At 36.1% G+C, this 72,089-nt stretch overlaps 2 pseudogenes; one reads left to right on the top strand and one right to left on the bottom strand.

Annotated features, from left to right (window-relative positions):
• Nucleotides 1–33,295: 33,295 nt before the first annotated feature.
• LOC140531483 (dolichol-phosphate mannosyltransferase subunit 1 pseudogene) lies at nt 33,296–34,034 on the top strand (annotated as a pseudogene).
• A 34,312-nt stretch (nt 34,035–68,346) lies between these two features.
• On the bottom strand, nt 68,347–68,562 carry LOC140532008 (DNA-directed RNA polymerases I, II, and III subunit RPABC5 pseudogene; annotated as a pseudogene).
• Nucleotides 68,563–72,089: the final 3,527 nt, after the last annotated feature.

The following is a 72,089-nucleotide window of genomic DNA, read 5'->3' as shown; positions in this document are numbered from 1 at the left end:
AAAAATGGTCCATTTTATTTCCTGTGATCTTCTCTATCTCTTGATGGATCATACATTCTTACCCTATTCATAGATCTTACTGGTACATTTTTTTATTTCTCTTTTTTCTAAATCTTAAAAAAAGTATTTAATTATTTTTAGTTTTCAACATTCATTTCCACAAGATTATGAGTTGCAAAATTTTTCCTCATCTGTCCCCTCCCCCAACTCCAAGACAACATGCATTCTGATTACGCATTCCCCCAATCTGCTCTCCTTCTGTGACAATCCTCCCTTCCCTTGTCCTCATCTTCTCTTTTTTTTCTTGTAGGGCAAGATAGGTCTCTATACCCCATTATTTGTATTTCTTGTTTCCCAGTTGCATGCAAAAACAATTCCCAACATTTATTCTTAATACTTTGAAATCCACTTCTCTCCCTTCCTCCCTCCCCACGCATTGACACTAAGAAGGCAATGAATTCAATATAGGCTGTATATGTGTAGTTTTGGAAAAGACTTCCATAATAGTCATGTTTTGTAAGACTAACAGTATTTCTCTCCATTCTGTCTTGCCCCCCACTTATTCTATTCTCTTTTTTGACCTTGTCCTTCCCCAAAAGTATTTACTTTTAATTACTCCCTTTTCCCATTTGTCCTCTCTTCTATCATCCCCCACACCCCACTTATCCCCTTCTCCCCTGCTTTCCTGTAGTGTAAGATTGATTATCATACCAAACTGTGTGTGAATGTTATTCCGTCATTAAATCAAATGTGATGAGAGTAAGCTTCACTTTTTCCCTCTCACCTTCCCCCTTTCCCCCTCAAATGAAAAAGCTATTTCTTGCCCCTTTTATGAGAGATAATTTGCCCCATTCCATTTTTCCCTTTCTCCTCCCAATATATTCCTCTCTCACCCTTAATTTTATTTTTTAGATATCATTCCTTGTTCATATATATATATATATGTGTATATATATATACATATATATGTACATATATATATACACATGTGTATATGTGTGTGTGTGTGTGAGTGTGTGTGTGTGCACGTATGACTTTCAGGTAATCCCATATTTTTCAAACTTTCTCTCCTGAATCTATTTTCTAGGTCAGTAGCTTTTGCAATGAGACATTTAACATTGTCTTCTATTTTCTCATTCTTTTGGTTTTGTTTTGTAATTTCTTGTTTTCTCATAAACTCATTAGCTTCCATCTACTCCATACTAATTTTTTTTAAAAATATTTTCTTCAGTGAGCTTTTGAACTTCCTTTTCCATTTCACTAATTCTTTTTAAAGGATTCTTCTCCTCATTGGATTTTTGGACCTCTTTTGTCATTTGTGCTAGTCTATTTTTGAAGGTGTTATTTTCTTCAGCATTTTTTGGGTCTCCTTTAACAAGCTCTTGACTAGCTTTTCATGATTTTCTTGCATTGCTCCCATTTCTCTTCCCAATTTTTCCTCCACCTTTCTTACTTGATTTCAAAATTCTTTTTGAGCACTTCCATGGCCTGAGATTAATTCATAATTTTTTGGAGGTTTGGATGCAGAAAGCTTGACTTTTATGTCTTTCTCTTTTGTTATGCATTGTTCTTCCTCTTCCAAAAGGATGGAAAAAAATACCTGCTCATCAAGAAAGTAACCTTCCCTAGTCTTGTTTATTTTTTCCCTTTTTGGGGCATTTTTCCAGACAATTACTTGATTTTGAGTCCTTTTTCCAGTGGAGGTTATACTTTAGGGATCTATAGATTCTCAGTTCCTCCAAGGTGGCACAATCAAGGAAGCAGAGTTTACTCCTCTCCTGGTATGCTCTCTGGTCTGAGAGCAATCATAAGCTTTTATGCCCAGGATCTTCTCCAAAGCCTCCACCAGCTCAACCACACTACTGTTCTTCCACACCTCAGGACCACCACTCAGGGGTGAGACCCAGATCAGGTACTTGATTCCCCCAGGGTCTTTAGGCTGAGGAATCCTAAAATGGAAGCTGTTGGTTCAGGGACTGATGGCCTGGGGCTGGGGCTTGCCTACATTACCTTCTCACCCAAAAGAAAGTGCTTTCTCACTGACCTTTGAAGCTGCCTTTGGTGCTTGTGGGTTGAGCAATCTTGGAACTGCACCTTCTGCCTATGATTGCGTACCCTGAAGCCTGCTCCAGTCCTTTTCCTGCCATGGTGCATGGCCAAGGCTGGATTGTATTCCACTCTGAGTCTGGGGTGGTAGACCTTTATTGTCAGCCTTTCAAGCTGCTTTGGGCTGGGTATCTCTTTCACTCTGTCATTTTGTGGCTTCTGCTGCGCTGGAATGTGTTTAGAGTCATTTTTGCAGGTATTTTATGGACTATGAGGGGAGAGCTTCTATAGGTCTGTCCTCCTCAGCGATTTTGACTCCACCCCCTATATTTTTCTATGTTCTCATTAAAAAATTCCCTCTTATTTTTATTGCATTAGCATGTATTTATGGAATAAAATAAACATTTCTATAACATAGTACTATAAAAAGATAATTGTGCATGAAACTGCACATCTACTATATACAACTTGCTTTCCTTTCAAATATACAGCAAAATTATCATGTACATTTCTCTTTTTTTCACCTTTTTTTTTATCCTCCCCCAACCTATCCTAAAGATGGCTACCATTAGACATAGATGTGTGTGTGTGTGTGTGTGTGTGTATAAAATTATTCTATACATTCTTCCATCTATCAGTTCTTTCTGTGGATGCAGATAGCATCTTTCTTCATATGCCATTTATAGCTAATTTAGGTATTTATAATAAACAAAATTAGTTCTTTACCCAAAATAATTCTTAGAAGACTTGCTGTTAATGCACACAATGTTATCTTGGTTTGCCCACTTTGCTCTTCATTATTTCATTATTTCACGCAGGTCTTTTGTTCTGTTCATTTTTTCTAGGATCATTGCACCCATCACTTCTTATGGAACAACAGTATTCCATTGCAATTATATAACACAATTAGTCCAGCCATTTCCTAACTGATTGTCATCCCTGTAACGTCCAGTTCTTTGCTACTACTAAGAGAGCTGCTATAAACATTTTAGAACATGTAAGCACTTTTTGTTTTTCCCTAATCTTCTTTTGAAATATACTTTATGGTATTGGGGGCAGCTAGGTGGTGCAGTGCATACAGCACCAGTGCAGGAGTCAGGAGGACCTGAGTTCAAATCTCGCCTCAGACATTTGATACTAACTAGCTGTGTGACCTTGGGCAAGTCACTTACTCCCAGTTGCCTCATCCTGGGTCATCTCTAGTCATCCTAATGAATATCCAGTCACTGGATTCAGATGGCTCTGGAGGAGAAGTGGGACTGATGACCTGCACAGCCCTCCCTCACTCAAAACAAAGTAAAGTGCAAGTCATGCCATTATTTCTCTGTCATCTTTGACAATGAAGGATAAACTCAAATACACCTTATAGTATCATTTCTGGGTCAAAAGATATACAAAATGGTTGGATCAATTTGCAATTCCACCAAAAATGAATTAGTATAACATTTTTTCCATATCCCTTCCAACTTTTGTCAGTTTCCCTTTTGATAATTTTAGCCAGTCTAGTACGCATAAAATGGTATCTCCTAATTTACTTATGATATCACCCTTTATGTCTAAAACATCTATGAGTTCAGAACTTATCTTAGAATATGACATAAGATGTTAATCTATATCTAGTTGCTGCCAAACTTCTTTCCAGTCTTCTCATCAATGTTTGTCAAATGGTGAGGTCTTACCCCTAAAGTTTGGATCTTGGGATTATCAAATCCTACATTACCATAGTCATTTATCACCACTTGTTGTATACCTGTTTTCTTCTTAAATAACTGTATGTGGGTCTAAAAGCAACAGAAGTCTACATGGAAAAAATATTGATTCAAAATTGGGAAAGGGATATTCTTGTCATCATGTGTATTTAACTTATATACTGAATAAATCAAGTGAAATGCCAGACTGCACTAATAAAAAGCCAGAATTAAGGTTGGCAGGAGAACTATTCACAATCTCAGATATGGAAATGATACTAATATGGTAGCAGAAAGTGAAGGACAATTAAGAGGAGAGTGTAAAAGCTGGTTTGAAGTTTAGCATTTTAAAAAAAAGGATCAGGGCATCTGGCCCACCACTTCCTGGCAAATAGAGGGAGAAGAACTGGAGGCAGTGTCAGATTTTATATTCTTGGGCTCAGTGATCACTGAAGAGGGAAAGGGCAGCCATGAAATTAAAAGAAACTTGCTCCTTGAAAGGTAGCCTATAATCAACTTAACCAGCATACTAAAAAGCAAAGACATCACCTTACTGAGAATAGTAATGTATGACTGCAAGAGTTGAACTATAAGAAAAACTGAGCACCATAGAAATGACACTTTGAAATTGTGCTGCTAGAGGAGACTTGTGTGTGTGTGCGTGTGTGTGTGCAAGAAGCATTTTTAAGTTTATTCAGTATGAACACTTCCTTAAATATGGACATTGAAAAGGACAATAAAATGAGCCATGGTTTGTCATGTTTTGTGGTTTTTGAAGGGTAAATGGTCACATTAAACTTTTATCAATGACCCTTAAGTTGATGAGAACTGGATTTAATACATTCCTATTTCCCTCTCACTCAATTAGTTGTGAATTTATCTCTATAAGGTTGTTTTTTTTAAATAATTATTTGATTTTAATTTTCAACATTAACTTTTATAAGATTTTGAGTTGAAATCCACACCCCTCATTATTCTCTGCTCCCCAAGAGGGCATACAATCTGATATAGGGTATATGTATAAGATCATCATTGTTAGTCATGTTGTGAAAAAAGAATAAGGAAAAAAGGGAAAAACCGTGAGAAACAACACTAATAAAAAACAGCAACAACAACAAAAAAAGAAAATAATATGCTTCGATCTAATTCAGACTCTTTGTTTCTTTGTCAGGATGTGGATAACATTTTCCATTATGAGTCTTTTGGCATTTTCTGAGATAGATGTTTTGCTCAGAAACGTTAAGTCTAACAAAGTTGGTCGTTGCACAATGTTGCTTTTACTGAGTACAGAATACTCCTGATTCTGTTCATTTCACTCAGCATGAGTACATGCAAGTCTTTCCAAGTTTCTTCTGAAGTCTGTCTACTCACCATTTCTTATGGAACAATTGTATTCCATTACATTCATATACCACAAACCTGTTCAACCAGTCACCAACTGATGGTCATCCCCTCGATTTCCAATTCTTGGTCACCAAGAAAATAAGCTGCCATAAGTATTTTTGCACATGTGAGTCATTTCCAAATTTTTAAGACCTCTTTGGGATACAGTCCTAGAAGCAGTATTGCTGTCTCAAAGAGTATAAACATTTTCATAGCCCTTTGGTCATAGTTCCAAAATGCTCTTCAGAAACATTGGATCAACTCACAGGTCCACCAATAATGAAGTAGTGTTCCATTTCTCCCATATCTTCTCCAAAATTTATCATTTTCCTGTTTTGTCATGTTAACTCATCTGATAGGTGTGATGTGGTACCTCAGAATTGCTTTGATTTGCATGTCTCTAATCCATAGTGATTTAGAACATTTTTTCGTATGAATATAGATAACTATTTTATTTCCCGGAGAAACGCTTGTGCATATCCTTTGACCATTTGTTCATTGGAGAATGACTTGTAATATTGTAAATTTGACACAGTTCTCTATACATTTTAGAAATGAGGACTTTATCACAGACACTAGCTGTAAAAATTCTTTCCCAGGTTTCTGCTTTCTTCCTAATCTTGATTGCACTGGGTTTGTTGTGCAAAAACTTTTCAATTTAGTGTAATCAAAATTATTCATTTTGTACTTCATAATTTTCTCTATCTCTTCCTTGCTGACAAATTCCTCCATTCTCCATAAATCTGACAGATAAAGTACTCCTTTCTCCCCTAAATTGTTAATCGTATCACCCTTTAAACCCAGGTCATGTATCCATTTGGACTGTATTCTGGTATACAGTGACAGATGTTTATCTATACCTAGTTTCTGCCACAGTATTTTCCAATTTTTCCAGCAGTTTTTGTGAAACAGTGAGTTATTAACCCAGAAGCTGGGTTACTTGGGTTACAGTTATTTTAAATGGAATTTTCTCTTTCTCTTTATTGCTGCTGGGTTTTGTTGGTAATACATGAAAATACAGATGATTTATTTGGGTTTATTTTATATCCTATAAATTTGCTAAAGTTCTTGTTTCTAGTAGTTTTAAGTTGATTCACTTGAATTTTTTCAGTGTTCCATCATATCATCTGCAAAGTGATAGCTTTCTTTCCTCATTGCCTAGTTTAACTCCTTCAATTCTTTTTTCTCTCTTACTGTTGAAGCTAACATTCTAGGACAATATTCAATAATATTGATGTAAATGGGCATTTTTGTTTCACCCTTGATCTTATTGAGAATGCTTGTAACTTATCTCCATTGAATGCAAGTCTTGGTTTTAGATGATATTGAATCACCCCAGTTATCTTTTTTTTTTATTTTTTAATGTTTAACAATCACTGCCATACAATTGTGATTTTATCCCCCCCACCTATCCCCTACTCCCCCCTCCCTCCCCATGACTGCATACAATTCTGTATAGATTCTACATATACTTTCCTATTGAGTATATTTTCACTATAGTCATGCTATGTAGTCAGACTAAGATAAATGAAAGAAATCGTATAACAAATCAGAACATGATACACAAACACATACACATACACAAACATGATCTGTTACATTATGTGAGTGACTTCCATATTTCTCTCTCTGAGTGTGGAAGGCATTTTGCCTTGAGAACCACCATTGGGATTTGTTTATTTATTTTTTTTTTTTGTAAGAAGTTCTTGTGTTATTGCAAAAATCTAGGTCTACCAGAAAAAACTCTCACACACTGTGGTGTTTGCTGTGCATAAAGTTCTCCTGGTTCTGCTCCTTTCACTCAGCATCAGGTCATATAAGTCCTTCCAGGCCTCTCTGAAGTCTTCTTGTTCATCATTTCTTATGGCACAATAGTACTCCACTACATTCATATACCATAATTTATTCAGCCATTCCCCAATTGATGGACATCCCCTTGACTTCCAGTTTTTGGCAACTACATAGAGTGCTGCTATAAATATTTTTGCACATGTGGGACCCTTTCCCATTTTTATGATTTCTTGGGGATACAGTCCTAGTAGCGATATTGCTGGGTCAAAGGGTTTGCACATTTTTGTAGCCCTTTGGGCATAGTTCCAAATTCCTCTCCAGAATGGTTGGATGCGCTCGCAGCTCCACCAACAATGAATTAGTGTTCCAACTCTCCCACATGCTCTCCAGCATTTATCATTTTCTTGTTCTGTCATGTTTGCCAGTCTTATAGGTGTGATGTGGTACCTCAGAGTTGTTTTGATTTGCATCTCTCTAACCAATAGTGATTTAGAGCATTTTTTCATATGATTATAGATAGCTTTAATTTCTTCTTCTGAAAATTGCCTGTTCATATCCTTTGACCATTTATCAATTGGGGAATGACTTGTATGATTATACATTTGGGTCAGTTCTCTATATATTCTAGAAATGAGGCCTTTATACCCGAGCTTAGCTGTAAAAATTCTTTCCCAATTTACTACATCCCTCCGGATTTTGGTTGCATTGGGTTTGGTTGTGCAAAAACTTCTCAGTTTAATGTAATCAAAGTTATCCATTTTGCATTTCATAATGCTTTCTATCTCTCCTTTACTAAAGAATTCTTCCCTTCTCCATAGATCTGATAAATACACTATTCCTTGCTTCTCCAGTTAATTCATGGTATCAATCTTTATACCTAAATCATGTACCCATTTGGACTTTATTCTTGTGTACGGTGTCAGGTATGGGTCTATGCCTAATTTCCGCCACACTGTTATCCAGTTTCCCAGCAATTTTTGTCAAACAATGAGTTCTTATCCCAGAAGCTGGAGTCCTTGGGTTTATCAAACAGAAGGTTGCTATATTGCTTGCCTACTGCATCTTGAGTGCCAAGTCTATTCCACTTGTCTACCTCTCTGTTTCTTAGCCAATACCAAGTGGTTTTGATAATTGCTGCTTTATAGTAGAGTTTGAGGTCTGGTAGTGCTAGGCCACCTTCCCAAGCATTCCTTTTCATTAGTCCTTTTGATATTCTGGACCTTTTGTTTTTCCAAATGAATTTTGATATTATTTTATCCAGCTCTAGAAAGTAATTGTCTGATAGTTTAATTGGTATGGCACTAAATAAGTATATTAATTTACATAGAATTGTCATTTTTATTGTATTAGCACGGCCTACCCATGAGCAACTAATGTTTTTCCACTTACTTAAATCTGAGTTTATTTGTGCAAAAAGTGTCTTGTAATTGTGTTCATATAATCCCTGGGTTTGTTTTGGCAGGTAGACTCCTAAGTATTTTATACTGTCTACCCTAGCTTTAAATGGGATTACTCTTTCTATCTCTTGCTGTTGGACTTTGTTGCTAATATATAGGAACGCAGAAGATTTGTGTGGGTTTATTTTGTAACCTGCAAGTTTGCCAAAGTTGTTTATTAATTCAAGTAATTTTTTACTTGAATCTCTGGGATTCTCTAGGTAAATCATCATATCGTCTGCAAAGAGTGATAACTTAGTTTCTTCTTTGGCTATTCTTATTCCTTGAATATCTTTATCTTGTCTAATTGCTACAGCTAACATTTCTAGTACCATATTGAATAATAGTGGTGATAATGGACAACCTTGTTTCACCCCTGATCTTATTGGGAATGCATCTAGCTTATCCCCATTGCATATAATGCTTGCTGAAGGTTTTAGATAGATACTGCTTATTATTTTATGGAAAGTTCCCTTTATTCCTATGTTCTCCAGTGTTTTTAGTAGTAATGGATGTTGTATTTTGTCAAAAGCTTTTTCTGCATCTATTGAGATAATCATGTGGTTTTTGTTAGCTTTGTTGTTGATGTTATCGATAATGCTAATAGTTTTCCTAATATTGAACCAGCCCTGTAGTCCTGGTATGAATCCTACCTGATCATAATGTATTAATCTCGTGATAAGATGCTGTATTCGTTTTGCTAGAATCTTATTTAAAATTTTTGCATGTATATTCATTAGGGAAATTGGTCTATAATTTTCTTTCTCTGTTTTGTCTCTTCCTGGTTTGGGTATCAAAACCATATTTGTATCATAGAAAGAATTTGGGAGGACTCCTTCTTCCCCGATTTTCAAAAATAGTGTATGTAGTATTAGAATTAACTGTTCTTTAAATGTTTGATAGAATTCACTTGTGAATCCATCTGGCCCTGGAGATTTTTTCCTAGGGAGTTCATTGATGGCTTGTTCAATTTCTTTTTCTGAGATGGGGTTGTTTAAGTATTCAACTTCCTCTTCTGTTAATCTGGGCAATTTGTATTTTTTAAAATATTCATCCATATCCTTTAGATTATCGAATTTGTGGGCATAAAGTTGGGCAAAGTAGTTTCTAATTATTGTTTTAATTTCCTCCTCATTGGAGGTGAGTTCACCCCTTTCATTTTTAATATTAGTAATTTGGTTTTCTTCTTTCTTTTTTTTAATCAGATTGACCAAAGGTTTATCCATTTTATTAGTTTTTTCATAAAACCAACTATTGGTTTTATTTATTAATTCCATAGTTTTCTTAATTTCAATTTTATTAATCTCTCCTTTGGTTTTCATTATTTCTAATTTGGTATTTATTTGGGGATTTTCAATTTGTTCTTTTTCTAGCTTTTTCAACTGCAAGGCCAAGTCATTGATCTCCTCTTTCTCTATTTTATTTATGTAAGCATTCAAAGGTATAAAACTTCCCCTAAAAACTGCTTTTGCAGTATCCCGTAAGTTTTGGTATGTTGTCTCACTATTGTCATTCTCTTGAATGAAATTGTTGATTGTTTCTATGATTTCTTCTTTAACCCAACCCTTCTTTAGAATTAGATTATTTAGTTTCCAATTGATTTTTGATTTCTCTTTCCATGGCCTTTTATTACATGTAATTTTTAATGCATTATGATCTGAAAAGGATGCATTGATTATCTCTACCTTTCTGCACTGGATTGTGAGATTTTTATGTCCTAGTACATGGTCAATTTTTGTAAATGTTCCATGTACCACTGAGAAAAAGATATATTCCTTTCTGTTCCCATTTAATTTTCTCCAAAGATCTATCATATCTACCTTATCCAGAGTTTTATTTACCTCCTTAACCTCTTTCTTGTTTATTTTGAGGTTGGATTTATCGAGTTCAGAGAGGGGGAGGTTGAGGTCCCCCACTAGTATAGTTTTGCTATCAATTTCTTCCTTCAACTCCCCCAACCTCTCCTCTAAAAATCTGGATGCTATACCGCTTGGAGCATACATGTTAAGTAATGATATTGCTTCATTGTTTATGGTGCCTTTTAGCAGGATATAGTTTCCATCCTTATCCCTTTTGATTAGATTTATTTCTGCTTTCGCTTTGTCTGAGATTAGGATTGCTACTCCTGCCTTTCTTACATGAGCTGAAGCACAATATATTCTGCTCCATTCTTTGACCTTTATCCTATGTGTATCCCCCCGTTTCAAATGTGTTTCTTGTAAGCAGCATATTGTTGGATTATGGCTTTTAATCCATTCTGCTATCCGTCTCCGTTTTATGGGAGAGTTCATTCCATTCACATTCACAGTTATGATTACAATCTGTGTATTTCCCTCCAACCTCTTTCCCACCATTTGTGCTTTTTGCTCTCCCGTCTCCTTTCCCCTCCTCAATAGTATTCACTTTTCTCCCCCTCCTCCTGCAGCCTTCCCCTCCTTCTTTTAGCCCCCCTCCCTTTTGCTCCTCTTTACTCTTATTGCTTCTTTCCTCCCTTTTAGCCACCCTCCCCTTTCTTCCCCCTTCCCCTCCTGCTACCTATAGAGCTAGTTAGGATTATCTACTTAAGATTATTGTTCCCTCCTTTGAACAAATCAGATGAGAGTACCTCTCAAACAATGCTCATCTCCCTCCCCTCCTTCCCTCTACTATAATTTTGTACTTCTTCCTGTGATATAGTTTGCCATTTTCTGCTTCCCCCTTTCCACACCTCCTATTACATTCCCTTCTCATACTTAAATCATATTTTTGACATGACATCATTTACTTTATGCCCGTTCCCTCTACATATATCCCTTTTATCATAATAGCTGCACAGTTCTCAAGATTAACAGGTATCATCTTCCCTTATAGGGAGGTAAATAGTTTGCCTTAATTGAGTAGCAAGTTTTTGTTTTTGTTTTTTCCCCTCTGTTTACCTTTTTATGATTCTCTGGAGACCTGCATTTGAAGATCAAATTGTCTATTGAGTTCTGGTGTTTTGGTCAGGAAGCTCTGGAAATCCCTTATTTCGTTGAATGACTTTCTCCTTGCCTGAAATGTTATGCTGAACTTTGCTGGGTAGTTGATCCTTGGTTGAAGTCCCACCTCCTTTGCCTTACGTAATACTGGGTTCCAGTTCTTTCGATCTTTTAATGTAGAAGATGCAAGGTCCTGTGTGATCCTGACTGTGTGTCCTTGATATTTGAATTGTTTCTTTCTGGCTGCTTGTAGTATTTTCTCCTTCACTTGATAGCTCTGGAATTTGGCAACTATATTTCTTTGGGTTTTGAGTTTGGGATCCCTTTCGGGAGGGGAGCGGTGGATTCTTTCGATGACTATTTTGCCCTCTGAGTCTAGTACTTCTGGGCAGTTTTCCTTGATGATTTCCTGGAAGATGTTGTCCAGACTCTTTTCTTCATCAGTAGTTTCTGGCAGGCCAATAATTCTTAAATTTTCTCCCCTGGATCTATTTTCCAGGTCAGTTGTTTTTCCAATTAAATATTTTACATTTTCTTCTATCTTTTCATTCTTTAGATTTTGTTTGACTGATCCTTGTTGCCTCATTGAGTCATTAGTTTCTACTTGCCCAATTCTAATCTTCATCATATTGTTTTCTTCCGTTAACTTTTGCATTTCCTTTTCCATCTGACCAATTTTTCCCTCTTAGGAGCTATTTTCTCCATTTAATTTTTGTATTTCTTTTTCCATTCGACCAATTTTCCCAGTTAGGTTTTGGGTTTCCTTTTCCATCTGTTCAATTTTCCCACTTAGGTTTTGGGTTTCCTTTTCCGTTTGATTAACTCTTCCTTTTAGGGAGTTATTCTCTTCAGTTAATTTTTGAACTCCCTTTTCTATTTCTTCAATTTTCTTTTTCAGAGTGATGTTCTCATCAGTGAATTCTTTTTTTATAATTTTAAAATCATTGGCCAGTTTTTCTTTTATATCCTTCTTCAGACGTTCCAGGTAATCTAGTTGTGCTTGCGAGAAATTCATAGTCTCATTTGAGTTTTCAGATGTAAGTACAGTCTCAGCTCTGACCTCTTTGGTGTTTGTGTTTTGGTCCTTATCCCCATAGAAAGATTCTATGGTTTTTTCAGTTTTCATCTGCTTTTTCTGATTCATGATGTTGGCTGAGTGTTGCAGCTGTTGGTTCTTTCAGTCAGAGGATAACAGATCTTTTAAGGTGGGCTGCTGTGTGTCTATGCTGAAAGCAGGCTTTTTTTTTTTTTTGTTGTTGTTGTTGTTGTTGTTTCCCAGATCAACCCTGGGGTTAGCTTGTTGGGTGTGTGGGAGGGGTGGTCTGGTCTCAGGAGATCTCCTCAGCTGACTTAAGGCAAAGGCAAGGTCAGGGTATGGTGATCCCAGCTTCCCTATTGTCTTCCCTTTTCCCCTGGAGGGCTGGGGTACGCCTAGATGTTAATGCGTTCCCACCCCTCCTGGGGCTTGTCTCCTGGGTCTGAGGCTTGCCTGGGTCTCAGTGCGAATTTTCTCTGCCCTGGGTCATCTGTCCCTCCAGATCGCCTACGCCACAGTAGGAAGAATCCCCCCTTGCCACTTTTCCAGCCTCTGGTGTTGTGAGACCACCCGCCCCCTTCTACTGTTCCCGCTGAACCAGTATTAATCTGGGGAGGAATTTTATGGTTCCCTCACCATCATCAAGGGGGAACAGAGAGCACTTACTGATCACTCCGCCATCCCAACTCCTGAAAGTTCAAGTAGCTGACCCACCGAAGTCCAGTCTTCAGGCTGAAGGTTTTAAGGGCTGCTGCGCTGATATCTAGCGCTCAGCGGCTCTCATCAGCTCGGCCTGGCTTATCTCCTGCTCCGCTGGTCTCGCCCGCCACTCTTGGGCCCCTCAGGTCCCCTCCGCCCTGTCGAGCCGACCGCGCTGCGCCGGGATCTTACCCCCGCGGAACAGATCCCTCCCATGGACCCTCCAGTCCAACCTGGGCTCCGAATCCGTCAAAGTCTGTCACCCACTGGATTCTATACCTCCAAAGTCTGGTCAGACTCTCCCCCCCAGAGATATCCAGAGGAGTTTTTCCGGGAGCTTGGGTGAGTTGTTGCTTTCACTTAGCCATCTTGGCTCCGCCCTACCACCCTTGTTATCTTGGTATAAATCTCACACAGTCATATATTTTATTTAAAAATTTGCATCAATGTCCATTAGGGAAATTTGTCTGTAATTTTATTCCACTATTTTGACTCTTTCTGGTTTAGGTATCAAAATAACATTCAAGTCATAAAAGTAATTTGATATGACTTCTTCACCTATTTTTTTTTCCAAATAGTTTATACACTTTTGGAATCGGCTGCTGTTTAATTATTTGGTACAATTCCCTTTAAATTCATAGTGTCTTGGAGATTTCCCTTAAGAATTCGTTGAGGTTGTTCCATTTATTGTTCTAAAATGAGATTATTTAAGTATTTTATTGTTTCTTTGACTAATCTGATCTCTTTATATGTAGTTTTTTGTAAATATTCATCTATTTCACTAAGATTGTCAGGTTTGTTGGCATAAAGGTGGGAAAAATAGCCACGAATCATCTTTTTTCCTTTCCCATGAAATAATTTGAATCTCCTACTTTTTTTTCTTTTGACTTTTTTTAATTCAACCGAAGTCAATTTTTCTATTAATTTATTTTTAGGTTTCAATATTCACTTCCAAAAGGTTTTATGTTCCACATTTTCTCTCACTCAAGAGGGAATGAATCCTTATTACTGTTATCCGCAATCATCCCTCCCTTCTATCATCCACCCTCTCTTATCCCTTTTATCCTACTTTCATATAGAGTAAAATATATTTCCAGACTAACCTGAATGTGTATGTTATTTCCTCCTTAATCATATTAAATGAGATTAAGGTTCATTTATTCACTCTCATCTACCTCCTCTTTCCCTCCATAGTGAAACCTTTTTCTTGCCTCTTTTTTTGTGAGATAATTTACCCTATTCTACTACCTCTCCTTTTCTGATAAGTTTCAAATATCATCTTTCCATGTAGGAATGTAAGCAGTTCAACTTCAATAAATCTCTTACAATTTCTCTTTCCTGTTTGTCTTTTCATGTTTCTCTTGATTCTTACATTTGAAAGTCAAATTTTTCTATTCAGCTCTTATCTTTTCATCAAGAATGCTTGAACATCCTCTATTTCATTGAATATCTATTTTTCCCTTCAAGTATTATACTCAGTTTTTCTGGGTAGGTGATTCTTGGTATTAATTCTAGTTCCTATGACCTCCAGATTGCCCTGTTCCAAGCCTGCTGATCTCGTAATGCAGAACCTGCTAAATCGTGTGTTGTTCTGATTGTGATTCCACAATACTTTATCTTTTTATTTCTGATGGCTTGCAATATTTTCTCCTTTACCTGGGAATTCTGTAATCAGGCTACAATAATCTTAGGACTTTTCCTTTTGGTATGTCTTTCATGAGGTGAGCATTGGATTCTTTCAATATCTATTGTCCCTTCTGGTTCTAGAATATCAAGGCAGCTTTCCTGGATAATTTCTTTGACAGGTGATGTCTAAGCTCTTTTATTGTTTGATGCTGGTTTTCAGGTAATGCAATAATTTTTAAATTATCTTTGCTGGATCTGTTTTCCAGGTTAGTTGTATTTCTCCAATGAGATATTTGACATTGTCTTCAATTTTTTTCATCTTTTAGTTCTGTTTTTCAATTTCTTGATTTCCTATAGAGACATTAGCTTCCAATTGTTCCATTTTAAATTTTAAGGAATTATGTTCTTCAGTAAGTTTTTGCACTTCCTTTTCAATTCGTCCAGTTCTGCTTTTTAAGACATGCCTTCCTTCATTGGCTTTGTGAACCTTTGTCAGATTTGGTGGTCTGTTTTGTTTTTTTTTAATGTTATATTCTTCAGTAGTTTTTTGTCTCTCCTTTAGCAAGATGTTACCTCTTTTTCCATAAGTTTTATGCTTCACTTTCATTTTTATTCCATACTTTTCCTCTACTTATCTTACTTGATTTTCAGTCTGACAGATTTTTCCTAGTAACATTCTAAGCAATCTTTGAGGCTTGTGGGTTAAAAAATCTGGAAACCATCACAGCTGCCAGTGCTTCAGTCCCCTGAGGCCTGATCTGGCCCTATCTGTGCTGATGTGATCCATGCTGGAACACACTCTTCTCTCAGATTTTTGGAACAGACTTTTCCTCTAGACCTTTCAGGTTGTCCTGTGCTAGGAATTTGTTTCACTCTATCATTCTGTGGGTTCTGTTGCTTTAGAATTGGTTTATAAAAAAGTTCTTACATGTATTTGGAAGGCTTTGGGCTGGAACTCAGGGAAGTCCCTGCTTTTACTCTGATATTTTGACTCCATCCCTCAAGTTTTTATTATATCTTGATGTCTAATGAAGTCACTCGCCCAATTCTAATTTTTAAGGAATTTTCTTCAGTGATTTTTTTGTATTTCTCTCTTTTTCTTTTTATTTGACCAGCTTTACTTTTTAAAGAGGTATTTTCATCAGCGTAGTTTCATACTTCTTTTTCTACTTGGCCAATTCTGGTTTTTTTTTTAAGATTTTATTTTTTCAGGGAAGCTTTGTGCTTCTTTTACTAAACTATAAATTGTCTTTTCATATTTTTTCCTTTGGTCTCATTTCTTTAATTATTTTTTCTTCTATCAGTTTTATTTTATTTTGAAAATAATTCTCACTTCTTACAAGTATTCTTAGCAGGCTTATGTTCAATTCCCATTTATCTTTGAGGCTTTGCTTTTAGATGTTTGCCTTTTGCTGAGTTTCTGTGTTGATTTTTCTAACTTTTTTATCAGGTTATTTTGTTTGTTCGTTTTCTAATTATTCAACTTTGTTTTTTGATCTTGCCTTTTTATTAGAGTCACACTCTGCTCCTACCATGGAGTGAGGTGAGGGGCACAGTCTGAAGTTTTAGGTTTTTTCATACTGTTGTTTTCAGATCTAATTTTGATGGTTTTATGATGGCATTGATGACCTAGTCTACATTCTTGTACTTACCCAGCATAAGCCCCAGATCCATAGTGATTGCAATTATTACTGCTCCTCCAGAGCGTCCTTCCCATTTAATTAGAAATGATATTATTCATTAGGTTCCCTGATACTTTGGATATACAAGTAATAATGTTCTTTAGGGTCCTTGATCCCTTATGAAGAAAAGTGATACTACCTCTAAGGCCTTCTCCTCCCACTCTACCCTGACACAGAACTACTCATAGTCAATCAAGTTGCCAAATAGTGTCTGCTCCCATGTCCACTGTTATCACAATGGTCTCCTGTAATCTCTTCCTGAGCAATTGCCAGATCTCCTTACTGTCTCTGGCTTGAAAACTCCCCAAGCTGCTTTTCCTTCTGTTACCACCACCTTGTCCCACCACTGGTGTTTTTTTTTTCCATGCGGGTTCTGGGCTAACCTCCACCATTGTATGAGAGATCTCACTCTGACTTCCTTAGTTGTCTTGAGATAGAAGAATGTCTTAATCTGACCTTTTCTTGACTCTGCCACTCCAAAATCTGATTTGAGACATTACTTTAAAGTTGTTTGGAAGAAAATGTTGGGAGAGCTTACCTGAATGCTTTTTCTACTTTGCTATCTTGTTTCCAGCCCTGGAATTCAGATTGTTGGTATAATTGTTGGGGAAGGAAATGGTAAACCACTCTATTGTCTTTAACAATACAGACACAAATGGAGTCACAAAAATTTGGACTAACTAAAAAATTACTCAGTAACAACAAAATGTATAATTGCATTTGTTTGTGTGTGTGTGTGTGTGTTCTAGTCAGTTAAATCAGAATTCTTTTAAAATACTATGAGTCTATATACCTCTGATTTTTTTAAAAAGCATATTGTACAAAACTTTTGAAAAAATATTTTGCTGAAGTCCAGATTTCTAATGTGCACTGTATTTCTCTATTCTACTAGGAAAGTAAATCAATAAAAAGGGAAACAAGTTTATCATTTTTATAAGCTTTCTGATGGAATTAATAAATTACTTACTTACTTAATTAATTAATTACTTTCCTAATGAACCTTATTTTCCTTTCTGAATATTTACCAAGAATTTCTATAATATGCTATTTTTGAATTTTAAAATGTGTTGATAAACCATACAATATAGAGTTTGGAATATTTACCCTCTTATTCTTTTGGAAAATCAAGGGAATTATTACAGTTCTATTGCCATCTCTCAAGTCAAGTTCAAATAAATCAAGAAACATTTATTAAATACCTGCTGAGTGTTGGACACTGAGCTAAATACTGATGACACACATGCAACCCACACATGCAACACACTACACACATACACATACACACAGACACACGCGTGAGCAAAGAAAAAAAGTCCCTTTCCTCAAGGACCTTACGGTCTTATGTGGGAGACAACATGTAAATCCCTATGTACAAATAAGATTTAGCCAGGATAAATTGGAAATTTTCTTAGAGAGAAGGCATTTCAGAAGACTAGGAAAGGTTTTTTGCAGAAGGTAAGAACTTAGCTGAGACTTAAAAGGAAGCTTTCTCTCTTACCATAATTCTTCATTTGAGCCACAAATCACCATATACATGCATATATACATACATACATATACACATATATGTGTATATATGTATATGTACATGTATGCACATGCATGTGTATATATGTGAGTGTATACACACATATATAGATATGTAAGTGCTCATATTTACGTATGTGTGTATATGTGTATATATGTACATATGTGAGCATACATGTATATATGCACATATAAATTAGCAACTATACATATATACTTATATGTGGGCTTCAGTTCATCTTACAGTATTTCTTTAATCAGTAGGTACAAAATATTTATTAAACCCTTGATCTGTGCCTAGGTATTATGCTATGTGATAGAAACACAGAAAATATGGCAGAAAAAATAAACTTATCCTTGACCTCTGGGAATTCACATTCTAATTGGAGAGACAATATATAAATAGCTAAGTATACAGAAGATTTATACAGAGTAGGTGAAAGGTAATCTCAGAGAAGAAAGCATTGTCCCCAGCCAAAAGGACCTAGAAAGTTCTTCTGTAGAAAATGAAATTTGAGTTGAGTCTAGAGGGAAGGGAGAATAATAAATAAAAAATGAAGACAGACTGAATTACAGACATGGGGAGAAAGATGGTGTAGTCACAAAGATCCACAATTGTTCCACTTCCATGTTCATGAACTTTGAAATTCTTTTTATGTAAACATAAACATTTATCGTTGTATTTCTCCTTTTGTCTTTTGATCCATAACTTTGTTCTTTATTCGCAACTTAACCTCTAAATCTCAGTTGTTTACCATGTCATCATCCATCAAATGATTAATTCTCCCCCCATCACTGTCTCAATGCTTTAGAGAAGCAGTGCAATTCTCCACCATATTCTATACTCAAGTACTTTCCATTCATGTTCTATAGTTGATCATGCCTTGCCCATGCCCAATTTTTGAGTAATCACAGGATACATTATCTTCAGTTGTATTCCTTTAATTCTGAATGGAAATGTTTTAAAAAATTACAAAACCTTTCTGGTTGAATCCACTAAATACTTACATTACAAAATCTCAATAGTCTCTACTGCATTAAGGCAATATTTTTATTCCTCTCTAAATGATTTATCTCTCTCACCACAGAGGCTGTGACCAACCTTTTAATTACTCCTAAAACTCCCTCTACTAATTCACTCCACACACACACACTGTCACCTTTCTCCCCTCTTTCTCATGAGTGCCAGATATCATCTCCTCCCCAGTCTCCTCCTTTTTTTGAATCTCAGAAGTGGCCTTTCTTGCCAAATCAAAACCCATTATATGAACAATTGATCTCATTGCATCCTATCTTCTCTCACAGATTGCCCTTCTATCTCACTACTCTTTGATCTTTCTTTGTCAACTGGCTGTTTCCCTGCTTCCTACTCATATTTCTCCCATCACAAAACAAAAAAAGAAAGCAAAAACTGTCACTTGATCCAACCATCTGTTCTAGATATCATTTTAGATCTCTCCTTTGTTCTCATGGCTAAACTTGAGGAAGTAAAGTTTCCCAGCTTTCTCTCCCCTCACTCTCTTTTAAACCTTCATCTGACTTATTACAAACTTCATCATTAAAATGAAAATGCTTTCTCCAAAATTACTAATGACTTCTTAGTTACCAAAACTAGTTGCTGTTGACAGTGTTGATAACCATCTCCTTCAGAATATTTTCTCAGGGGTGGAATCAACACTGTGGTGTAACAGCACAGACTTTGTAGACCACTCCCCCACAGCCCAGCCAAATACCTGTAACAAATGACTCTAAACAAATTCTGGAACTGTAGAACCCAAAGGACAGAGTGAAGCAAATCTCCAGTCCAAGACAGCCTGGAGGAGTACTGGGAAGTGTCCATTGTGCCACATTGGGAGCAAAGCACAGTCCATTCAGGGATGTGCCAGCACAGACTGGAGTTGAGCAGGCTTTGGGGGGGACTGAATCTCTCGCACCTGTGGTGGTTTCCAGACATCACAACCCCAAAATGCTGAAGAGAAATTGCAAGGTAAGTAGAAAAGGCCCTGTGGGACCTGTGTGAAAGAGTAGAGTGGTCAGGCACCAGCCTCAGGTAGACAGAAGGGGAAAGGGGGGGGGGGAGAACTAGTGGCAGCCACAGCAGCAGCAGGAGCAGCTGCAGCCACTGTTTCTTGGAACTCTAGGTCCACAGATAGTGGGGGGAACAAGCAGTTGACAGTATACACCCCACCCCCACTGGAAAGAGATAACTACCTTGACAAAGACCTCAAAAGTCAAGTAAATGAATCACACTATAGAATCTTATTTTGGTGACATGGAAGACCAAAGCATTCATACAGAAGACAAAAACGTCAAAGTTCCTCCATTAAAGCCTCCAAGAAAAATATGAGTTGGTTGCAGGCCATTGAAGAGCTCAAAAAGGACGTTGAAAATCAAACAAGAGAAGTAGAGCAAAACTTGGGAAGAGAAAGCAGAGTGATGCAAGAAAATTATGAAAAACGACTCAACTGCTTACTAAAGGAGACCCAAAAAACGCTGAAGAAAAAGTACTTAAAAAAGTAGACTAACCCAAATGACAAAAGAGATCCAAAAAGCCAATGAAGAGAAGAATTCTCTAAAAAGCAGAACTGTACAGATGGAAAAGGAGGTACAAAAGCACACTGAAAATAATTCCTTAAAGATTAGAATGGAGCAGATGGAAGCTAATGACTTCATGAAAAATCAAGAAATCATAAAACAAAACCAAAGGAATGAAATAAAAACAGCAGATAATGTGAAATATCTCGTTAGATAAACATTTGACCTGGAAAATAGATCCAGGAGAGACTATTTAAAAATTATGGGACTACCTGAAAGCCATGACCAAAAAAAGAATCTAGACATCATCTTTCAAAAAATTATCAAGGAAAACTGCCCTGATATTCTAGAATAAGAGGGTAAAGGAAATATGAAAGAATCCACCAATCGCCTCCTGAAAGAGATACCAAAAGGAAAACTCCTAGGACTATTGTAGCCAAATTCCAGAGCACCCTGGTCAAGTAGAAAATATTGCAAACCATCAGAAAACAATTCAAGTATTAAGGAAATATAATTTGGAAAACACAAGATCTAGCATTTTCTACATTAAGAGATTTCAGGGCTTGGATTTATGATTCTAGAGGCCAAAGTAGCTAGAATTAAAACCAAGAATCATCTACCCAGCAAAAATGAGTACAATCCTTCAGGGGGAAAATAGTCATTTAATGAAATAGAGGACTTTCAGGCATTCTTGATGAAAAGACCAGAGCTCATTAGAAAATATAACTTTCAAACATAAGAATCAAGAGAATTATGAAAAGCTAAATAGGAAAGACAAATCATAAGGGACTTACTAAAGTCAAACTCTTTACATTCTTACATGGAAAAATCATATTTGTAACTCTTGAGACTTTTCACTGTATTAGAGTACTTGGAGGGATTATATACATATAGACAGAGGGCACAGGATGAGTTAAACAGGAAGGGATGGTATCTAAAGAAAATAAATTAAGGGGTGAGAGAGGAACATATTGGGAAGAGAAAGGGAGAAATAGAATGGGGCAAAATATCGCTCACATAGAAGAAGCTTTCTTAATGGAAGGGAAGAGGGAGATGAGAGGGAAAAAGTGAATCTTACTCTCATCAGGTTTGGCTTAAGCAGGGAATAACATACACACTTAATTTGCTATGAAAATCTATCTTGCACTACAGGAAAACAAGGGGATAAGTGGGTGTGAGGGGGATGATAGAAGAGAAGGCAAATGGGAGGAGGGAGTATTGGAAGTAAACACTTTTGAGGGGGGATAGGCTCAAAAGAGAGAATAGAATGAATGGGGAAGCCTGATAGGATGGAGGGAAATATAGTTAGTCTTTCACAAGATGTCTTTTATAGAATTCTGTTGCATAACTACATATGTATAACACATACTGAATTGCTTGCCTTCTCAGTGAGGATGGGTGGCAAGGGAGGAAGGAAGAGAAATTGAAACTCAAAGTTTTAAAAATAAATGTTAAATATTATTTTTCCATACAACTAAAAAATAAGATATTCCGGAAATGGGGCAGAGAACTCTATCTTGCCATACAAGAATTGGAGGAGATTGGGGAATGGAAGCAGAAAGGTATGACAGAAGGGAGGGCAGACTGGGGGAAGGGGTAATCAGAATGCACACTTTCTGGGGATCCGCGAGAGATGGGCAGAAAATTTGGAACTCAAAATCTGGTGGAAATGAATGTTGAAAACTAAAAATAAATAAAATTTAAAAAGTTATTTTCTCTTCCCTAGTTTTTAATAAGATTTTTATTTTTATTTATTTTTATTTTTTAAATTTATTTATTTATTTAACTTTTAACATTCATTTTAAGAAAATTTTGGGTTCCACATTTTCTCCCGTTTTGTCCCCTCCCCCACCCCAAAACTCTGAGCATTCTAATTGCCTGTATCACCAATCTGCTCTCTCTTCTATCATCCCTCTCTGCCCTTTTCTCCATCTTCTCTTTTGTCCTGTAGGTCCAAATAACTTTCTATACCCCTTAACCTGTATTTCTTATTTCCTAGTGGCAAGAACAGTACTTGACAGTTGTTCCTAAAACTTTGAGTTCAAACTTCTTTTCCTCCCTCCCTCCCCACCCCTTCCCTTTTGAAGGCAAGCAATTCAATATAGGCCAAATCTGTGTAGTTTTGCAAATGACTTCCATAATAGTCGTGTTGCATAAGACTAACTATATTTCCCTCCATCCTATTCTGTACCCCATTACTTCTGTTCTGTCTTTTGATCCTGTCCCTCCCCATGAGTGTCGACCTCAAATTGCTCCATCCTCCCCATGCGCTTCCTTCCATCATCCCCCACACCCTGCTTATGCCCTTATCCCCCACTTTCCTGTATTGTAAGATGGGTTTTCATACCAAAATGAGTGTGCATTTTATTCCTTCCTTTAGTGGAATGTGATGAGTGTAAACTTCGTGTTTTTCTCTCACCTCCTCTCTTTATCCCTCCACTAATAAGTCTTTTGCTTGCCTCTTTTATGAGAGATAATTTGTCCCGTTCCATTTCTCCCTTTTTCCTCCCAATATATTTCTCTCTCACTGCTTGATTTCATTTTTTTAAGATATGATCCAATCCTCTTCAATTCCCTCTGTGCACTCTGTGTCTATGTGTGTGTGCATGTGCATGTGCATGTGTGTGTGTGTAATCCCACCCAGTACCCAGATACTGAATAGTTTCAAGAGTTACAAATATTGTCTTTCCATGTAGGAATGTAAACAGTTCAACTTCATCAAGTCCCTTAAGACTTCTCTTTGCTGTTTACCTTTTCATGCTTCTCTTCATTCTTGTGTTTGAAAGTCAAATTTTTTTTTCAGCTCTGGTCTTTTCATCAAGAATGCTTAAAAGTCCTCCATTTTGTTAAAAGACAAATTTTTCCCCTGAAGTACTATACTCAGTTTTGCTGGGTAGGTGATTCTTGGTTTTAGTCCTAGTTCCTTTGACTTCTGGAATATCCTATTACACGCCCTTTGTTCCCTTAATGTAGAAGCTGCTAGATGTTGTGTTATCCTGATTGTACTTCCACAATACTTGAACTGTTTCTTTCTAGCTGCTTGAAATATTTTCTCCTTGACCTGGGAACTCTAAAATTTGGCCACAATGTTCCTAGGAGTTTCTTTTTTTTGGATCTCTTTCAGGCGGTGTTCTGTGGATTCCTTGAATATGTATTTTGCCCTCTCAGGGCAGTTTTCCTTGATAATTTCATGAAAGACGATGTCTAGGCTTTTTTTTGATCATGGCTTTCAGGTAGGCCCATAATTTTTAAGTTGTCTCTCCTGGATCTGTTTTCCAGGTCAGTGGTTTTTCCAATGAGATATTTCACATTATCTTCCATTTTTTCATTTTTTTGGTTTTGTTTTGTGATTTCTTGGTTTCTCATCAAGTCATTAGCCTCCATCTGTGCAATTCTAATTTTGAAAGAACTATTTTCTTCAGTGAGCTTTTGAACCTCCTTTTCCATTTGGCTAATTCTGCTTTTGAAAGCATTCTTCTCCTCATGGGCTTTTTGAACCTCTTTTGCCAATTGAGTTAGCCTATTTTTCAAGGTGTTATTTTCTTCAGCATTTTTTTGGGTCTCCTTTAGCAGGGTGTTTAATTGTTTTTCATGCTTCACTTGCATGTCTCTCATTTCTCTTCCCAGTTTTTCCTCCACCTCTCTAACTTGATTTTCAAAATCCTTTTTGAGCTCTTCCATGTCCTGAGCCCATTGAGTGGGCTGGGATACAAAAGCCTTGACTTCTGTTTCTTTCCCTGATGGTAAGCATTGTTCTTCCTCATCAGAAAGAAAGGGAGGAATTATCTGTTCCCCAAGAAAGTAACCTTCTATAGTCTTATTTTTTTTTCCCTTTTCTAGGCATTTTCTCAGTCAGTGACTTGATTTCTGAATATTCTCTTCACACCCACTTGCCCTCCAGATCCTCCTAGCCAGCGCTTGGGGTCTGAGATTCAAATGCTGCTTCCCAGCCTCAAGCCTTTGGGAGGGGGCAGGGCTGATAGTCAGTGTGAGATTAAGTTCAGGTGTTCAGGTGGGGGCAGGGCTGCCTCACGGGGGCTCAGTTCCCTCAGGGGGTTTATGCAGAGACCTTCAACAATGGATCCCAGCTCCTGCCTGCTTGGGGAGCCCTGGTCTGCTTCTGCCTCTACTGCTGCCTCCTGAGGGGGACCAAGCCACTGGGACACCCCACTCCCTTGTCGGCCACCCAAAAAGACTCTCTCACTCACCCCTGGCGCCTGTGGGTGGAAGGACCCCAGCAGCCACTGGAGATCCCATCCCTGAAGCCCGCACGGATCTGCTCCCTGCTCGGATCTGCTCCTCTCAGCTGAGGGCAATGCAGGGCTGGTCTCTGGGTCCGAAGCACGAGGACCTTTTGCAAGAGGTTTTCAGGCTCTCTGGAACAGAAATCTCATCCGCTCCGTTGTTCTGTGGTTTCTACTGCTCCAGAATTTGTTGGTAGTTATTTTTTACAGATATTTTATGGACAGTGGGTTCGGAGCTAGCGTATGTGTGTCTGTCTACTCCACCATCTTGGCTCCGCCCACAAATACTTTTATTTTTTCAGTAAAATAAATTCTCTTTTCCCTCTCACCCACTTCATCCTAAAATAGAAACCTCTGAAAAGGAAAAGGAAAACAATGATTTAAAACCAATATTCCTAATTGGGCAAAACGCCCACTTTGGTCACAGTTCCACATGTTGCATTGTTCATCTGCAGCTTCGCCCTCCCATTTCCATCAAAAGGTCAGAAAAATTCTTAACTTCTAGTCCTTTGTAATCAAGGTTTGTCATGGCATTAAACTAGGAAAATGATCTTTTTGAGATATGTATTGTGTATCTCCAGCAGTACTCAGGACAGAGGAGAGAATGAAGAGACATTTCTTGAAGTTGAAAAAAATAGATTGGAATAGAAAGGTTACTGTGTAACCTCTAGATACAATAAGAGCACCCATAAGACTTCCATCAACTGGTAAAACAATTCTACTATCTCTTTCAAAGTATGGGCCTTGGATTTTGTGACCTTTCACTTATGCCTCGCCTCCTCCCTCTACTAGGAGCTGTCCACATTCTCATCACGCTAATTTGGGGTGCTTGAATCTTTGTTCTTTTGATTCTGCCTCTTCCTAAAGGTTACTCATATTTACAACATAGTAAAGGATTGCATGGTTTGCTGCTTTCTTCTCTACATTTTTATGATCCTGCTCTCTTCTGGTCAGCCTGACCATTTCTTCTCAGTCTTCCTTGCCAACTATGCACACTGTGGTTACATGACAAAGGATCTCTCTTCTCCATCTATACTATCTGGCTAAGTTATATCATCAGCTCTCAGGAATTAAATCATAATTTTCATAGAGAAGATTCTTGGACATATCTTTCCTTAATCTTTCTCTGGACCTTTCCAATCCTCCACAGACATCATAAATCCAACATGCCAAAACTCTCTTTCATACTTCTGTATTACTCTCCAGGGTAAAACTATGTCACCAAATTACGAATGCAATCCTTCCTCATTTTGTTCTCATATAATCTCTAGTTTCCCACAAATCTTTATGTTTATGTTTCCCCATACATAAGCCTTTCTGAATCCTAATGTGTTAGAATTCAACCTGAAATTCCATTGTGTTAACTTTAAGTAAGTATAAGTAAACATTTATTTATGCTTCTACATGTTGAGAGAATGCCAGCTCCTTGAGGAAAAAAAAAGCTGATTTGTTTTTTGTCTTTTTTATCCATGGCACTTATCACAAAGGTTTGAATAGAAGACATCAGTAAATATTTAATAAACACTTGTTGAGTTAAATTGTATGAATGTCTTCTTGATGTCTGGTGATGCTTGCATGTCTCTTTGACTTTTCTGTTCCTTTTAATATAATATACCTTTTCAATAGTATACATTTCAAGCATGAGTAGTAGCCCAAATATCACTAATACCTATAAGGGACTTGTAACAAAGGTCATTTTATTGATCTATGTATTGGTGGGCTTCCCTTATGATCCATTTCTGTGCCATTATCCTTAATCATTTTTCTATATGATAGTTTTCTTACTGTTCAGTTGTATCCAACTCTTTGTTACCCCATTTGAGATGTTCTCTGAAAAAATGCTGAAGTCGTTTGTCATTTCCTTACTCAGTTTGTTACAGATAAAAAAAATGAGGAAAAGAGGGATAAATGACTCTCACAAGGTCATATAGGTAGTTAAGTGTCTGAGGGCAGGTTTGAAGTCAAGAAGACCCCAAGTCAAGTGCCACCTAACTGTCCATATAATACTTAGTGCTAGCTTAAAAATCTAATGTAACCCTCTACTTGAGTCTTTTGATCATCCCTCTCTTTAGTTCAAAGCTTGCTTAATGAAATCAGCCTAGACATATTATTTCCAATTTTTGCTAGCATGTATATCATTCTTATCACTGCATCCATAGTGCTGAAAAACACATTGTATTTCCACAGCATCTCCTTAAGTAGATGTTTATGCCAAAAATCTTACTTTCTCTTTTATGAAAATACTAATTTTACTACCTTAGTCTTCCATTTTCCCGTTCAGGTTCAATAATCAGAAAATCAGAGATTATGAGCTGGAAAGGACTTTATAATCCAGCTAATCCAACCTTTTCCTTTTGCAGATGAAGAAATTCAGGTAGAAAATAGTTAAGAAACATGCCTAAGATTGTTGAAGTTCAGTAATTTTGTTCAATTATTTCAATCGTGAGCCCATTTGGGGTTTTCTTAGCAAAGGTATTGTAGTGGTTTGCCATTTCCTTCTCCAGATCATTTTACAGATGAGAAAACTGAGGCAAATAAGTTTAAGTGACTTCACCAAAGTCACAAAGCCAGATGTTGTCTGAGGCCAAATTTAAACGCAGGAAGGTGAGTCTTTCTGACTCCAGGCTTAGCACCACTGCATGACCTAAGTGACCAAGGTCACACAGGTAGTAAGTGGCAAATGTAGGAATCAATCCTGCCTATATTTTCAAAGACCAAATTCAGTGCCCTTCTGATGGTATCAACATTCTGAGATGCCTTTTCTTAATATGAGCAATGCATGCCCTTTCTCTTGTTGGAATTAGTATAAGAACCTCTCTACTCTTTCTCCTTAACATAGGAAGCTGCTGCCTTCTCGAAAGGTCTAAACACATTTCCCATGGGAAGAACTTCACATCCATTTTGTTACTATGATCATTCAGAGGTCCTTATTTATCTCCTACTCAGAGACACATATCATGTTCCAGAGGTCAAAGGAGCTAGGATTAAAACCAAGAATCACCTACCCAGGAAAAGTGAGTATAGTCCTTCAGGGGAAAAATGAACTCTTCTTTTGGCCTTTTAATACATATATTACTCATTTGGATTTCCCTCTTACTCCTTAGAAACTTTTCTTTTTTTTGTGATTTAGAATTTCCATTCTTACAGTTCAGTTGACATTTTATTCTCCCTGTTAATTAGAATGAAAGAAGGAAAGAGAGAGAGAGAGACAGAGAGAGAGAGAGAGAGAGAGAGAGAGAGAGAGAGAGAGAGAGAGAGAGAGAGAGAGAGAGAAAGGGAACGGGATAATGAAGGGATAGAGAGGGGAGGAAAGAAAGAAGAGAACAGGAAGATTAGGGGGAAAATAGGAAGGAAAAGATAAGCCCGTGTCTCCGTTCTCTCTAAGTGAAATCCCTAGTCATAAAAGTATATTTAGCGTTCTAACAAATGAATACAGATATTTCAGCCTTGGCAAAAATTCAACAAATAAATAAATAATAAAAGATCTGTATCTGACAGAGACAGATAATCATTTTAAGAAAGAAAGCTTAAAATGACTAAAAAGCAGTCTAAACTGATGACCTTTAACTGAGCAGGTCTAAACTGACAAATAATATAAAAGGCCAAAATTTCCTCTAAATTCTTAGAAGGTCTTCACTGAAGTCTGTGCAATCAAAATATCCAATTAATGCTCTATTTCATGTAATATTTAAGGTTCTATATTAAGGAGGTCAGTTTGTTATACAAACTCACTTACTGCCAAGCATATCATTGTCTCATAGGTCAGTGAATAACAGTAAATTACTCAGCTTCTGCCCAAAGGAATTGCTTACTTAACACGTGCCAGCAGGAATCCTTTCTTCTCCATCAATAAGGAAGGAAAAAAGCAAGCACACTATTGTTCTCTTAAAGGTATAAGATCATTACAAATGTTTAACTTTTGATTATACAAGAAAGATCAGCTAAATCCAAATAATTTCAAACCAAAACAATTTAATTCTTTTTAGTTTAACTCAGTTCAGTTGAACAAAATATATATTAAGTCACTTTTGTTGGGAAGGAAGAAGACATTCAAATAGTAAGGGAGATTGTGTAATGTAAAGGCAAACACCCTAGCATACCCAGGATCGCCGGCTAACACACGTTCTCGTATATGTTTTTCTTAAAGTTTTAAAGGATCAACATTTGTTTTCTAATTACATTCACTAGTTCAGGGGAAAAGTCATCACCCTGAACTTCAGAGAAAATATAAGCACACAAGTTAAGACCAACAGGTAGGGCTGTATTGCTTGAACCAAAACAATATTGTTATACACTTTGTATACATCCCTGAATTGAGAGAGCCTTTACATCTGAGCAGGTTGAGAGCTCTGAACATACAGCCACTCAGAGTCTTGACCAGGGAAGCACAAAATCCCTCTCATGAGCAAACCACCAAAGCAAAAGCTCACCTCAGTGTGTGTGTGTGTGTGTGTGTGTGTGTGTGTGTGTATACATATAAACATGTATATACTAACACACACATATGTGAGTATATATAGGTGTATGTGTATGTATGTATGTATGTATGTATGTATGTACATATGCACTTCTCTGAGCCAGAAGACATAACAACACTTGTGACTTCTGCTAATTAGAAATTAGCAAAAGGTTTGAAAACCCTCCTACAAGTATGCTTCTCCTAAGTAAGCTTCCCTTAATGGGCTTCATGTGGGTCCTATTAATGAACAGGGAAGATATTACATACTATTAACATTGCAAGAAGTGCCCAGTGACTTGGGAAAGAAAAAGTATTAAGGAAAGTATTAGTAAAAGAATTAGCTGAAACAAAAGAAGAGTATTAAGGTCATAGAATGGGTTGGATGACTGGGTAGTAGAAGGAAAGAGAAGATCACCAGTCTCAAATGCTTCCATAATGTGAAGGAAGCTAAAAGTTGAGGAAAGACCACTTGAGGGAAGGGAGGGGAGGGAAGAAAAGGGAAAGAGAGGAAAGGGAAAAAGAGAAGAGGAACACATTATAATCTCATTATTAGAGAAAGTATAGATTACCTCTTATTCTCTCTTTTGAAATTTCATATAGCACTGTGAAAGGGAACAAGCTCTTGAAATCAGGATCCTAGTACTAACCTCCCTACATTCAAGACTCCTCCAACACATAAAGATCTGCAAAATCAGTCGGGAGAAGGCTATGGTTCAATAACCCTATATGAGCTTTAACACTACCAAAATTCTACCCGTAACTGACAGAAAGGTCAGAAATTCAATTCTGATAGATATCCCCTTCAAGGACTATAGAAAATGGCATGGCTTGTCTTCATTCTTCTTCATTTTTTCTTATATGTTTATTTACTTGATTTTAGTTTTCCACAAAACTTTGAGTTCCAAATTTTCTCCCCATCTCTCCTTTCCCCTCCACCCCATAACACCTTGCATTCTGATTACTCCTTCCCTCAACATGCCCTTCCTTTTATCACACCACTGCCTTCCCTCATCCCCATATTCTCTCATTTCTTGTAGGGCAAGATAGATTTTTATACCCATTACCAGTATTTCCTGCTTTCCAGTTGTACACAAAAACAATTCTCAACATTCATTCCTAAGACTTTGAATTCTACTTCCCTGCCTTTCTCCCTCCCCACCCATCCATACTAAGAATGCAAGCAATTCAACATATGCTGTATATGTGTAGTTTGGCAAAAGATTTCCATAATAGTCATGTTGTGTAAGACTAACAACATTTCCCTCCATTCTATCCTACCCCCTATTTATTCTGTTCTCTTTCTTGACCTTGCCCCTCCCCAAGAGTGTTGACTTTTAATTACTTCCTTCTCCCATTTGCCCTCCCTTCTATCATCCCCCTCACCCCACTTGTTCCCTTTTCCCCTACTTTCTTGTATTGTAAGATAGATTATCATATCAAATTGAGTGATTATTGCCTCCTTAAGCCAAATGTGAAGTGAGTAAGCATCACTTTTTCCCTCTCATTTCCTCCCTTTTCTCTTACAAAGAAAAAAGCTTTTTCTTGCCTCTTTTATGAATAATAATTTGCCCCCATTCAATTTCTCCTTTTCTGCTCCCAATACATCCTTCTCTCACCGCTTAATTTTATTTTTTAGGCATAATCCCTTCTTATTCAGCTTATCACATACTCTCTGTATATACATACATACATACATATACATGTAACATATTATATAATATATATTATATATGTACTATATATGTTATGTATGTATATGCTATATGTATTATATATGTATGTATACATATGTGTGTGTGTGTATGAAATCCCTCCAAGTACCCAAATATTGAGAAAAATCTCAAAAGTTACAAATACTATATTTCCATGTAGGAATGAAAACAGTTCAACTTTAGAAAGTCCTTTATGATATCTCTTTCCTGTTTACTTTTTCATGCTTCTCTTAATTTTTGTGCTTCAAAGTCAGATTTTCTACTCAGTTCTGGTCCTTTCATCAAAAATCTTTGAAAAACCTTTATATCATTGAGTGATCATTTTTTCCTCTGATGAATTATACTCAGTTTTGCTGGATAGGTGATTCTTGGTTTTAATCTCAGTTCCTTTGACTTCTGTAATATCATATTCCAAGTCTTTCAATCCCTTAATGTAGAAGCTGCCAGATCCTGTGTTATCCTGATTGTATTTCTACAACACTTGAATCATTTCTTTCTAACTGCTTGCAATATTTTCTCCTAGACATAAGAACTGTGGAATTTGGCTACAATATTCCTAGGAGTTTCTCTTTTGGGGTCTCTTTCAGGAGGTGATCAATGAATTCTTTCAATATTTATTTTGTCCTTTCTTTCAAGAATATCAGGGGAGTTTTCCTTGATAATTTCAAGAAAGATATCTTTGCTCTTTTTTTGATCATGGCTGTCAGGTAGTACCATAATTTTTACATTGTCTCTCCTGGATCTATTTTTCAGGTGAGTTGTTTTTCCAGTGATACATTTTGCATTGCCTTCTATTTTTTCATTGTTATGATTTTGCTTTGCAATTTCTTGGTTTATTATAAAGTCATTAAATTCCATCTGCTCCATTCTAATTTTTAAAGAACTATTTTCTTCACGGAGTTTTTTAACCTCCTTTTCCATTTAGCTAATTCTGCTTTTTAAAGCATTCTTCCCCACTTTGGATTTTTGGGTTTCTTTTTCCAATTGAGTTAACCTATTTTTAAAGATATTATTTTGCTCAGCATTTTTTTGTGTCTCCTTTAGCAAGCTGCCACTTTTCATGATTTTGTTGCATCACTCTCATTTCTCTTCCCAAGTTTTTCTCCAACTCTCTTACTTGATTTTCAAAAGCCTTTTTGAGCTCTTCCATGGCCTGAGACAATTGTGTATTTATTTTGGAGGCCTTTGATTGTAAGCATTGTTCTTTCTCTTCTGAAAGGATGGAAGAAAATACCTGTTCACCAAGAAAGTAACTTTCTATAGTTTTAATTCTTCTCCCTTTTTTGGGTATTTTCCCAGCTGGTTTCTTGACATTTGAGTCCTTTGTCAAGAGGAGGGTATAGTCTAGGGACCTGTCAGTTTTCAGTTCCTCCAAGGAGGCACAATCAAGGGAAAGGAGTTTACTCCTCTCCTGGTCTGCACACTGCTCTAGGAGGAACCAAAAACTTTTCTGCCCAAAATGTGCAATTAGAATTCCCTCACCACAACTATCTCCAGCTCCACTACACAAGAGTTCCTCCTTACCACAGAGCTGAGCTCAGAGCTGAGATTCAGATCAGCTGCTCAATTCTCCCAGGGTCTTTAGGCAGAGGACTCCAAAAATGGAAGCTGCCACTGCAGTGCCTGCTGTTGACGTCCAGACCATGTTTCCCTCTCCTGGGTGAAGGAACCCTCCCATTGACCTTTGAAGTTGTCTGGGGCATTTGTGAGTTCAGCAATCTGAGAACTGTTGCTGCTGGTGGCTCCTTGAAGCCTGTTCTATATCCTATACCTGCTGGGCTGTGCTGTATGCTGGGCTGCACTCTGCACTGGGCTGTGCTATATGCAGGGCTGAGTTCCTCAAGCTGGATTGTGCTCCTCATGCTGGGCTGCACTTCTCACTCTGGGCTGCACTGTACTCCTCACAGTGGATTGTGCTTTGCTCCTCATCATTCCTTCATTTTTGAAGAAGACTATGACATCAGGGAAATGATGACATGGCTTGCACTGGACTTTGTTTTGAATAAGGGAAGACTGTACAAGGTCACCAGCCTCACTTTCCCCCCTTGAGCCATCTGGATCCAGTGACCAGATATTCATCAGGATGACTGGAGAAGACCCAGGATGCAATCAAAGAACTTGGCCTATTCAGCTATTCACTTAGAGTGAGGTAATGCCCATTCAGTGAACAGGCCTTTTGAAGAAGTTGTCAGGGAATGGTCCCTTTAATGAGCAAAAGAAGAAAAAGAAAAAAACCAAGTATATCAAGCTGGGAGGGAGTTACTATTGACAATCACTCTGAAGCCAAGAGCATCCATGAAAGAGCTATTAAGTGGAGTTTGGGTAGGGACCTATTGCTGTGCAATGTGTGGTCTTCAGAGTGCACTGGGTTTAGGTTTGGGGAAAGAAAAAAAGGAACGACCCTCTGCCCTCGGCGATCCTCCCCTCCCCCTGTGCTTTACACAATTCCGTTTCAGGTACATTGGAGTTCTGCCATGGCCTCCCACAGCACTTCCCTGACCAGTGCAGGGTCCCAGCGAAGAGGAGGGAAGAAGGCTCTGGCTGAGGCTGCAGGAGCAGGAAGTAATTGGTGCTTTTCCCCACCTACAACGAATGAGAGAACTTGCCCCCCGTCATGTGGTTGTTGGTGAAGAGCTTTGAAGAAAGTGGAAACCACCGTGAAATTATAGTCATAGATGATGGAAATCCAGATGGAACACTAGAAGTTGCTTAACAGTTGGACAAGATCTATGGGTCAGATTAAATTCGTCTGAGGCCCAGAGCTAAAAAGCTAGGACTGGGAACAGCATATATTCATGGGATGCAACATGCTACAGGAAACTTCATTATTATTGTGGATGCTGATCTCTCACACCATCCAAAATTTATTCCAGAGTTCATTAGGAAGCAAAAAGAAGGTAATTTTTGACATTATTTCTGGAACTCACTACAAAGGAAATGGAGGTGTCTATGGCTGGGATTTGAAGAGAAAATTTATCACAGGAGCCAACTTCCTAACTCAAATTTTACGGAGGCCAGGAGCATCAGACTTAACTGGAAGTTTCAGGATATGTCTTCCAGATAGACATAATTGTTCGAGATAGGCAACTGAATTTTACCATTGGAGAGGTTCCAATATCATTTGTGGATCGAGTCTATGGTGAATCCAAGTTGGGAGGAAATGAAATAATGTCCTTTTTGAAAGAATTATTGACTCTGATTGCCACTACATAAGATGACACCATTCATTTTATGTTTAAATTATCATGTTCATTTCATTTTAAGCATAAGACAAAAAGATTTGGTTGCTGATTTTTAAATTGTACTCTTAACCCATAAACAGTAAGGTAAGGTAAATTTCATATACACCCTAATTTGTTTTTTCTGGAGGCCTATGTATTTCAAAGTATATTTCACATCCATGTAAAGAAAGAAGAAACATTCTTTATGTCTGTTTACAGTTGTAATAAGATTTATAAACAAATGTTATAAGACTTTAACGGAAAAAGAAAAGAAGGAAAGAAAGAATGAAAGGAAGAAAGAAAGTGAAAGAAAAAGAAAGAAAGAAAGGAAAGAAAAGAAGGAAAGAAGCCTAGCCAGTGAACCCCATGTTAGTGACTTGCCTTAGTATTCCAGTCAACAACATGTTCTTAGTTGTTGCTGTAGCTGTTTTGTTTTTTTAAATATCCAACCATTTTATTTAGATTGTCAGGTTTGTCAGCATAGCACTGGGAAAAACCAGATTCTCATAGCTAATTTTATGTTTTCATTTGTTATACACTTATCTCTATTTTCATTTTTGATACCAGTTATCCTTAGCAGGAAAATGGAATAAATGACAAAAGGGAGAAAAATCTAAATATTTTAAAAGATTCTTTGAGTGAGAAAAGCCAAAGATAAAATCCTAAAAGAAAGAAATAGCATCATATCTATTACAATAAGGATCTTAGAGGGGAAGATAAGTATATAGGTAGACAAAAAGATAGGTATAAAAATAATGATATATTTACATATATAGAGAGAATGATATATGTGTATATATACATATACATACACACACACATACATACATACATACATACACACACACACACATATATATATATATATATATATATATATATATATATATATATATATAGAGAGAGAGAGAGAGAGAGAGAGAGAGAGAGAGAGAGAGAGAACTTAGTTTATCTTTTTGATCCATTACGTTTTGTAAGGCATCAACAATGGTGGTTATATTCTGTAACTTCTGTTCTATATGGTTTATTCCTATAATTTTTTTTCTTTTTATTCCCTCTTTCAAAAGTTCTATACCTTTCTTTCTTAATTTTTTTCCTACATTGCTTGCAGTAGGTGCAAAATCCCTTCTCAGAACCCTTGATATAAATCTATTACTCTGCCTCTATCTATCTATCTATCTATCTATCTATCTATCTATCTATCTATCTATCTATCTATCTATCTATCCATCCATCCATCCCTCTCTCCATCTATCTACCTATCTCTCCACATCTAGATATGCAATGCACCTCTATCTAGATATGGAATGTAACCGAATCATGGATACCTCGCAAAAACCGTGTAAATCAAAAAGAGAATTCCCTAATCCTCTATATATAGATAGATAGAGATAGAGGTAGCTAGATATAAACATATATAGAGTCATATATAGCTACCTTTCTATTAATATATATGTATGTGAGTGTACATATTAACACTTCTTTCTATCTATCTATCTACCTATCTATCTATCTATCTATCTATCTATCTATCTATCTATCTATCTATCTATCTATCATCTATCTATTGAATAAGTCTTCCCCTCTAGGCTCCTAACTGTAAAGTATGTGCAGTAATTTCTTTCTTTAGAATTTTATCTTTAGCTTATCTCACTCATAGTATCTCTTTATAATATTAAAGTTTTTCCTCTTTGTGATTTATTCCATCCTTCTTCTAAGGATAAGTGGCAAAAGTTTGTCCTTTAGTAATTCTTTTAAAATCTACTTGCTAAATTAAAACAACTCTGAAGGATCACATCACACTTATCAGATTGACTAATATGGAAGAGAAGGAAAATGATTAATGTTGGAGAGAATAAGGGGAAATTGGTACATTAGAGCATTGCTGATAGAGTTGTGAACTAAACCAACCATTCTGGAGAGCAATTCAGAACTATGCCCAAAGGACAATCAAAACGTGCATGCCTTTTCATTTGACAATACTACTATATCTATGCCAATTAGATCAGAAAAACAAAGTGAGAAAGGATCTATAGCAGCTTTTATAGTGGTGGCAAATAACTGGAAATTGAGAGTGCTCATCAACTGGGGAAGGGTCAAACAATTTGTGGTATATGAATTCAATGGAATACTAATGGGCTATAAGAAATGATGAGCCGGTTTATTTCAGAAGAAATCTGGAAAGACTTATGTGAACTGATACAAAGTGAAGTGAGCAGAACCAGGAAAAAACATTGTGCACAGTAACAGCAACATTGTGTGATGATCAGCTATGACTGAATTAGCTCTTCTCAGCAATACAATGAACCAAGGACAATTTGAAAAGACTCTTGATGGAAAATGCTATACAGAGAAATAACTCATGGTGTCTGCATGCAGGTGTAAGGATACTATTTTCATTTTCTTTCTTTTTTCATGATGTTTTTCTTTGTTTTCTTTCTTCTTTCACAACATGACTAATGTGGAAATGCATTTTACATGATTGCACATATATAACCTATATCAAATTCCTTACAGTCTTAGAAAGATAATAGGGAAGGGAAGATGAGAGGGAGGGAAGGAAAATCTTGAAACTTATGATTTCATTTAAAAAAAGATTCATTTAAAAAGTGGTAAAATTTATCTTAATATGTAATCAGAAAAATAAAATGTTATTAAAAATCTACTTGGTGCTTCACTCTGCAAGTTGATTATGTATGCTGGGTTTCTCATTCTGCAAATACTCTCCATCCTTACAGCTCCTTCTTTTGATTTGCTGATTCTTCCCAGAACCTCTATCTTAGAGAAAAATATATCTGGGTAGAAGGGGAAGCTAAATGGTGCAGGGAATAAAGCATTAGCCATGGAGTCAGGAGAACCCTCCTCATACACTTGACATTCATTAGCTGTGTGAGTCATTAAGCATGATTGCCTCACCAAATACCTATATCTATATCTATCTACATAGATAGATAGATAGATAGATAGATAGATAGATAGATAGATAGATAGATAGAAAGATGAGAGAGAGAGAGAGAGAGAGAGAGAGAGAGAGAGAGAGAGAGAGAGAGAGAGAGAGAGAGAGAAAGAGAGAAAGAGAGAGAGAGAGAGAGGTGGATAGTGCATAGGTAAGTATATCGATATAGATATCAAGGACTCTGGAGCTGTGGAATGTAACCTCTACTGTGGATTCCTTGCATAACATAATGGAGCAAAAATAAAACACTCACTTCCTTCTCTCTCCTCTTGACCAAAATTGGGGCCATCTCCTGCAGTCTTCATCTGTATTTTGTCACTGGACATAAATGATTCCAGAGAAGAGAATGACTTTGCATAGCCCTACTTCACTTAAATTCAATTCACTTGCAAGCCATGACATCACTTTCCCCATGTCTTGGTTCTCTTTGAGAACAAAGGACAAACAACAATGACCAAAGGAGAACCTTATGGAATTCAGAAGAATTTAGGATTTGAACTTTTCATTGTCCTCCTATCAACATCCCCAGGACAACAGTGGCTGCCCAGGTTTCAATGTTTGTATCAAGAGTTAATGATAATAGACTGGATGCAATGAAGAAAGGAATACACAAGGTTATACAAGAAACCCAGAGGAAAACTCCACTGAATCCAAAGACAAACATCCTGAGAATTGTAGGAAAAAATACTTCCAAGAATTGTGTGTTAACCCTTTGCCAGATGGGCTCTTTAAGTCTGATACCAATCCTCCCTATTCTACATATAATGGTGGGAGAGTAGGTCCTGAACTTTTGCAGTTATGTTTTGATCAACTTAACCAACTCAGCTTCCATAGCAAACAATTATCACTAAAAATTTAAGTCTGTCTATTTGAATTTCAATCGATAATTGCGGAAGGGCACTCAGTCCTTGCGGGCATGTGAGTAATAGCACTAGAACTGATACATCTCCTCACGACTACCCCTAGAACTCCGTATGGACAAATGCCAGTAGAGCTCTGGGAGTCTGACATTCTAATGTAAGTGGTGATTGTTGAAGTAGATGTAGAGCCAATGCTACATTAGAATAAATTCAAAGTACAGACAAAAGCACATATGAGGTAGTCATTACTAAGAATGACTGACCTTAAAATGGGACACAAAATTAATTTATGAATCACTGCACTTTGTGACAATTTCAATGAAACAAACAAATAAAAACCCTAGAGAATATATTTCAAGATATCATTATAATAAAAATGAAATCAAGGGACAAAGTGAAAAAAATAGAATACACAGATCTTTCAAGTTACCACCTCAAAGAAAGACAAAACTTAGCACAGCCAGACATATGATTACCAAACTCTTGATCCATCTATCTATCTTGTTTTTGAAGAAACAAAAAAATCTGATGTTTTCATTTGGAAATATTGGAAGTCATTTAATTGCATTATATTAGTTCTCACCACTGCTTCCTCTGGATGCTGAACACAATATGTTTTCTAGCATCTTACAGTGAAATCAGGACAGTGAGCTAAAAAGTTACTGATTTCTCAGTCATGGTCTCACCTGTGTAGTGTTCCAATCCCTACTCTTTCATTTTCAGCTTTCTGACTCCTGACTTGAATCAAGATTGAAGGGAAAAAAAAACACAGCATTACTGATGGTTCCAGGTGTCCCTTGCTGAAGTCTCTTTCATGTTCTAGAAGACTTTCTCATGTTGCATTCTTGGACCGTGTTTTTCCAAATGGACCCCATCCCTAGTGCCTATATACTTTGTATGAAATATTAATATATTTCTATGGATATAAAGCTATAAAAATCATGTTTATTTTAGTTTGTTGATTTATTAAACTTACTTTTTTATTATCTATTACTTTAAAAAAAATCCTGTATGTATTGGGATATATGATAAATCAATGTATAATATATTGGGATATAGAATATGGATTATGATATTTGTGCATGTGTGTGTGTACACACAACTGCATCATATATATGTATATATATAAACTTGTATGTATACATATGGCAGCATATAACATAACATAGGTTATGATATATTTAATATATATGCATATATTATATCTATTGTATCATGTGCATATATTATTATATCATATATGCATATATGATGCAATTAATATATATTTTGTTGGGACACATGATATAGGATGTGAGATATAGAGATGAGCATGCACATACACAATAGACATATACATACCCCCACATATGTATACCCACATATATGTATATATATATACATATATATGTATATATATTCCTCGTTCCATAAGTTTCATCTTGAATTAAAAAATAAAAATAATATAATTTGGATATCATGATTACAAAGTGAAGGTACTAGATGATGAGTTTACTGCAGAGCTCCAAATACATCTTTAAATGAAATCATAGGCTATTTAACCTTTAAAGGGAGTATAGTAGAATACACATTTAGATAAGAGCATCAAAATGTGGATGAAAGCAATTGTTTTGTCACTATAAAAAGAAGAAACTAGTAGAAAAGTATGACATAATTTACCGGAAAATAGACAATCTGAGAAAGAAGTGTGTGAGTATATATTTATACGTGTGTATATATACACATATGTGTATAAGTGGACATAGATAATGAATTATATACACGTATACATATATAATCATTATACCCTATGTAATATTTCATATTTCAGTTATATCATCTCTATATTTTATGTGTGCATTAAATACTACAGATGAAAAATGAGATTTTTTTGAAACTGAAGAAACTGAGGCAGAGGGAAAGAAAAGATAAAACTAAAGCTTTTGAAACAGTGTTCTCTCCTCTTAATGATCTTAAATAGTTTGATGCTGGGGCTAGTTACCTAAGGAGAATGAGAGATTACAGATAGGTAATTTGAATGCAGCATTGGTAACCCCCAAGAAAACCTTTCCCAGGTTTAACCCCTCCGACATTTCCAGCATTTTCTCTTCCCAGTCCTCACCTACTATGTGACTTTGAGAGAATGGCTTCCATAGTTTGCCCCACCCTCTCCTGGTTCCAGACATTTTAACTGCTATTCTCCATGCTTGGAATGTTCTCCCTCCTCATGTTTGCCATCTGGCTTCCCTGGATTCCTTCAAGGCCCAGAAAAAAATCTCACCTTTTGTATTACTTTTTTTTTGATTCCCCTTAATGCTAGTGCCTTCCCTCTGTTGACTATCTCCAACTTATCTCAGCCATAGCTTGTTTCCATAAAGTTATTTCCCTATTATCTCCCTCTTTAGACTGTGAGCTCTTCGAGAGTAGAATGTCTTTTACTTTTCTTTGTATACCTCGTGCTTAGCACAGTGCCTTGCACATAGTAGTTGTTTAGTAAATATTGATTGATGGCTTGGTTGAAACAGAATGAGAGAAAGGCTTCCAGCCCATTGGACAGATTCTCTGTATTGAATTCAATTAAATTCTGATCAAAATTGAAGAAGTTTAGAGGGTATTCAATCAATATCAATAGAAAAAAATAGCTCCACCAGCAAAACCATGAATTCATTAAATTATGTTTATACTATGATTTACAGGAGGAGGAAAATATACAGTACCTACTATGTGTCAGTTACCATGCTAAGAAGCTTTACAAATATAATCTCCTCTGGTCTTCACCAAAATCCTACAAGGTAACAATAACAACAGAAGCAGCAGCGATAATAACTAGCATTTATATAGTGCTTTCTATATGCCAGGCACTGTTTTAAGTGCATTATAATTACTATCTCATTCAATCTTCAAAACAATCCTGAGAGGCAGGTTCTGATATTGTTCCCATTTTACAGAAAAGGAAACTGAGATAATCAGAGGTTAAGTGAGTTGCTCAGAGTCACACAGCTGGTAAACATCTGAGGCTGTATTTGAACTCAGGTCTTCCTTACTTTACACCCAGTGTTCTTTCCAATGACCACCAGCTACCTATACAAAGAATACTTTTCAGTCTTCCATTTTAAGATCTGTTTATAACTTCTGTCTTTGATCAATCTTTGATCTTTCTAATAGCCTCACCTTTTTATAGGGATAAAGAAATTGCTTTCATCCGCATTTGGATGTTCTAATTTAAATATGCACTGTATTACATTTGCTTTAAAGGTTAAATAGTTTCTGATTTCATTGAAAGCTGTTTTTTGGAGCTTCTCAAACTCTCCACATATTACCTTTGGTTTCTAATCATTATACCCAACCTACATTATTTTTAATTTGTTTAAGATTGAGCTTGTGAAATGGAGCAATATCACTTTTGGTGTCACTGATCTAATCTAATTTTATTTTGGAACTTTTAGAGAGGTGATGATTACAAGAATATAAATGAACTGACCATGTCAATTCTATTACACTAAATAGCCAAATAAATAACAAGGAAAGAACATGCATTTTCAACCAGAAGTTAATACAGGCATTCTTTATTTGTTCCAAATAAAAATACCACCAATCTAATTACTATGTCAGTAGGTAAATTAGCATCATGATGAGATTGCACTTTTAATTTGTAAAAAGAAGTGTTGGGAGTATCCTAAGAGCTATCTTCATACAAAACATTTCAGCTCAAGAATGAGATCACTGTCCCAAACCCTTTGATACCGAGTTTTAGCAAAGTCATGGGAAAAAAAGAACACAAAGGACTAATGAAATTTTCTTTCTGTTTTATAATAGGTTTAATGAATTAAGGCTAAGAAAATTTAATCACCTGTTTCAGAAACGAAATTGATGTCTTTAGTTTATTTCATGATGGTTATTGAAGGAATCATTTTTTTTTTTAATTCAGCACATATCAATGCTCTTCCCAGGACATGTAAAGGAATAATGAAGTCAGAGTAGTTCAGATGAAATGAATATGTGTTTTAAAGGAGAATGTATGGGATTCCAGTTCTAATCCTTATTGAAACATCTGAATGTAAAGGGTTGGGGGCACGAGTGTGGAGGGACTGTCTCTAATGAACAGATGTTGTATGGACACTGTAATAGAAATCTGGCAGTTTGAGGTTCACATAATTATTTGTATTATGGACTTTGCTTTGGTCTATAGGATCTATCCCTTAGAAAATAATCAAAAAAAAAAACACTTCTGATTCTGTTAAATCACTGCTGTCAGGTCTGTGTGTGTGTTGTTGTTGTTGTTGTTGTTGTTGTTGTTGTTGTTGTTGTTTCCTTTCTTAACCTTAGATGAATTATTATCAATTTAGGGATTAACTTGCCCAGGTTTAGAGATCTCCTCATGAGTTTTAAAGGACCAAAATTCCTGCCCTATGAGTTCAAAAATGAATGATAGCAAGAAAGGAGTCTACAACAACCATTGCAATGTGTTTGGAAAGTATCACCATCAAGCAGATTGAACTAAGATTGTAACCTATAATCGTGTACTGAGAACTCTTTGGACTATGCAGACCTGGAGTTAGGTGTCAAATGTTTAATCAGAAATTCTTCAAACTCCTTCATGTTTTGATAAAAATATAAGTATTCTCTTCCCAGCAGATTGGAGCATTAATTAGAAGTTAATTTACTCAATTATATTTTAAATCATTTTCCAATATGTACTATGAAGATATTATTTTTAGCGTTTTTTTGGTATTTAGGAATAAATTACATGTCCCATATCTAACTCAAATGAAATAGGTTTTAAACTCTCCCACACACCCTATGGGTGAATCTATAGACATATCATATTCTTACCTGTAAGCAAAATTTCCATAATAAACAAGGATAGCGAATAAGAAAGTCAAGATTGATACAATACAGGACCTCCTCTCGTTAGATGATAGTCTCTCCCAGAGTTGAATCCAATACAAATTATATGCTTGCTTATACAATAAGAAGTGAGTATGGTACCTCATCCCTTGTGGGGCCTCCAACAACAGTTCCTTGATAATCAATATGGTTCACTTTTCATCCAAATACTTTTTGTGTATTCCAAAGCACTGGTCAGAATTTACCCGTCACCCACCCACTATCCAAGAAATTCTAGTGACTTATTACTGGCTCCAAGATAAAACATGAACTTTGCTGTTTGTTATTAAAAAAAAGAAAAAAACATAGAATCTGATCTCAATCTACTTCTATGGCTTTATTGTGAATTACTCCATTTTATGCTCTCTTTGTTTTAAACAAAGTGACCTATTTGCTATTTTCATCTTTCATCTATCTGCTTTTGCTAAAGCTGCTTTCATTTTTGACATAAACTACTACTTCCTTTCTATCTCTTGGAATTCCTACCTTTCTCCAAATCTCAATTAAACGAACTCTCCTACACTAGATCTATCCTTATCCCCCATACTTAATAGCCCTCCTCCAAGCTATTTTTATTTACTTCATATACAGGAACACATAAACACACACACATTTATATATAATATATATATATATATGTGTATTTACACACACGTGCATATTTACATACATACATTTACACAAGGGAATTGTTCAATGAATTCCGTTAACAATTCAATGAATTACATTGATGAAGTCTGTAGTTTCAAAAAAGGTTTAACAACTTGCTGAGAGGACAGAAGTAACACTTTTCTTTAGTACCAATGACTCAAACTACCATGACTGGTATATGATAATTAGAGGAATATTACTTGTCAGAAAAGTTGCAGCAACATATAGCAATGAATATACTTCACCCTTTTTGAACATGCTTTCTCTTTGTTTGACTCCTTGTCTGGAGTGCATAAAATGGGAGTGGATACTGTGACCACATCACCAAGGGCAGAAAATGACAACCTACAGGAGAAACATATAGTGAGAAATATGTTCTAATCAAGTGGTTGGAATTCGTGGATATCCAGTTGCTAACTACCTTTCATCTGCCTTTCTACAAACTTTCTGAACAAGGTCAGACTACAATTTCTTAGAATAGACTTTTCTAGTCTTAAGGCTTACCTAATGTGTCATAGTAATTTTGAGAATTCTTGAGTTCAACTGTTTGACCCCAGACATTCTAGAGATTCCTCATCTGGAAGAAAGCAGAGGTAGGGTGATGTGATCCATCCAATTGAAAGGTTAGAACCATGTTACAAAGGTCAAAGATATTTGACCTCATCACTTATTCCCTTGCTATTACCATGCATTGTTCAGATGCTGAAGGTTAAATGTGAATGGAGAATCTTTGGTTAGCAGGCCCATGGATTTTGGACTTCTTTATTACATTGTATTTTTCTACCTCTACGTGACCATTTATGAGTCCTGTGTGTCTTTTGTATGTTTTATGGTTGATGAAACTAAGATCATCTCACACTCAATGCTCTATTATATATTTAGTTCCTTTATGGGATTTGGCAATCCTGTTATTCATATTTAGTTGAATCTAGTACAAAGTCATGTCTAAGTTACTTTCAAATTCTTTTTAGTAAAACCCTGGAATGGGGCTAGGAGTTAAAGAGAGACTCAAGCACTTTGGCCTAAACCTAAAGTTTCCCTGGCTAGTAGTAAGCAGCTAATAAATGTCTCTCCACTGATTGAGTGACTCTGGCCTATGTGATTCAAAAGTTTTTGGAAAGTCACAGGTCATATATTCTTATGTATCTGTGTTTTCTCTACATTTCATGATTATATATTTGCTTGCATGCTGTTTTCTACCACTTGAATGTAAGTTATTTGAGGTTGGAGAATTCTGATTGTGTCTTTCTATGCCCAGAACCTATGACAGTACTTGATACATAATCAAGCCTATTTAATGAAAAGTAATCTCTAACAAATGTAAAATACAATAGGAATTTTTGGTAATATTTTTTGCTCATTAAAAACCATCAAATTTGTTACATTTTCAAAATCCAAAATAAAAGAAGAGAAAATTCACTACTTCATTGTGTGTAAAATTGTAGCATAGTCAATGAACACCTGAATGTAAGGAATTAACTGAATTACAGATGTTTCCACATTTATATTTCTCCAAGTTTGAAGTTATTTCTTAACTTAAAAAGTCATGAAATATAAACATTCTCTCCATTAAAATTTAAAACAAAGATCGTTTTACTGAGCTTTGAAGTATAGATTGAAAACAAAGAACACTGGAAAGAAATGATTTATGTCTTCAGATGCATATAATGAAATATACAGCAGATAACAGACAAGGGAATTTATTAACCACACACAAAGCTCGTGTTCAATATTTGGAAGATGTGTGATTTTGCTGGTGTATGCAGCCCTTCCTCTCATGCACACCAGAGTCCATTTGTTTTATTAGTCTTGATAAGTTAATGTGGAAACAAATAAAAATGTGTCTCCATAGCACCTATCATTCTATTGCACTTATCTCTACATGTGCGATACCCCATCGATCTAACCCTTCATATAATTTTTCAGGGTTGTGGTTGGTCAATGATAACCAAAACCCAAGCAACTAACTGAGAAATGAGAATTTTCAATTAGTTGTGAGAAGCTATTTTTGTCAAACGTCTAGAGTCATTGACTAATAATGCTGATAGCCTGGACCACACAGAAGTTTTTTTCCAGATTGATAGAAAATGTGAGGGCAAACATTTCAAAGGAATGCCCATCAATAACTCCCTCTCTGCCTTCAAGAAAAATAACTTTGTCAGAACATTTTACTCTAGGTGAGACAACATTAATAACTAGAGAATATAAGCACAAGGGAAATAAAAGTTATGTGTGTGTGTGTGTGTGTGTGTGTGTGTGTGTGTGTGTGTGTGTGTGTGTGTGTGTGTGTATATATATATATATATATATATATATATATATATATATATATATATATATATATATATATATATAGAGAGAGAGAGAGAGAGAGAGAGAGAGAGAGAGAGAGAGAGAGAGAGAGAGGAGGGGGGGGTAGATAGGTAGATATATTAAAAATTTTGAATACTTATTATCCAGGTATTTTGCTAAACACTATGAGTACAAATCCAAACCAAGAGAACAATAATCTCATCAATGCCTTTATGTACTAATGGGAGAGCATAATTTATAAAATAGGTTGAAGTAGGGGCAGAGTCAAGATGGCAGAGTAGAAGCAAAGACCTGCTAGAGCTCTCTGCACAGAGAGTGCCCAGCTGAATACCTGTAAAATATTTCTAAACAGATTCCGGAACTGCAGAACCCACAGAATGATGGTGTGAAGCAAATCTGCAGTTCAAGACAGCCTGGAAGCATTTATAATGTCATGCTGGCAGCAGAGTGCAGTCTAGGATGGGCAATGTTAGCACAGATGGGACCTGAGCTGACCCCAGGGGACTGAATCTCTGGCACCTGTGGCAGTTTTCAGACTTGTCAACACCAAAATTCCAAGGACAAATTGTAAGATCAGTAGAAAAAACCTGTCTGAGTTGTGTGAGAGCGAAAATTGGTCTGACCTCAGCCTCAGGCAGCAAAGGGTGTGAAGGAGCCTGTGGAAGCCACAGTAGGGGAAGAGACAGTGGCTATTGTTTCTAAAACTCCAGGCTCACAGATTGTGGGGGGATTGAGTGGCTGACAGTATGCTCCCCACTTCAACTGAAAGCAGAAAACTACCTTAACAAAGAGCTCAAAAGTCAAGTAACAGCTGTGGAAATGAGAAAAATGGTCTTTTCTTAATGAAAAGACCAGAGATGAATAGAAAATTTGACTTTAAAACACAAGAATCAAGAGAAGCTTGAAAAGGTAAACAGGAAATAGAAATCATAAGGGACTTAACAAAGTTGAACTGTTTTTATTCCTACATGCTAAGATAATATTTGTAACTCTTGAAACTTTTCTCCATATTAGGAGAGTTGGAGGTATTATATGCATATAAACAGAGGGCACAGAGTGAATTGAATAGGAAGGGATAATATCGAAAAAAATAAAATTAAAGAGTGAGAGAGGAATATATTGGGAGAAGGAGAAAGGAAGATATAGAATGGGGTAAATCATCTCTCACATCAAAGAGGCAAGAAAAAGTTTTTTCAATGAAGGGGAAGAGGTGGGAAGTGACAAGGAAAGAGTGAACCTTACTCTCATCAGGTTTGGCTTAAGGAGGGAATAACATGCACACTCAATTTGGTATGAAAATATAGCTTACACTACAGGAAAAAGGGGGGAAGGGGATAAGCAGGTCATGGCAGGGGATGACAGAAGGGAGGGCAAATAGGAGGAGGGGTAACTAGAAGTAAATATTTTTGATGAGGGACAGGGTGAAAGGAGATAATACAATCAATGGGTGGCACAATACGATGGAGGTTAATATAATTAGCCTTTCACATCATGACGATTAAGGAAGTGTTTCACATGACTACACATGTATAACCGATATCAAATTGTGTGGCTTCTCAGTGGGGATGGGTGGGGAGAGACGAATGGAGAAAAGTTGGAATTCAAAGTTTTAAAAACAAATGTCAAAAGTTGTTTTTACATTCAACTGGGAAATAAGACAAACAGGCAATTGGGTATAGAAATCTATCTTGCCCTGGAAGAAAATAGAGGGGAAAGGCATGAGAGAAAGAAGAGTTGTGAAAGAAGGGAGGGCAGATTGGGGAATGGGTAATTTGAATGCATAATCTCTTGGAGTTGGCAAGGGAGAGAGATGGGGAAAAATTTGAAAATCAAAATCTTGTGGAAGTGAATGTTGAAAAATAAAAATAAACTATCATTAAAAAATAAAAAAAATAAAAAGAGTTGAATAGAAAATTATAGAGGAGAATGTATGTTCATTGGGCAAAGGGCAAAATTCTAGAGAGGAAGAATCAGAACTGTGAGAGAAAAGAACATGTTTGCTCTGAACACTTCTCTACAGAACCTCACCAATGAGAAAAGACTATATATGAAGCACCATCCCTTGGTGAAAAGGCAGCTTACATGAGGTACAAAAATAACAAAAAGTCAGGAAGAGCACTGGAAAAAAATATTGAATTGAAGAAATGGAAATATGTGTATACATGTATGTATATATTTATTTGTATATATATATATATATATATATACATACACTCATAGATATATACACATACATATATACATGCATATATACATACATATGCATGGATGAATGCATATATATATAAATATTCACACCTATACATATATAGTGTATATACATTGATTTAAGCATAGAAGTTCAAGAGATTTTAATTTATTATCATAAAATTATTCATAACTAAAGTCTATAATAGGATGGGTTGAAAAGAGGTAGTCCACTCCTTCCTTTTCATTCAAAATTCATAAAGTGAGTCTCCATGAACTTTTCTCAGAAGAGAAGAAATCCTTTTTTTTGTTTTAAATGTATATTTATAAATTTTTAGTTTTCAACATTCATTTCCACAAAATCTTGAGTTCCAAATTTTCTCCCCATATCTTTCCTCCCCCACCCCATAACATCTTGCATTCTGATTGCCCCTTCCCTCAATATACCCTCTCTTCTATCACACCCCTCCCTTCCCTTATCCCCATTTTCTGTCTTTTCTTGCAGGGGAAGATAGATTTCTATATCCTGTTACCTGTATTTCTTATTTCCCTCTTCTATGGAAAAACATTTCTCAACGTTCCTTCTTAATACTTTGAACTCCAACTTTTCTTCCTTTCTCTCTCTCCACCCGTCTCCACTGAGAAAGCAAGCAATTCAACATAGGCTATATATATGTAGTTTGGCAAAAGACTTCCATAATAGTCAAGCTGTATAAGACTAACTATATTTTCCTCCATTATATCCTGTCCCCCATTTATTCTATTCTCTCTTTTGACCTTGTCCCTCCTCATAAGTGTTTACTTCTAATTACTCCCTTCTCCCATTCACCCTCACTTCTATCATCCCCCTCATACCACTGGTCCTTTTCTCCCATATTTTCCTGCAGTATAATATAAATTTTCATACCAAACTTAGTGAGCATGTTATTCCCTCCTTAAGTCAGATGTGAAGAAAGTAGGCATCACTTTTTTCCTCTCACCTCCTCCCTTTTCTCCTCCATTGAATAAGCTTATTTTTGCCTCTTTTTGAAAGATAATTTGCCCCATTCCATTTCTCCCTTTCTCTTCCCAATATATTCCACTATCATCCATTAATTTTATTTTTTTAGATATCAACCCTTCTTAATCAACTCACTCTGTTCTCGGTGGTTTATATATATATATATATATATATATATATATATATATATATATATATATATATATATATATATATATATATATATATATACATATATACGCATATATATATGTGTGTGTGTGTGTGTATGTGTGCATGTGTGTGCATGCATGTGTGTCTGTTTATAATCTCTCCAACTACCCAAATACTGAGAAAAGTATTTAGAATTACAAATATTGTTCTTCCATGTAGGAATGTAAACAGTTCAGCTTTAGAAAATCCTTTATGATTTCTATTTTCTGTTTACCTTTTCATGCTTCTCTTGATTCTTGTGTCTGAAAGTCAAATTTTCTTTTCAGGTCTTGTCTTTTCATCAAGAATACTTGAAAGAATAAAAAAAAGAATGCTTGAAAGTCCTCTGTATCATCGAATGACCATTTTTCCCTTGAAGTATTATATTCAGTTTTGCTAGGTAGGTGATTCTTGGTTTTGATTCTAGTTCCTTTAGCAGGCTGTTGACTTGCTTCTCGTAGTTTTCTTTCATCACTCTCATTTCTCTTCTTAATATTTCCTCCACCTCTCTTGCTTGATTTTCAAAATCTTTTTTGAGCTTTTCCATGGCCTGAGGTCATTGCATATTTATTTTGGAGGTTTTGTCTGCAGAATCCTTGACATTTAAGTCTTTCCCTAAAGACCTAAATTGTTTCTCCTCTTCCAAAAGGAAAGAAGAAAATACCTGCTCACCAAGAAAGTAACTTTCTATTGTCTTATCTGTTTGTCCTTTTGGGGACATTTTCCCAGCCAGTTATTTGACTTTTGAGTTCTTTTCTCAGGGCTGTGCTCAGGGCTGGGATTCAGATCAGCTGCTCAATTCCCCCAAGGGCTTTAGGCCTAGGTATACCATGGTTGCCACTCAGGGCTGAGATTCAGATCAGCTGTTCAATTATCCCAGGGCATCTAGGGGGATAGTTCCAAAAAAGGAAGCTGTGGCTACTGGAGTTCCAGACCGCGTTCCCCTCTCCTTAGTTAAGGGGCCCTCCCACTGAACTTTGAAGCTATTTGTGGGTTGAGTAATCTGGGAACTGGTGCTTCCAGTGGCTCCCTGAAGTTTGTTCAGGGTCCTGTTCCCACCATGTTAGGCTGCACTCTGTGCTTCCTGGCCTGTGTTCCCAAGGGAAGGAATTCTTCAACAGGTGTATTTTGGACTTGATGATCCATGAGACCACAGCATAATTCTCTTAGAGGCTGAAGTGGTCTTGGAGGTCATCTAGTATAATTTCCTTATTTTACACATAAGGAAAATGAGTCCCTAAGATGGAGACTACTCTGATACCATATTGATCTTGTGACTATTGACTAGACAACAAATTGATTTCATAAACATTTTTTATTGTCATGGTGTTGTAGAAGGGAAATAATAAATCATAATATGTTAAGCCAGAATATTAATTCTTTCTCAAATTTACCATGTTATCTGCTATCTCACATAGCTCATCCTATATACCTATACTCTATTCCATCTTTATGTCTTTCCGTATTTTTATTTCGTTTTTCCATTCACATCAATTGCCTCATCTTTGATGAAACTTTTCCTTGCCACCTATCTGAAAGCCTTTTCTGAATTTTCATATTTTTTAGATCACACTATACCTTTCCTCTGCCTTTATATCCATCCCCCTATTACATTCACATGCCTAATGCCACACCACTACTTTACACATTCTGCAACCAATACCTCTGTGATCATTTGATTCTCTGGATTATCTCCCTCACACATGTTGCCCAGTTTCAAGGTACTCATCACATTCGTACTCAAACCTCATAAATGTGTTTACTTTTGAAAGTCAACCAAATGACACAGTATTTCAAAACAAAGATATTTAATGAATTAAAATAAAGAAAAGTATCAATAGAACCTTTGCCCCATTAATACCAAGGATAATATCACTTGAATATACATGCCATCAAAGAATGAATTCCCAAGGAAAACACATTAAACTGTATACACTCAGGGGATAGGAGTGGCCAGAGTACATGCATGAAGGGGCATAGGAACAGTGTTTGACTAGTGTACACATGATGAAGACATGAAAAAGAGGGAATACCTGTGCCTAGGTCACACTTGAGATGGAGGAATCCATACTTTAAAAACCAATTGGTTAATGATATGGCTTCTCAAAATATCAAGCTGCTGTCACTTGGCCCCTCCCTTCCAGTTTCTTATGGCATGCAGTCTCAAGGCATATAATCTCTAGTAAGTACATGGGTATTGTATGTACTCTTTAGTTGACGCTGCCCTTTTATACTTTCTCATGATCACTAGTTTTCTTCTGCTTATTTTAGTATCGATAGCCATCAACTGAGGTGCTACTTCTTCCTCTGACTTCAACCTGAGGTAAACGGTCAATGACCTCAGCATTGATTGATGATGGTCTGTTAAGAACAATATGGAAGCATTCAGCCCATCTCTCTAAGATTATGTCCTTATCACTAATCAATCTGGCTCCATCAGCACTGAGTAGTTGTGATGCACCATAAGTTTTTGGTTCATAAATAACTTTCAGCGCATCATAAAAGCACTTTGGATTGTTACTATCAACATAAAACTGAATTTCATCTACCTTCTTAATGAGCCAGGAATCCTGCATCTCTCTAAACTTTGCTTGTGCTTTCTTTTTGATGGAATTAAATGGTGTTGTCTTAAAGGTGGATGAAGAATCCTGCTGGTAAATCCTGCGGAGTTCAGGTTTTTCATTTACCAACTTCTGAATTAAATATTAATTTAAACAAATTAAAATGGAGTGAAACAGGACTGTGTACTTGCTGCCATGCTTTTTAGCATGATGTTTTTAACCATGTTGACAGATGCTTTCAATGAGAATGAACACGACCTCAAGGTCAACTACCATTCTGATGGTAAATTCTTCAATTTGAAAAGGTTACGAGCCAAGACCAAAGTGGAGGGAGTGTTGGTGCATGATTTTCTGTTTGCAGATGCCTGTGCACTCAATGCAGCCTCTCAAGCTGAGATGCAACAAAGAACAGATCGATTTTCTGCTGTCTGTGCTAATTTTGACCTAATAATTAACACCAAAGAAGCATAGGTATTCCATCAACCACCACCACACCATTCATATGTGGAACCATTGGTTACAACAAATGGAGAAATTTTGACTGCTGTTGATAAATTCATTTACCTTCATAGTGTACTTTCCAGGGAGATACACATTGGTGATGAAGTTAATGAACTCATTGCCAGAGCTAGCTCAGTGTTTGGGAGACTCTGAAGAAAGGTTTGGGAGAGAAGAGGGGAAGGGACAACCTGTTGGCTTCATTAACATCTTCAAGATGTCAGAAGTCTGTTGTGTAGACTGTGTCAAAGGAACAGATAGACGTGGACAAGAGTCACATAAGATGAGTGGGCTCTTAGGATAGGTTGTGATTGGTACCATTAGAGAGAATGCCCACAGGGATGAGCCCACGGACCCACTGAGGTATTTGAGCACACTCACTTACACGTTATCTCACCACCCTTCCAGTGGAAGATCCTTGAGAATTCAGTGTTTGGGAGACTCTGAAGAAAGGTTTGGGAGAGAAGAGGTATTAGACCGACTACCAAATTGAAGGTCTACTGAGCCGTTGTGCTGACCTCACTGTCACAGGCTTATGAAACATGAAGAGTCTACAAGCTCCATACTTTCACTTGAATTGCTTTCACTTGAACTGTCTTAGGAAAATTCTGAGGATCACCTGGGATGATAAGGTACCAGACGTTGAAGTCCTTGCTTGAGTTGAACTGCCAAGTATTCAAACTATGCTTCAGAGAGCTGAACTCTGATGGGCTGGTCACGTTGTTCAAATGCAAAATGTAAGCTTGCCAAAAAGACTATTTTATGGAGAACTTTCATGGAGCAGGTGATCACATGGTGGCCAGAAGAAACAATATAAGGACACTCTCAAGGTCTCTCTCAAGAACTTTGGATTTGACTGTGCAACATGGGAGACACTGGCACAGGACCACTCAGCATGGTGTGCCCACATCAGAAAAGGTACTGTGCTCTTTGAGCAAAGCAGAATTGAGACAGCAGAAAGTAAACGCAGGATTCGTTTGGGATTTCCACTCCAAATATTCAAATGTAGTATTTGTGCCCAAACTGTGGTAGAGCATTCCAAACTTGTACTGGTTTGATCAGCCATAGTTGGACATACTGAAATTTCACTTTACAATGGTGATGTCATTTTGGTGCTCTTTGAAGACGAAGGACAGCAACCAACTCCTTCCTCATAAAAAGAGGATTTGATTCTACCATCTCTATTTTAGCTTAGAAGTAAAAACAAAACAAAATAAAACAAAACTTAAGCTGCAATTCTCTTTATAAATACTGAGTTCACATTTAGTCATCACATTGGGAGATAACCTTTTATTCAATAGTCTGTCACTGAAGTTTTGGTTTTCATAAGTATTTCGTCTCAAAAGCCAAGTACTGGAACTCGGCCCTAAGCTTTTTTGGAACATAGATCAATCAGTGAAGTAATATTTGAAGACACTGATTTTTTTTTAATTTTCACTTTTTCTTCAACAAGGGCAGTATTGCCTAAGCTTCTTTTACAACTTGAGATTAAAAAAAAATCTTGCAATTACTTCTTTCTCTGTAATTGAAAAACTTCAATATTTCATGACCATTTTATTTGTTTCTCTTTCCAAAGCCTTCCAAGACCTCCACAAATCTGGCTTAGACCTCTCTAGCCTTGTAAACCCAGAGATTTTATCTTGTTTCCCATGCAAGTAAATAGGAAGGAAGAAAAAATCATTAAGTGGAATCACTTTTGAGGCACAACCCTTCCATGTCAATGTTTCAAAATGTCCGCCTTAATAAAGTGTGGTTGCCTTTGAGTCACCAGTATTCTTAATCAACAAGTGAAATTTTCCATCAGCTAATCCCTTCTTTTTCATGATAAGGTGGTAGAGATATTTTTTTCAGTGAAGGAATTGTTCTTTTTTTTTAATCAATTCACAAATTGTCCAGTCAAATACACATGTTGAAATGGAGAGGACAAAGTCCTTTATTCCCTGTGAAATATTTTTCTCAACTCCTAAGTAAAAGTTTCTTGAAATAGATGATGATAGAAAGAGAAGCCTGAGTTAGAATTTTATTGTTTTTAGGAGAATTTATTGATTGAATCTTCATAGGTAATCAAACTCTTTACTAGTAAATGGCAGTTCAATGGTCAAAGGTAGGTGCATGTGTGTGTATGTGTGTGTGTGTGTGTGCGAAGGTGAAAACAATACCTCTCAGGGATTCTTGTGAAAACGTATCAACTGTGCTACCCATTGTTTGATATTTTACTTATATATTTCTTAATTTTCTACCACATTCCAAATCAATCAATGAATATGAAATTTTGCAACATCAGCTTGTATACTGCTTCCATATTCTTATCTCCATTTATAAATCACTTAAAGAAAACTCCCCATAAGCTTTTGCTTTTTTTCTTATTGTCCCTTATATCAACCAACTAATTCTAATGGGATTAAATAATGTTAATTTTGTTACCTATATGGTCTATTACCAACACAACAAATAGTACAAACATATATGTAAATGTTTCAGCAACATATCTACTGTAAGAGAGATTACATCCAGAATCATCTCTGCAATTGCTGACTTCTCCAGTCACTAGAACCATAATCCTAGTATTCAGCTATGTTCAGATATCTTCTAAGGATATTCTCACTGTAGCATAAAAGTTAAAATTACTTGTCTCAAAATTTCTTTTCAGATTTTCTTCATGATTCTGACTCAGGAAAGAAGTGCACTTAGGCTTTTCTCTGTATGCTTTGCAAGTTTCTCTCATTCATGATAGGTAACTCACTCTAGATGACAGTTAAAATGTCTCTCTCTATGACTCCATTCTCTTTTAAAGATGAAATAGCAGTATTCAAGGTCTCTCTTAGTGATGAAAAGATTCAGTGTATAATAACAGAAGACTTGGAACAGTATTTGCTTATGTAACTTCTATGGTAAGAGGTCTTGGTAGATGAAAAAAATCTGAGAATAATCAGCTGATTTAAAGATGGTTTTTGAGAAGGCCATCTCTCAATTTATGTCTTTTGGACAGATAAACAATTTGAAAAAAATGAAAAAAAAATCCAACACCTATTATCCAAATATCTAAATTTTTAATTCTAATAAAAAGTTACAGCTTATGTAGCATTTTAATATTTTCAAATTTCTGTCATCTTGAAAATCCAGAGGTACTTAGTACAAATATTAAACCTGAGGAATTTGATACCCTGAAAGATTTAGGGACTTGATGATCACATAACTAATAAACATCTGATGAAACGTTCAAAGCCACAGATTCAGTGATTTAAAGTTTTGATTTAATGCTTCATACTCTACAACATGCATCTTCATCCTCTGAACATGTGGTGCTTCCTAGATGCTCCTCATACATTTATTTAAAATCATGGAGGGACATAACAAGACAATCTTTCTACTGTTTGTTTGCCAGGGCATGTAAAGTTATAGTAACATCAATAGCATATATCAAAGTCCTCATGGAAATAATGCCTTATTGTATTCACCTCCAATTGTGTTTTCTAATTTTTTGCTCCAATGATTAGTAAAATATGCAATAGCCCCCAGTATCAATCTTTCATGATAATTTGAGGTGATCTTAACAAAATACATTGATGTATTATGACCCAATGTCATAAGAAATGCTAGTTATGATAAGTTTCTGAAAATCTAATCCAAGAATGAGATGGAACAATGCATGCAAATAACATTGCTTGTGATTTATTTATAAAACATCTTTAAATGCTATAGAAATATTGTTAATGATCATAATTTTGATTTAAAGAAATATAATTTTAATTTTTGAAACAAAACATAGCAACTTTCTTTTGGTAACTAAGGTAATAATGTAATTTATACAAAATATTTAATAATTCCTTGAATTTGTAAGCATGTTTACCCATCCCTCTCCATAATTGTGAAATAAATCAAAAGTGACTCCACTCAACCAGACATATAGACCAGTTTGATTAAACTGCCATAAAAGTAAGCATGATGTATAAAGAAAACACAAAGAAAGGTGTTATGTGCAGGTCTCTCCTAATGATTTTTTAAAATTTTATTTATTTTTATTTTTCAACATTCATTTCCACAAGATTTTGAGTTCCAAATTTCCTCCCCATCTCTCCCCTCTGCATACTCAAAGATAATATGATTTCCAATTATCTTTTGCCAAATCAGTCCTTCCTTCTCTCACACACCTCCCTTCAGGTACCCCCATCCCTTCTATTTTCTTGTAGGAAAAGACAGATTCTTATCCCCATTATTTGAATACTTTTTCCCCACTTTCATGTAAAAGCAGTTTCTAAGATTTGTCTTTAAAACTTTGAGTTTGAACTGTTCTCTCTTCCACCCTCCCCACCCATCGTCACTGAGAAAGCAAGCAAATCAACATATGTTATACATGTGTACTTATGCAAAACACTTCCATAAAAGTCATATTGTGAAAGACTAACCATATTTCCTTCCATTCTATCCTGCCCACCCCCCATTTATTCAATTCTTTCTTTTGACCCTTTTGCTCCTCTAAAGTGTTTACTTCTAAATAACTCCTCCTCCCATTTGCCCTCCCTTCTATCCCCCACGCTCCACTTATCCCCTTATCAACTACTTTCCTGTAATGTAAGATATATTTTCATACTAAATTGAGTGTGCATGTTATTCCCTCCTTAAGCCAAATGTCATGAGAGTAAGCTTCATTTTTTCCTTCTCACCTCCCCCTTTTCCCTTCCATTGAAAAAGTTTTTCCTTGCCTTTTTTTTGGGAGAGATAATTTGCCCAATTCTATTTCCTTTTTCTTCTCCCAATATATTCTTCTGTTACCCTTGAATTTAAAGTTTTAAATATGATCCCTACTTATTCAATTCACCATGTGCCCTCCGTGGAAATATATATACACACACACAAATATAAATATATCTATATACATATATAGATATACTCATATGTATGTGTGCATATGCATTTATGTATGCATGTATATTTATAGATGAATATGTATGTATATGAATGCATGCGCATGTATGTATGCATGTATGTGTACGTACACACATATACAAACCTATACACATACATATAGACGTGCATATACATATATGTATATATGCACACACAAATATACATACACATATATGTGAGTATATATAATCCCTCCAACTATCCTAATACTGAAAAAAATCTCAAGATTTACAAATACTATCTTTCTATGTAAGAATGTTAACAGTTCAACTTTAGAAAGTTTTTGTGATTTCTATTTCCTGTTTACCTTTTCATGCTTCTCTTGATTCTTGTGCTTAAAAATCATATTTTCTATTCAGCTCTAGTCGTTTCAACAAGAATGCTTGGAAGTTCTCTCTTTTATTGAATGATCATTTTCACCCAAGAAGTATTATATGCCGTTTTGTTCTGTAGGTGATTCTTGGCTTTAACCTTAGCTCCTTTGCCCTCTGTAATATCATATTCCAAGCCCTGAAAATCCCTTAATGTAGAAGGTGGTAGATCTTGTGTTATCCTGATTGTATTTCCACAATACTCAAATTATTTCCTTATGGCTCCTTGCAATATTTTCTCCTTGAGCAGAGAGCTCTGGAATTTGGTTAAAATATTTCTAGAAGTTTTCCTTTTGGGATCTCTTTCAAGAGGTGATCAGTGAATTCTTTCATTATCTATTTTAACCTCTGGTTCTACAACATCAGTGCAATTTTCCTTGATAATTTATTGAAAGATGATATCTAGGCTCTTTCTTTGAATGTGGCTTTCAGCTAGTCCAATAACTTTAGATTATTTCTCCTGGATCTATTTTTCCAGGTCAATTGTTTCTCCAATGTGATGCCTTGTCTGCTATGTTTTCATTTTTTTGGCTTTGTTTTATAGTTTCCTGCTTTTTCTATCTGTTCCAATTTAATCTTTAAGGAATTATTTTCTCCGGGGTGTTTTTAGACCTCATATTCCATCTGTCCAGTTCTGCTTTTTAGGACATTCTTCTTCTCGTTGACTTTCTGGATCACTTTTAGATTTTTGGGTTAGTCCATTTTTTAAAGTGTTATTTTTCTTTAACAATTTTTGGGTTTCCTTTAGCAAGAAGTTGACTCATTTTTCATGGTTTTCTTGCATCACCCTCATGTCTCTTCCAAATTTTTGCTCTACTTCTCTTACTGATTTTCAAAATCCTTTTTGAGTTTTTCTGTTACCTGAGGCCAATTCATATTTTTTCATGGAGGCTTAGGGTAAAGGAGCTTTGACTTTTTTGTCTTCTGTTTGCATGTTTTAGTCTTCTTTGTCACCAAAGTAAGATTCTGCAGTCTGATTCTTCTTTTTAGTTTTTCCTCATTTCTGCAGCCATTTATTTGACTTTTGAGCTCTTTGTCAAGGTAGGTCTTTCATTCCAGTGGAGTAAGGGGACATACTGTGAGCCACTAGATCCCCCCACAATCTGTGGACCTAGAACTTTAGAAACAGTGGCTGTAGCTGCCCCTGCTGCTTTTGTGGCTGTGGTGGGTTCCTCTGCCACTCTTCCCTCTGCTGCCTTGCCATCTACCACTATATTCTCTCACACTGATCCCACAAGTTTTTTCCACTGATCTTCCAATTTTTCCTCAGTGTTTTCAGGTAATAAAGTCTCGAAACTGCCACAGGTGAGAGAGACTCATTCCCTCCATGTCCTGCTCATGTCAGGTCTGTGCTGGCATGGCCCACACTGGCCTACACTCTGCTCCCAGTATTGTGCAATAAACACTTCACTGCAACCTTCCTGGCTGTCTTGGGTGGGAGATTTGATTCACTTCATCATTCTTTGGGTTCTGCATTTCCATAACTTGTTTAGAGCCATTTTTACAAGTATTTGATTGGACTTGTGGGGTGCTCTCTAGAAAGTCCCTGCTGTCACTCAGCCATCTTGACCCTGCCCCTCTTAATGATTAATATATGTAGTATATAATTACATAGGACTTGGGAAAATATTCTCTTAAGTGACTTTTAGGGCATGAAGCCTCAGAATAGAGGAACAAAAGAAAGAGACCTGAGAAGTAATCTGCTTACTTAAAAGATCATGTCTGAAAATGGAATTTAAATTTCTGGGTTGTAGAGCCAAGATGGTGAAATAACAACATGGACTTGTTAGCACTGTCACCATAAACCCAGTCAAATATTCTAATCAAATTCAGGAGCTGCAGAAACCATGGAATGCACTGAAGCAAATCTCCAACCCAAGATAGCCTGGAAGATTGCACTGGGAGCAGAGTACAATCCTACATGGGCTGTGCCAGCACAGACTGGACCTTACTAGGCCTGGTGGAGACTGAATCTCATATATCTGTGGTGGTTTTCAGACATCACAAACCCAAAATGGCCAAGACAAATTGAAGGGTAAGCAGAAAAAATCTGTGAGATCTGTGTGAGAGAGTAGAGTGGTTGAGCCCCAATCCCAGGTTGACAGAGTGGGTAGGGGGCAGGATCCTGCTGGAAGACCAGTAGCAACAGCAGGGGCAGCAGTGTCAGTGGCTGTTTCTGGAGGTCTAGATCAAAAGATTATGGAAGGAATCAAGCTGCTGACAGTACACCTCCCCAGCCCTACTGGAAGCAGAGATCTACCTTGACAAAGAGCTCAAAAGTCAAGTAAATGGCAAGGGAAAGAGCAAAAACTAGAAAAAGAGTCAGAGTGGTATCTTACTTTGGTGACAACAAAGACCAAAACAGGAAACAGAAGACAACAAAGTCAAAGCTACATCATCTAAAGACTCCAATAAAAATATGAATCCATCCAAGAACTCAAAAAGAATTTTAAAAGTCAAGTAAGAGAAGCAGAGCAAAAATTGAGAAGAGAATTGAGAGGGATGCAAGAAAATCATGAAAAATGATTCAACTATTGGTTAAAGGAAATCTCAAAACTTCTGAAAAAAATAACACTTTAAAAAGTAGAGACTAACTTAAATGGCAAAAGAGATCCAGAAAGTCAATGAGGAGAAGAATGCCCTAAAAGCAGAATTGGCCAGATGGAAAAGGAGGTCCAAGAGCTTACAGAAGAAAATATATCTTTAAATATTAGAATGGATCAGATGGAAAATAATGACTTTATTAAAAATCAGGAAATCATAAAACAAAACCAAAGGATTGAAAACTGCCAGACAATGTGAAATATCAAATTGGAAAAACAACTAACCTGGAAAATAGATCCAGGAGAGACAATTCAAAAAATATTGGACCAGCTGAAAGCCATGATGGAAAAGGAGCCTAGACATCATCTTTCAAGATATTATCAAGGAAAGCTGCCCTGATATTCTAAAACCAGAGGGTAAAATAAACGTTGAAAGAATCCATCGATCACCTTCTGAAAGAGACTCCAAAAGGAAAAATTCTAGAAATATTTTAGCCACAATTCCAGAGCTCCCAGGTCTAGGAGAAAATTTTGAAAGCTTCCAGAAAGAAACAGTTCAAGTATTGTGGCAATACCATCAAGATAACACACAATCTAGCAACTTCTACATTAAGGGATCACAGAACTTGTAATATGATATCCCAGAGGACAAAAGATCAAGGATTATAACCAAGAATCACCTACCCAGCAAACCAGAGTGTAATACTTCAGAGGAAAACTGGTCACTCAAAGAAATAGAGGACTTTCAAGCATTCTTGATGAAAAGACAAGAGACTCTCAAACATATGAATCAAAAGAAGCAGAAAAAGGCAAACAGGAAAGATAAATCATAAAGGGCTTACTAAAGTTGAATTGTTTACATTCCTACATACTTGAGACTTTTCTCAGTATTTGGGCAGTTGGAAGGATTATACAGATAAAGACAAAGGGCACAGGGTGAGTTGAATAGGAGGAGATGATGTTTAAAAAGTAAAACAAAGAGGTGAGAATGGAATATATTCAGAGGAGAAGGGGAGAAATAGAATGGGGCAAATTATCTCTTGCATAAAAGAGGCAGATGAAAGCTTCTTCAATGAAGGGGAGGAAGACGGGGGAGTTGAGAGGGAAAAAGTAAACAAACAGGAAACATAAGACAACAAAGTCAAAGTTACATCATCAAAAGACTCCAATACTTACTCTCATAACGTTTGATTTAAGGGCGGAATAACAAGCACACTCAATTTAGTATAAAAATCTTTCTAACACTACAGGAAAATAGGGGAGAAAGGAATAAATAGAGTTTGTGGGGGATGATATAAAGGAGGGCAAATGGAAGGAGAGGGCAATTAGAAGTAAACATTTTTGAGGAGAGATAGGGTCAAAAAGTAGAATAGAATAAACGAGGGGCAGGATAGGATGGAGGGAATTATATTTAGTCTTTCACAACATGAATTTTATCAAGTCTTTGACATAACTACACATGCATAGCATATATCAAAATGGTTGCCTTCTCAGTAGGGATGGGTAGGGAAGAGAAGTTGGAACTTGTAGGTTTAAAAAAGAATGTTAAAAATTGTTTTTACATGCCACTGGGAAATAAGATATACAGAAAATGCGGTATACAAATCTGTTTTGCCCTACAAGAAAATACAGGGTATGGGGATAAGGGAAGGCAGGGATGTGACAGAAGGGAGGAAAGATTGGGGAAAGGGATGATCAGATTGCACACTCTCCTGGGATTGGAAGAAGGGAGAGATGGGGAGAAAATTTGGAACTAAAATCTTGTGGAAATGAATTTTGAAAACCAAAAATAAATTAATTAACCAAAAAAATAAAATTAAAAAGGAACAAATTTTTAAAAATAAAATAAAATATAAAATAAAAAAGGAGATAGAAACAGCAAGGAAAGACTATTTCTTCATAAATTTAATTAATTAGTTTTTTTTTTCCATTTTCAGCAATCACTTCCATAAGTTTTAAATTTTCTCCCCCTTCCTCTCCCCTCCCTCTCTCATATGTCATGCAATCTTATATGGATTCTATACTTACATTCTTATTAAGCACATTTTCACATTAGTTATTTTGCATAGAAGAATTAATATGAATGGGAGAAATCATGAGCAAAACCAAACGAAAACAAAATTACATGAGAAAATAGTCTGCTTCATTCTGCATTCTGATTTCATAGTTCTTTCTCTGGATGTTGATGGCATTTTGCCCCAAGAGTACTTTGGGAATATTTTAGTTTCTTGCATTGTTGAGAAGGGCTAAGTCTATTAGAAAGAGTACTCACATACTGTGGGTGATACTGTGCATAATGTTCTCCTGGTTCTGCTCATCTCACTCAACATCAGTTCATATAAGTCCTTCCAGGTTTTTCTGAAGTCTGTCCATCATTTCATATAGCACAATAATATTCCATTACATTCATATATCACAACTTGTTCAGCCATTCCCCTATTGAAGTGCATTTTTTCTCTATTTCCAGTTCTTGGCCACCATAAAAAGAGCTGCTATAAATATTTTTGCACCTGTGGGACCTTTTCCCATTTTTTATGATCTCTTTGGGATTTAGCCCTAGAAGTGATATTGCTGGGTCAAAGGGTATGCACATATTTTGTAGCCTTTTGGGCATACTTTCAAATTGCTCTCCAGAATGGTTGCGTCATCTCACAGTCACACCAAAAATGAATTAGTGTCCTAACTCTCCCGCATCTTCTCCAGTATTTATTGTCTTCCTGTTTTGTAGTGTTAGCCAATCTGATAGATGTGATGTGGTGCCTCAGAGTTATTTTGATTTGGCTCTCTCTAATCAACAGAAGAGTTTTAAAAAACAGAAATTCTCTGAAATTCTGAATGAGCCCTGGGTTCCTAATTTAATGACATCAGAACCACAAGGTTTAATTTTTGTTTGAGTATTTATAAGAGAATTAATGTTAAAGAAGTTGTGCTAAATTGTATAGATATCTGTTTTATAAAAGACTCTAACAAGAACATCTAAGAATTTCTCCATGCAATATGGAACTATACAACCAAATCTACTACCAGAAAGACTACTTCAGTGCTTCCATGAGAAAATATTCCTAGACCACATGAAAATGTGGGACATCTAGATCCAAGATGAAATGTGTTGATAAAATGGACATTGGAAGTGGATTACTAGTATACTGTGAAACTCGATGTTAGCTACTTTTGCTGATATTTGTAGGATTACTTTGGTCTTTTACTTCACAAGTATCTTTGCTGAGTTTTCTTAATTGCCTTCGGACATGTACATCTCCATTCAAAATTTAGTCCATGCTTTTGGATATCCCTACTATGACTTTTGCTATGGTTAACGATTCTTATTGTTATTGTTTTTCAACTTTGAATTAGTTACCATTTTAAAAACCTGGTTTTAACTTCCACTGGAAAAATTTGTGTTAGTGCACCCTACTGTTGATAATGATTATATTAAAGATCTTAAAAGATTAAACAAAAAGAAAAAAATCTACAGAAAGGATGAACTCAAGGTTGTTGTAAACTTAGAATGGGAATGTAAAATGTATTTGTCTGGAATCCTGAATTCCAGATTGAATCAAATTGATTTTATTGAATTGAATTAAATTGAATCAAACTGAATCAAAATTTGAATTTGAATCAAAATCGAATTGAATTGAATCAAAATTAAATCAAAAAGATTTTAGAGTGAAAGGAAAAATTCCAATTAATATAGACCAAGCAAGACACCAAAGGGAATATCTACAATAAAAGAAAAATAGTGGTGTCAATGACTAGAAAGTTGCATGAGACAAATTCAAAGAAATAACTTACATATAGAATCACTGGCCTTGAATGTCTATGTACAAATGCTCAAAAGTATGGGTAGCTAACAATGTGCACTAATGATCCTAAAGCAAATAGGTAAATTTGATCTCATAGTTACAACTGAATGAATGTATTAACAACAGAATAATCATATTCTCTACTATCTTAAACATGTTAAAAAGTACACAAACTGGCAACTTGGTAATTGTTTATTTGGCCATGGCAATTCATAAAACAGACAAATAAAAATATGTAATAGTTCTTAGTCTTATACAATCCCTTTTGGATTCCTCAGTAAAGGTGGTAAAACTGGGGAAGGCAGATAAATGGTGTTAGGAGTCACATATGTTTAGGCTTCCCGTCAGTTTTAACTTGCTTTCTGGCATTCTAAACATGGAATACTTTTCATTGCCCTAGGAGTTGATATATTATAGGAAGAAGTGAATTGAATCCCTTGTGAAATTCTTGACATAAATCATACAAAAAGGAAGGAAATTATAGTAAAAGGGAAAATGGCTCACAGATTTTCCTCATAGAGGCAAATAAAGGAATTAACATGCTTGATTTTTATTATGCATTCAAGGGTAATAATGACAACATGACAACAACAACTAAAATTGTATTAGGCATTTGATGATCTTTTATTGTATTGATCATGATTAGCATTTGTAAAAAAAGATCATGAAAATAATTGCAGCTTATGTGACGATTACTGGTACAGAAGATGAAAGAAGAGGTAAAAAAATTCTCTGGACAACTTGGATAAAATTCTCCAAATTAAATAAACAAGCAATATTCAGTGCTTCAAAGCAAAGGTGTGAATAGATGAAGATGGAGAGATGTATATTGCAAAACATGAATTGGAAATAAGGGATCATGACTGAATACCATGAAAATCTTATTTGAGAAAAAATAAACTCTAGCAGTGATTACTCTTGAATAATATCACTAAATCAGAAATGTTTTTTAACAGTAACAAAACGACTTCTATGAATAGGAGAGTCATTCTTGAATTAGCTGTCAGCATCTTATTAGGAAAAAAAATTATAGAATAAAATTTAGAAGAAATAAAAAAATTAGAAATGATAAGAGGTACATTTGAAACGATTCAAAGTGGACCCAATTTAAAAAGTTATTCAAGGCAAACAAACCATAGTTAGAAGGAAGAGCATAAATACAAGTTTCAACAATTTCACAAAGAAGTTTCATGCAAACAAATTGAGGTAAAAAGGAAACCAAAAGAATTTTTTAAAAGTGCATTATCAAATTGTTGAGATATTTGCCAAACAGATGAATATGGCAATATTAGGCAATTCCAGTTTATAATATGAATTCATTTACTAAATAGTGTGGAAATGTGTACTGGAAGACAGTGAACAGTTTCAACTCAGAACAAAGAAACATCAAAAGGTAAAAATGGTTTAAAGAAATCTTGGTGAGAATCCTAATTAAGTAAAGTCACCCTAAAATAGTTAAGGACAAAAATGGAAGGAGGTAAACAAAGAATAAAAATGGAAAAGATCTGTAAAATAAGCCATATAATTATCATTATTGCTGTTTTTATAATTATGGTTTTATATCAAGGAAAGGAGAACCAGCTGTGAAAATATGCATATAAGAATATGTAAACATTTGACTAAAGAGAAAAAAAGTTAGGAAAGCACCTCAATTAGGTAAAAGATACATGAAAAGTAGTGATGTTGGCGGTGACAACTAATGAGACATATCTGAAGAAGATAGTAAAAAGCAAAGAGCAACGGAAAAAAAACACAATCATATTTTCAATTTAATTTATCTCTGATCTAGTAGAAGCACTCATTTAACAAATAAGTGTATTAAGGGTTTGAGAGGCTAAATAACTTGTCCAAGAGCATGCAAGTAAAGAAAAAGGACATGTTTAAACCCAGATCCTCTGATTCCAAATACAGAATGTTTCCCACTTTACCATGAGAACCTCCTTTTTTTCCTTCACTCATTTTATTACTGACGTTTTTCCCCCTGAGTATAGAAAAGAGTCACTGATTAACTCAGTGCTATGTCCCAGGCTGCAATAGGAGAGCAAAATCAGGATAGCCCTATATAATTTTCTAATATATAAACTGTGGCTTGGTTTACAAATTTCATTTATTATATAATATATATTTATTATATAATATATAATTATATATCTTTTGAGAAGTATCTCTAATGGTAGAAACCAAAATCAAAGGTAATATTGGGATTCAAGGCATAATCCTTTTGATTGTATGTAGGGGAAAATGTCATCCCTATTGTGGAAAAAGAATCATCCTGATCTCAAATAAGAATAATCCCATCCTACGTTTTCCTTTCTGAATGCTATTCTTCTGAACCTAATTTATCTGGCACTGATGTATTCCTCAAATTGGCACATGCTTTGTGGGAAGGCATATTGCCATTGTGACAGATGAGAATAAATGTAACCAGGCCAGTGAAACAAGCATGAGCCTTGAGTAATGCAAAATTGGCATTCAAAAAAGTGGGAACAGCAGTTTGTGTGAAATGTATATACTTTCAATTAAAAAAAAAAAAGATATTCTATGCTGCAAAAAAGGCTTATTGTGCTAAAGATCTCCAAAACACGTTGAACACACAAGAAGCTCTTTTTTTGGCCAAGTGATAGCAAAATGAGAACTAAATGTAGAGAGAGTAATAATGTCCTGTACTTCACCAGATGTGGCAAAGATCAGAATTCTTGTCAAAGATTATCTAAGGATTCCATCATGCCACAGTAATGCTTTACTGAGATTGTCACAGGTAAATCCTTGAACGTGACAAAAAATTGAAATGAAAATAACAATAGTATTATAAGGTTGAATTAGAGTCAAAGGAAGTTAGTGGTGAGCTCCGAATCTGAAATATTTGGCATTTAGATCAAGGGTAAGCAAAAGGCGAATGTTCACTCCTTGTTAGTCAATCTAAAGCTTCAAGTTTTGTAATCACATTGAGTATGTAATTAGGTGACAAAGATCTGCAATCTTGCTTTGTCACTTTTAAACATTTATTAATTTTCAGTTTTCAAAATTCTCTTCCACAAAATTTTGAATTTCAAATTTTCTCCCCTCTCCCACATCTCCCCACACCAGAACAGCATATATTCTGATAACCCTTTCCTACAATCTCCTTTCTCTTCTATCAAGCCTCTCTTCCCCTACTTATCCCCTTCCTTTATATTTTCCTGTTGGGTAAGATTATTTCTATACCCCATTGGCTATGTATCTTATTTCCTAGTTTCATGTAAAAGCAATTTTAACTTTCATTTTAAAGCTTTGAGTTCCACATTTTCTCCTCCCCATCCCTATTCAGTCACAAGTAAGCCATTTGGTAAAGGTTATACATATGTAGTCATGGAAAACATTTCCATGACATTCATTCTGGGAAAGACTAACTATATTTTCCTCTATCCTGCCCAGTCCTCTATTTATTTTATTCTCTCCTTTGACTTGTCCCTCTACCAAAGTGCTTCTGATTACCCCCTTTCTCCAATCTGCCATGCCTTCTATTGTCCCTCCTCTCCGTCCCTTTCCCCACTGCTTTCCTGTAGGGTAAGATGAAGTTCCATAACCAATTGAGTGTGAAGCTAATCCGATAAAAGGAAGACACACTTATTCCCTCTCATCTTCTCTTTCTTCCTGAACTCCATTGTAAAAGCTCTTTCTTGCTTCTTTTATGTGAGATGATTAACTTCGTCATACATCTCCCTTTCTCTTTCCCCCAGTACATTCCTCTCAGAACTTAATTTTCTTTTTTAGATAGCATCCCTTCATATTCAGCTCACCCTGTGCCCCCCTCTGTCTCTTTTTCTGCATACATACACACATATATATGCATGCATATAAATATGTATATGTTTATATATGTAATATATGTATATATGTATGTGTATATATGTTAATATATGTATGTATATACATATATATGCATATATTAGCTCCAATGATACTAATATTGAGAAAGATCTCATGAGTTATAAATATCATCTTTCCATGTAGAAATGTAAGCAGCTCAACTTTATTAAGCCCCTTATGGTTTCTCTTTTCTATTTACTTTTTCATGCTTCTCTTGATTCTTGTACTTGAAAGTCAAATTTTCTATTCAACTCTGGTCTATTCAACAAGAATGCTTGAAAGTCCTCATTTCACTGAAGGTCGATTTTTTTCCTCTGAAGTATGACTCTCAGTTGGTGCTTCTTGCTTTTAATCCTGTGTCCTTTGACCTCTGGAACATCATATTCCAATCCCTCCAATCCCTTAGTGTAGAAGCTGCAAAATCATGTTATCCTGATCATCTTTCCATAATATTGAATTATTTCTTTCTGGCTGCTTGTGATATTTTTTCCTTGAACTGGGAACTCTGGAATTTGGCTGCAATATTTCTAGGAGTTTTCCTTTTGGGATTTCTTCTAGAAGATGACCAGTAAGTTCTTTCCTCTCCTACTTTTTCCCCAATAGTGGGTTTATTGCCATCTCTAGAGGCCTTGGTGCAGATAGCTGAGCCAGGACTTTGGGGATGGGGCTCTTTCACTTGGCAGATAGCTGATGGAGGCCTTCAGGGATGGGGGCCAATGGCACCCTAGGTATTCTGGGGTGGAGGCTCATTTTTTCAGGACCACATAGTTGAGACACTTTTATATCAGGTCCACACGGACCAGCAGAATCCTCCAACAGCAGTAGCGTTACAGGCCCCGTACATCCAGGGTATTTCCTTCTGTGTACTCTACCTGCAGCAGCCCCAGGTAGGCTTGCCACTTTTTGCCCATGATATTGCTGCATGGGAACCAGCACAGTGGGATTATAATGGTGAGGACAAGGAGGCAGTGGCATCAGTAGCAGGGCATCTCTCCTCTTCGACCCCTGCTCTGACCATGTCACCCCACACCTTCTCCTTCCACTTGTATTTTGCCCTCTAGTTCTAGAATATCTGGGCAATTTAACTTGATAATTTCATAAAAGATGATGTGTAGGACCTTTTTTCTTTTTGATCATAGCTTTCAGGTAGCCCAATAATTTTTTAAATTGTCTCCCCTGAATCTATTTTACAGGTCAGTTGTTTTTCCAATAAGATACTTCACATTGTCTTCTATTTTTTTCAGTCTTTTGGTTTTGTTTTATAATTGCTTTGTTTCTCATGAAGTCATTGGCTTCCATTTATTCCATTCCAATTTTCAAGGAATTATTTTCTTCATTGAACTTTTAAAACTCCTTTTCCATTTGCCATATTCTGCTTTTCAAGGCATTCCTCTCCTCATTGCCTTTATTGGACCTCTTTTGTCATTTGGATTAGTCTAATTTTAAAGGTGCTACTTTCTTCAACATTTTAGAGTGTTCCCTTTAGCAAGCTGTTAACTTGTTTTTCATGATTTTCTTGCATCTTTCTCATTTCTCTTTCTAATTTCTCCTCTACTTTTTGAGCTCTTCTATGGCTGAGGCAAATTCATATTTTTCTTAGAGTCTTTCAGTGCAGGAGCTTTGGCTTTGTTGTCTTTTTCTGGTTGTATGTTTTGAATGTCTTCATCACCAGTGACATAAGAAAATACTTCTTCGCTGAGAAAGTAAGAATCGTTAGCCCTTTCCCCCTTTTTCTCATTTCCCAGTCAATTTCTTAACTTTTGAGCTCTTTGCTAATTGTTGGCCTCCTGAAGTAACCTCTGCTTCAGCTTTGGCTGCCACTGCCTTGGAGCCAGACCATGTTTCCCATTCAGATAAGTGAGAGATCCTTCCCACTGACCTTTGAAGCTCTCTTTGGTGTTTGTGGGTTGAGAAGTCTGGAAACCCAGCAATTCAGTACCTTAAGGTCAGCTCTAGATCTGTTTTTGCCTGGCATGGCCCATGCCAAACTGTGTTCCACTTCCATTATGGTGGAATAGATCCTTCTTGTCAACCTTCCAAATTGTCTTGGGCTAGAAGTTTGCTTTGGTCTGTTCTTTTGAGACTTCTACTGCTCTTGAATTTGTTTAGTCATTTTTATTGGTTTTTTGAGGGAGTTGGGGGAGACCTGTAGCAGGTCCCTGCTTCTATGCAGCCATCTTGGCTCTGTGCCAAGGCCTGGTTCTTTATTTGATTACTTTGTCACATTTTAAAAAGCATTTCAATTTTATTTTATTTATTTACTGGGACTCTGTTAATAACATGTAAAATACACATAATAGTGGTGAAAACTAATGTCATAAGGGAGTATGGAGGAGAGTATTTGGCTAAATTCTAAATGGTTATATAAATATGAGTTTTTGTTGTTATTCTAATTACTTTTTTTAGGAACAACATCTATCATAGCCTGAACAATATCTATTATACTTTTTTCTTGTCTGCGTGGGGCAGGGAGGGTGAAGAATTGGCATTAAGGGAACTTCACCTAATGCTTCATTGGCCCAGGGAGCTAAGAATTGATATTACCTTGGCTTTTTGGTCACTTAAGGTGCTAAATGGAACATTTGATGGCCCATCAGACTTTATGTTTTGCAATCTTTCCAGTGGTTACCTTTTTTTTCCCACTGTCACCAGATGTATTTCTATATGGTGAGAATGGGTACAAAGACTACTTGAAACAATATTGTTTCCTTAAGAACCATCTTTCCATCCTATAGCTAAGTAAATCCATTTTTTTAAACTATAGGTTGGTCTACAAATATCCCATTTCTTTCTCATTTTGAACCTGACTAAAACTACTTGCCTGATTCAAGTCTGACCTATAACACTATGCATCTAATTTAAAGCAAACAAAACCCTTTATTAAGTGTGTGAATAATTATAGCATATGAATTGAAAATATTTTCAAAGCCTAGACACCAAAACTATTAGCACCTGCTTTGTTGGGTCCTCGATCAATTAAAAACTAAGGACTCAACAAGATCTCACTTCTTTAGGGTGGGAAGGACTGAAAATAAAGTTAACCAGGGTACTAGGACCTTGCATTTATTGGCTCAGGTAGGTGAGTGACTCGAGCTTTATATTCAGTGAGTATTGATTGGCCAGACAGACTGCCAACTGTACCCTGACCACAACCACAACTCTTTCTTCCTGTCTAGTCACCTTGTGATAACCTATTCTAACTAGATTTGAGGTCTGAAATTAGTGAATAAAGTATATAAGTTCTTTGCTCTATGATTACTTAATTGTTTCCTCCTCCTTTCACTTTAATCAACATCCCTGTGATTCAGAATTGAAGGATACCTGGACAAAAAGTTCCCTGCATCAGCTACCACTTCTTTCTCTGTCACTCTCATCTATCTTAACGCTACACTTAACCCTATGTTCCTAACAAACTGACCTTTATAGATTTCTTCTCCAAATATTTTTGCTTCTTCAAAATAATAAGAACTGAGGTCTCCTCAACTACAAATTATATCACTGTCTACTATCTCCAGTTCTGGATATTCCTTTACTATCATTGAGAAGGAAGGGAAAGGAAAAAAATATATACTATTAAAGGTAAAAAAAAAATGAAACTCTTCTGAAAAAGGGATGCATGTGGACCCTGAGGAAAAAGCAATTATTTGATCTGCTCATAGAGCACAGCCACAGTAATAATCACATCAAGGATAATCCAGTAAGGTAAAGAGTGGCTGCTCAATCCTTGCTCAGTTTACTGAGATATATACTCATTTGCCTGAAGTGACACATGTTTTTTCTTCACAAGCCATGTGTCCAAAACATGAGATTCTCCAAATCTTTGGAAAAGTATTTAAGGTGAGTTACATGGACACAATACTGAACAAAGAAAGTAGAAATGATTACCCAAACTACAAAGTTCTGGGTAAAAAACTGAAGAGCAGAAGGAAACAGTTGTATTTTCATCATTTCTGTCAAACACAGACAAAGTATACAGAGGAAGGAAAAAAAAAAACTATTTGGTAAGTAACACCTGGCTAAAAATGTGCCATTGGAGAATCAGATGTGGATTTCTGAATCACTATTTAAGTTGTAGAAATGACAAGTTGTTCAAGAAGTATGTTGGACAGAGCTTCCTGCACTCCAGAAGTAGAGATCCACTTTAAAAGCCAGGAAAAAGGCAATTATCATGAGCAGGAAGCAAACCAGAAAAAAAAGCGACAATAGAATCTTACTCTGAAGACAAAGAACAAAGCAAGAATACAGAAGAGATCAACATTGAGGCTGTACCCCCATCTGAAAACTCAGAAGGGAATATAAACTGATCTCAGTCCCAAAGAGCATTCTTGGAAGAGTTCAAGAAGGATTATAAAAGATTATTTAGGGAGGTAGAAGAAAAACTGGCCAATCATTTAAAAATATGAAAAAAGAATTCACTGAAGAGAACAACTCCTTAAAAAAGAAAATTGGACGAATAGAAAAGGAAGTACAAAACCTAATTAGATAAAAA

The sequence above is a fragment of the Notamacropus eugenii genome, chromosome 3 (genome assembly GCF_028372415.1).
Source record: "Notamacropus eugenii isolate mMacEug1 chromosome 3, mMacEug1.pri_v2, whole genome shotgun sequence".
NCBI classification, from domain to species: domain Eukaryota; kingdom Metazoa; phylum Chordata; class Mammalia; order Diprotodontia; family Macropodidae; genus Notamacropus; species Notamacropus eugenii.
This window is presented reverse-complemented; position numbering and strand designations above follow the sequence as displayed.